Source organism: Amblyomma mixtum, chromosome 8 (assembly GCF_055824585.1).
Source record: "Amblyomma mixtum isolate Tamu chromosome 8, ASM5582458v1, whole genome shotgun sequence".
NCBI lineage: Eukaryota > Metazoa > Arthropoda > Arachnida > Ixodida > Ixodidae > Amblyomma > Amblyomma mixtum.
Window position 1 is genome coordinate 124,603,800 of NC_143019.1, and position 61,565 is coordinate 124,665,364.

The 61,565-nt window shown below is 45.2% G+C and overlaps 2 protein-coding genes across 2 annotated transcripts; both read right to left on the minus strand.

The window, feature by feature from the left end:
- Nucleotides 1-12,815: 12,815 nt before the first annotated feature.
- LOC149334219 (uncharacterized) lies at nt 12,816-16,632 on the minus strand. The gene is made up of 3 exons (XM_089557887.1): nt 16,578-16,632; nt 15,403-15,595; nt 12,816-12,849 (listed from the first exon to the last, which is right to left on the minus strand). Exons 1-3 carry the CDS (start codon nt 16,630-16,632, stop codon nt 12,816-12,818), a joined length of 282 nt encoding a protein of 93 aa, XP_089414013.1.
- A 19,444-nt stretch (nt 16,633-36,076) lies between these two features.
- LOC149334220 (uncharacterized) lies at nt 36,077-54,963 on the minus strand. The gene is made up of 3 exons (XM_089556214.1): nt 54,712-54,963; nt 41,219-41,326; nt 36,077-36,166 (listed from the first exon to the last, which is right to left on the minus strand). Exons 1-3 carry the CDS (start codon nt 54,961-54,963, stop codon nt 36,077-36,079), a joined length of 450 nt encoding a protein of 149 aa, XP_089412340.1.
- Between the last annotated feature and the right edge of the window lie 6,602 nt (nt 54,964-61,565).

The window sequence follows — 61,565 nt, forward strand, 5'->3', positions numbered from 1 at the left end:
GCTTCAGTTCCACCACTAATTTGATGGCGCTAGCACTTGGTTCTGGACCGCATTCAGGCTCCGGCTTCGCGACCTATTTCAATTGACCTTGGCCTGGCTTCCGAGGAGGTCATCTAAGACTTGGGAGTCCGGTAACCAGGCGTTGATGTCCGCGAACAAAGTGTCGTCCTTGGAGGGCTACTCGACTCTCTCGGCCCATGTTGCTCGGGGGGTTGTCTTGTCCATGGCCGGCTGCTCGTTTTCTCCGGTTGCCGTTGCAGCCGCAGCTGCCGGCAGCCCAGCGCCAAGTGCCACGGTGCGGGGTCGTGAAGCCGGCTGCTGCGAAGCGTTATCCGGGCCAGAAGCTGCTCCGGCGGCCCAGCCGATGATTCCGCAGGTAACATCACGGGCGCTTCGGCTGCCTGCGCCTGTGCTGGCTCATCGGCCGACATGACAACAAAGCCGTCGTCTGATGTCATGCACTTTGAGTTAGGGCCCTCTGGGGACTCGGCGACGAGGAGGGAGAGCGTAGGCCCCGCTTCCTCGGTGCCGTCAATGAAGTTCGCGTTACCAGCCGTCTCGCCATGGACCTTAGCTTGGGCTGCAGCCGCGTACGACCGCCGCTGGGTGCAGTCCGCGGTGGCGTGTTTTCCACCGCACCGTTGGCGGCCCGTTGTGCAGCCCTCCGTCGCATGCCCGAAGACAGCGCACCGCTCGCACCTCGGAGTCTTGCACCCCGCCGCCATGTGGCCCGCCTGGCTGCACCGGGCGCAGACCCGCTGCATCCCTCAGTGCCGGGTACCGGGTTCCGCATCTCCAGTCGCACCACCCGTGTGCCAGTAAACTTGCGCGGGTTGTCCCGGAAGTTGACATGTTGACGCTGCGCACCTTGCCGCAGGGGGCCAGAGCCGCGACCAGGATGTCGTCGGACACGTACGGGGGCAGTCGGTAAATGGTCACGAACACGACTGGCGGGCCCACTGGATCGACGGGGACACGTTGGTTTCCCAGGTTGACGGCCCCGGACGTAGATAACTTGCTGGCGTGCGCCAGGGACCACACGCACACCAAATACTTGCTGCCGCCGAGATGCAGCAGGTACAGCACGCCGTCGACACCAGTGACATTCTCGACGGCGTCAATGACGACATCGTGGTGACTAGGAGCGCCCTCAGGCGCTAAGCTGTAGAAGCAATGTTCCTTGGGAGGCGTCGGGGGGTTGGGTGAGGGGGGCTTGGGTGCCCATCGCAGGCTGGTCCTGGGACGCGACGGTGGACGGCGCGGGCCCAGGACGCGCTGGCAGAATGCCACTCGTAGACACACAGTTCTGCTCCGCTAGTCTAACTCATTGATAATGCCCTGCAACTCATCTCCTCAGTGACTTAGCAAGGTAATCTCTTCAGCGAATCGGGCCACCGCGGTGGCTCAGTGGTTATGGCGCTTGGCTGCTGACCCGAAAGACACGGCGGCCGAATTTCGATGGAGGCGAAATTCTAGAGGCCCGTGTACTGTGCGATGTCAGTGCACGTCAAAGAACCACAGGTGGTAGAAATTTCCGGAGCCCTTCACTACGGCGTCCCTCATAGCCTGAATTGCTTTGGGACGTTAAACCCCAATAAACCAAACCAATCTTACTTCATAAGAAGGTGTGATGTGCACAGGTAATCGTCGAGGGATTTTTGAACGCGATGCGCCGACGGTGGTTCGTCGGGCAGCGGAGCGCCGCGCGTGCCGCCCCGCGTCGCGCGTGTGCACGTGCGAATGATGTGTGCGAGGTGGGCACGAGGAGCAGAGGGCTGGCGTGTCAGAAAACCGAGGTGGGAAGGAAGACACCGCAGCTAATGTCTGCTCATTCAAGCGTGGAGGTGGCAGCCGTCGGACGTTGGGTACGTGCTGCCGGAGACTTCACTTGCATCACCGACGCAGGCCTACTGCGTCCCTTTAAAGTTCTGAAGTGGCAGCCGATGGATTGAGGATCCGTGCTGTCGCGGCTTCCTTGGATAGGCTGCATAAGCCTAAGTGTTTCGGGACGCCGTAGACGGTACTTCGCTATGTTTTTTCTGCTGCTACTGCTGCCAAGTTCCTGGGTCGGCTGACGACTTCAGCGGCGTCTTCCTGTGTTCCACCTCACCTCCTGCCTCTCTACCGCCGCTTCCTTCGACACAGCCAGCGACGCATCTCAAGTCATCAACCCGCGTCCTTGCCGCCTGCAAGGCATTGCCGCTTCACCTGGGACGCTATGTATCAGGTGAACTCTTTCTTTCTATCTGTTGTGTTGTACGCGTGTTGAGTGCGTGTTTTTCTTGGTGTTTTCGTTTTTTCTTATTGCCTTTTTCAATTTGAAGTATCAACAAGTCTTCGCTTTGTTTTGTTTGATTCGTTTGTTTTCTTCTTCGAACCTGCGCGCGAAAGCATTCCCCTTCGGCAGTCGGGGAGGCGTCACATAATTCGCGACAATTTGGCGTTCACGCGAGAGGATGAAGCCAAGTTTTTTTTTCTTTCTTTCGTGGGCCCGTAAAAAGCAATGATGGCAACACTAAAGGATTTGATTCAATTAGGCAAAGAGCTCGGGTTGCGAGATGCCGACGAGCTGCATTCGTGGGTTGCCGCTGAGCAGAAACAGACCGCGTTGTACGTGAAGCTGAACGCGAGCACGCCAAGGCTCAAGCAGAGGCTGAACGCGAGCATGCCAAGGCCCGAGCAGAAGCCCAACGCGCTGCACGTGAAGCCGAACTTGAGCATGCAAAGTCGCTAGCAGAGGCAGGAGAGCGCACATTGCTTTTTAGAGCGTTAGCTCTACTACTCGCGGTACTCAAGGTATTGGGCACAAGGTGATTTTCTAAAAATGGCGGCCACCATGGTTAACGTTTACATAAACGAAACTAGCATATTATGTTACAGCACGGCCGCTATAATACGTAACCATGGGTGGTATCTACCAGTTGCCTGGTGGTGCACTACTATGTACCATGGGACGAAACCGGTTGCATAGCTAAACGGTATGCTTAAAAGCAGTACTCAAGTGATGCATACATGTGCGCATATACTACTGCTCCTTGGTTTCTCTATATATAACCCAGTGTGCAAACAGCCGAATTGGACTACTGTGTGGTACCATTTCTACATAGACTGTGAACCATCTAATTGGCATAGAATTTTTGAAGTGTTACCAAACGATTGAGCATGTTGTGGAGCATAGAATTACTAGTCGAATAAAAATTTAGCGTAATACAGGGATTCGTACCGTCGACCATTCGCCTCCGGAACCATAATTTCTCGAATCTTTATTCACACCTAAAGTCCAAACAGTCACAGGTGGGGCTAACTTAACAGCACACAACTGTGTTAGTAGACACTAGGTTACACCTGACAAGCTCGTCATGTAATCGTTAACTCAATAAATAGCACCATAGAATTCATTCGTACTGCTTTGGAGTGTTAAATTCCACATGCATGCTGCTTTCGTCATTTTCGGAGTGTTACCAAACGATTGAGCATCTTGTGAAGCATAGAATTACTGGTCGAGTAAAAATTTAGCGTAATACAGGGATTCGTACTGTCGACCATTGTTCTCCGAAACAATAATTTCTCGAATCTTCTGACGTCCAGTACTACCAAACTACTTGATGGAGGACATTGCAATGTTGTCAAACGATTCTTCTTCTGATGCTCTATACGTCTGCATTACAATGACCTTATTACGTGGAGATCCAGATATAACGAAATTTATAGCGGATACAGCCAAACTAGCCAAACTTCGAGCTAACGCTCGATGATACGCTGCGTCAGCGTCCGGTAATTTTTATGTTCGACTGTGTCAGTGAACCAGGGAGGTTAAATTATGGAGCTTAATATTTAGATTATTAGTTTCTTGTTTACGTCCCAGGAAAGGTTCTAGCAGCCTATTTTTCAATCGTGTAATAATTATGTATGCATATCATGAATGTGAGCCCAGCTTCACTTAATACTTAAGTTGTATCCGGCTTACATATGAAAGGGCTCTCAATGTTTCGCTTCCGGTCCCAGAGCCCCACATCACGGGGTCCCTGGCACCAAGTACCGTATAGCAAGAAGCGTTTAACACATCGAGAGTGAAGTGCCGCATCCTCTTTATCGCGATTATCAGCGTCAGGGACCTCTTGACTGGCAGGATACAGCAGAAGTGCTTACTGCCATAAAATTTGTGTTCCTAGTTAACCCCTCTCTTCGAGGTTATTAGCGACAATCGCTTTTTTGTGCCGAATTCTACCAATAAGGAAATGCCAGCAGAAAAGTGTCAGCGGAGGTAAGAAAAAAGTAATGGAGCTTTATGGCAGGTAAACCGAATAGACATGCCAAAGCATGTGTTCATTCTTCGCCTTTTGTTTCTGGCATCTGAATGTGCGTGCAGCCGTGTTTATCGTTGTTCATGTTCAGAACGTGCGATGCCGTCCTCCCAATCGCTACAGCTGGCGCAATTCTTCTGCGATCTTACGCGAGTTACTCCGAGGTTTCACACAAGATTCTTAGATCGGTTTGACCGTGTTAAGTAGTGCTCTCGCACTGAAATGTCTGAGGCGCATGGGTGCCGAAGAATAAAATCTAGACACATTATAAAGCATTTCAGCGGTGCGAATAGGGCCCTGTGATTGGTGGCATGAGCTTCCGACCAAATACGTTGTAGTCCAGCCTGCTTAATGCTGCAAGCAATGACATGCATATAAAGAAAAACCGCATGATATATTAAACATATTCTGATTTCTTTTCAAACTCATTAATAGTGTTTGTTGTTTCTATATTTTTCAATAATATTCAAAGTAGAAGCAAGTAATCGTGGAGCTCTTTCGCGCTGGAGTCATTATGGAACATCATCTCTGTGGACACGGCTTAGCAGCTGCTGTTATGAAAGATCTCATCCGCATTAGACAGCACGCGCAAAAAGTGAAGCTGTGCTCCGTTACCGACGTCATTTCCGGGGTGCGGCCAAATCCCGAGAGTGCTCACCGTGCTGGCTCATTGAAAGCACCCTGCTGCTGAGCCGGGAGACCCAAGTGTGATCTCGACTGCGGTGGCCTCCTTTCGATAGAGGCGAAGCGCAAGGCGTTCGTTTAACGCGCGATGTCAGTGCATGGGAAGAATGTGAAGTGGTCGAAATAACTCAGAGCCCTCCACTAGGGCGCCCCATAGCCTTAGTCGCTTTGGGACGTTAAACCCGATAAGATAAACCAAACCAGAGCTACCCCAATACATGCATTCAGCCGAGATCGTGGCACTGAGAACACAACCGGCTATTTTTTATTATGTGGAACCAACCCCAAACCGTTCTAGTGAGTGAACTGCGCTCTGCCACAACGCCGCTTCTGCGGTCTCTCGTGCTGTCAGCGCGGAGTTAGCTAGCGGCGCTTGACAGCAAAGCAAGCAATGGGCGCTTCCGCGCTGCAGCAGACGATACGAAGCACCGTCTCCAAGGCCTCCGTGCGCCTGCGCCCTTTAGGTTTAATGTGGGGCCCCGTCATATGTGCTAACGCTCCGTAGAGCGCGTCCACGCTAAGCGTTGTATAGTGGAGGACCCTGCATACGAAGATGAAGTACACAGTGTATCAGATGTGGCTATCAAGCAAGCGGCCTGATAACATGTCAACGCCCCTTCTTCCTTTCCCTTTCCCTCGCTGCAGCCGCAGCTATAAATCTATGGGCAATAAAGGACCGGGCGTCTTTTCTGGCCTAGCTACTGATGTGTCGCGTCTCTGCATGAAGCGATCGATACATGGTGTCAGAAGTGGCCCGGTGTGCCCAGCTGGATTATTCAAGCAGCCGAAGCAATGGACATCGTGAAACCGCCGGGACCACTTCAGTTGACTGGGAATGTCAGAAGAAACTGGCTAATATTCAAGCAGAAGCTGCAACTGTTCCTGACAGCGACGTCGACCGCCACCCCAAAGTCAGCAGCAGTCAAAGCAGCGATCCTTCTAAGCGCTGCCGGCGACGAGGCACTGGACATCTACAACAACTTCAGCTACGCGAAAGATGAGTCCAAAGATGATTACGACACGCTGCTCAAGAAATTTGACAGTTACTTCGACGAAAAAGAAAACGAAGTCTACGAGAGGCATGTATTTCGTATGCGGGTACAAGGTGAGTCCGAGCCATTTGAGCCCTTTGCACGAGACCTCAGAACGCAAGCTAAGCTCTGCAATTTTGGTGGCCTTGAAGAATCCATGGTACGAGACCAGATTGTTTTCGGCACTAATAGTATCCCGCTCAGAGAAAAAATGCTACGAGATAAGAGTCTCACGTTGCAGAAAGCAGAAGAGATGTGTAAGGCAGCAGAGACTGCCGCACAGCAAAATGCTATCTGGTCCAATGGCGACGTCCACGTTGACTACGCCGTAAGAAACCAGCCTGGTAAAGAAAGGCGGATTCGTTGCAAGCAGTGCAACCAGGCGCACGCGCCGCGACAGTGTCCAGCTTACGGGAAGCGCTGCTACACTTGCAACAGAATGAATCATTTCTCGTTGTGCTGCAGAAGTCGTCAAGTCAACCAAGTACAGGAAGAGGTGGAAAGCGATGAAAACTTCCAAGTTTTGGACGTCAGCATATGTGGTGTCAACAGGCAAGCAGGGCTAGATTGGACAATGCAAGGCCAGATTTCCGGATGCGTCATCAGTTTCAAAGTTGACACGGGCTCCCAGGCAGACCTTCTTCCCCTCAGCATCTTTCGACGCATCTGCAGTACAACGCCCCTGCGCAAGAGTACAGCGGTTCTTACTGCCTACAATGGCAGCGTTATCAAGCACGTGGGTGTCGCCACAGCATCACTGCTCCTGAACAAAGCGAAGCACGAGACGAATTTTTTTATCGTGAAAAAAGGCCGACAAGCAATCCTTGGCTTTAACACATGCCTGCAATTTGGCCTCATTCCATCAGTTGTCGATGCCATTAACATGCAGGATGGGCATGAAACACCAGAGCAAACGGCCCCGCACCTTTTCAGTGGAACCGGCTGCGTGAAACGACACTACAAGATGGTCCTGCGGCCCGGTGCGGTTCCAGTGGTACAACCAGCTAGGAGGGTACCCTTCTCCCTAAGGGAACCACTACGTGAAGAGCTCAACCGCATGGAGAAGGCGTCCATCATCAAAAGGGTAGACGAGCCCACCGAATGGGTGAGTCCCTTGGTCATAGTTCGCAAAAAGAATGGAAGCCTCCGGGTGTGCATGGACCCAAGAGAAATTAACAAGCACATCATGCGTGAGCACTACCCTATGCCCGGACGTGAAGACATTGAGTGCGAATTGTAAGGGGCGCGACTGTTTTCCCGCCTTGACGCCAACTCCGGCTTCCACCAAATACCGTTAGATGAGGCCACATCGCGAATATGCACGTTTGCGACTCCGTTCGGCCGCTACAGATTCCTTCGGCTCCCTTTCGGGATTTCGTCTGCTAGTGAGGTCTTCCAGAAGACGCTCGCAGAGATCTTCGACGGCCTGCCAGGGGTTCATGTATATGTTGACGTCGTGCTAATCTGTGGCAACAGCAAACAGCAGCACGAGGAGCGCTTGCGAGCAGCACTGAAAAGGGCAGAGGAAGCTGGTCTTACGTTCAACCGTGAGAAGTGTGCCTTCGGTGTGAAGGAAATAACATTTCTTGGAGACGTCATCAGTGAAAATGGCATACTGCCGAGTTCTGATCTAATTTCAAGCATTCAAGCTATGCCACACCCGAATGACAAAAATGCAGTACGCAGAATGCTTGGAGTCGTTAACTATTTCCGCAAGTACGTGCCTCGACTGAGCGATAAAACGTCCCTGCTTCGCAGCTTGGTGAAGGAGAACGTCGTTTTTGACTGGAGTTGGGCTCATGAGCGTGAGTGGAAAGAGGTCTGCGAAGCGTTAACAACGCCTCCTGTGCTGGCCTTCTTCGACGCGAAGAAAGAAACCAAAATTTCAGCTGACGCATCTGGGCTAGGGTTAGGCGCAGCATTGTAGCAGAAGCATGGCAGTGAGAGGCGCCCAGTCATGTACACTTCGCGAGCGCTCACCGATAGCGAAACACGGTACTCGCAAATCGAGAAAGAAACCCTGGGCATTGTTTTCGCATGCGAAAAGTTTCACCAGCTGGTATATGGCCGCAAGATTGTCATTGAAACGGATCACAGACCTTTGCTGGCAATCGCAAAAAAGGCAATCGGAGATATGCCACCAAGGCTGCAGCGTTTCTTTATTCGTCTTCTTCGTTATGACTACGATCTGCAGTTTGTTCCTGGCAAGGACCTGCTGTTGGCGGACATGCTGTCCCGTGCTCCTGCCGTCCGTGCCGTCCTGGAGTCAACCGAAGACGTCGACGTTCATGCTGTACAGGTCCTCTCAAGCATAGTAAGCACACCAACAAAACTGCGCCTGCAAAGTGAGACTTTAGCGGATCCATACTTGAGCAAAGTCTTGGAGCAGGTGGCACAAGGAACTAAGATTGAAGGAGAGTTAAAGCCATTTGCAACAGAACTATCGGAAATTGATGGAATACTGCTGAAAGGATGCAAAATTGTCGTACCGAAGACAATGAGAGCGGAGATGCTGAAGAAGTTGCACGCGGGACATCTTGGGCTGAATAAAAGTAAAGCCAGAGCTCGGGGCCTGATCTTCTGGCCAGGAATGGGCAGTGCCATTGAAACGCTCATTCGCAAATGCAGCGCATGCCAAAAGTACGCCTACAAGCAAGCTTCTGAGCCTTTTATTTTGTGGCCAACACCCAAGGTGCCATGGCACCGGGTGGGAATCGACCTTTTTCATTTCGCTGGTGACATGTACGTAGTGGTGTTTGATGCGCATTCAAACTTTCCAGACGTTGAGAAACTCGCCGTCACCACTGCGCGCGAAGTCGTTACAAAGGTTGCGTCTATTTTTGCGCGGTACGGAATTCCTGCCCAAGTGTGTACCGACAACGGACCTCAGTTTGCTTCCCAAGAGTTCGCGGAGTTTGCACGGCGCTATGACTTTGTCCATATTACTTCGAGCCCTGAATTTCCGCGGTCGAATGGTTTGGCCGAGAAAGGAGTACAAATAGTGAAGCGCATTATGAAGAAAACTGCAGAGTCTCGTGACGACTTCTGGATGGGTCTGTTATCATATCGTGCGTCCCCATTAGAGGACGGACAATCACCGGGAGAATTGTTGCAGGGTCGTCGGCTGCGCACTATTCTGCCTGAATGCAGCGTCGAACAGGAGCGCCCGGTAGTCAAGCACCGCCAGTCGTCCAAGGGCAAACTACTGCCTCCACTGCAGCAAGGAGACACGGTGCGGGTTCGTGACGACCGCCAATGGTCGCGCAAAGCGATGGTTCTCCAGAAGGTGGCTCCACGATCCCACATCGTGAGAATGGACAACGACCGTCTTCTAAGGCGTAATAGGCAACATCTGCTGCGAACCCAAGAGCACTACAACGTCATCGATGACAGCGACGACGACGCGGACATCCGCTCCGAGGCTAGAACTTCAAGTCCTGGTGCCGCCGATGGCCAGGGTGAGCCACGTAATGGACTTGCCACAAGCACTCGGCTCACAGCATCAGGTGCAGCTGGTGGATCAAGCATGGACTTGCCACGTGATGGACTTGCCACAAGCACGCAGCTCACAGCATCAGGTGCAGCTGCTGGATCAACCATGCCAGCCATTCCACGCAGGACAACCCGGCCACGCATGGAACCGAAACGGCTAACTTATGATCACAAGTTTCGGCAAATTTCTTAGAGCATTGTCAAAACTGATCTTTTCACAGAGGAAAGATGTATCAGATGTGGCTATCAAGCAAGCGGCCTGATAACATGTCAACGCCCCTTCTTCCTTTCCCTTTCCCTCGCTGCAGCCGCAGCTATAAATCTATGCGCAATAAAGGACCGGGCGTCTTTTCTGGCCTAGCTACTGATGTGTCGCGTCTCTGCATGAAGCGATCGATACACACAGGATGACGACCACTGGCACATAGCTGGCTCTGAGCCAACCGTAAATCAGCTCTTGTATCTTCACTTAGTCCACGTTTGTGTTACTGGAGGTTTAAACACGCAGTTCGCCCTATCTTACTCTTTGTATGGGGACACAAGCGCAATTACGGAGGAGCCAGGTCTGTATGATGCATGCAGGTTGTGTCGAAACCGCTGTAGTGGCAGCACGCGTGCAACGCCTACAACTTGCCCAAAACTGGTCCCGCCATAATATTAGGCCGCAGCAAGTACAGCCGATTATTTCCACCAAAGAGATTGAATGAGCAAACCTTTTGATAGCGCGCCATCCCCGTAGAGTGCTAGATGAAGCTGATAAAAATTGCCGTCTAGGTCAACTTTACGCGCTGTTAGCCAGGTGACCCTGGCGCCCACGTGCAAAAGTAGCTTGCAGCAACTGTTCCCAGGCGTGCACTTCACTTCGTCCTGTCAAACATACCGCAGAAATTGCAAATAAAAAGTTCCCTCTAGCGTAGCCTGCCAATTGAAAGTAGCGACCTGTCCAAGTTTTTATGATGACCGAGAGAACGGTCGAAGTAGATGTAGTAGGGCAGTGCTGGACAGCCTCTGGACGCGGGTCAGTTATTAGCTGCCAGTATTTTCGTATATGTGGCATAAGACTCAGTGGTCTTGTGGACCTTTCTGGTAAATTGGCTTTATTCCTATTGCAAGTTTAGTGGCTTTATGCATTTGATTGCATGCGAGAAATATGACACTTGTGGCGCTTTTGAATTTTACCTTGACTGCAGCGTTGTAGGAGTTGACATCATTGTTACACCTGTTACTATGCTCGGATAATGCATTGTGGGAACCGTTTGACGCGCTTTTATTTTTTTTGCATGCTGTTCTGTTGTCAGATATGTAGTACGTGTATTTTAAGCCTGCGAAACAAACCTTGCTTACCATACCCGGAATGTACTATCGGGGACAAAAGTGGCATACTCCACGCGGCGGGAGCCGGTGCAAAGGAAAACTGCGTTGCAACGCCACCTACAGGCGCAATCTCGGACCCAGATAACCAATCTGTGACCTTTATTATCAGCAGGCATGTCGCTTGGCTCGTTTGTTTCAAAAATGCGCTGCTTCCACGGCAAGTTAAGGCCGATTCACACGACGGACCGTTCGTCCGCGGCCCGCGCACTACGTGTGCATGCGTCAGCACTTTGAGGGGCGCGCTGTCGGCCGCCATCCATCCATGCATCTAGCGCGCCTCTCAAAGTGCTGACGTATGCACACGTACTGCGCGGGCCGCGGACGAACGGTCCGTCGTGTGAATCGGCCTTTAGCAACGCGCGCGCGGGCGTTTGATCGCATCATGACGGTGCGAACGCCGGCTCAGGAGCCATATCTCGAACGCGCGTTGTTAAAAAGAAGACACAAAATGAAAAGACGGCCACCAGATTGCTACTGCTGCGGCGCCGCTCGACATTTTGGCGAGCAAAAGCACGAAACATTGTAACGAGTCAAAAAACATGCCTGCTGATAATAAAGGTCACAGATTGGCTGTCTGGGTCCGAGATGCCGCCTGCAGATGGCGTTGAAACGCAGTTTTCCGTTGGTCTGGCTCCGGTCGCGTGTAGTATACCACTTTTGTCCCCGATAGTACACGCCCTGTAGCACGTCATCCATAGTAGCCATCTTGCTGTGTAGCATGGCGGAGAGAGAGTGAAGGGGGCAGGATTGATACTCGGATGTCGTCACCCTCATGAAGATGTTCCACTGCACACCTGCAAACTCTCAGTGCACGGCCTGACGCTCGAATTTTTCGGGCACAGGACACGATTGTGACCAATTTCAGCATGCCTTCAGGTTCCAGCGGGCGGAAAATTTGCTCAACGTTTGGACGTCCACGTGAGGAGCGTGGTTGAGCAAAGGAAACGGCGCGACTAACTGTAGTGTGGGATGGTCATCTCAGCGTCTGCCTGAATTTGGTCTTGCAGCGTCACATAGTTCAACACGATAATGACCTGGCGTACAGATGAGTAACATAATCACATCAATCGACTGACATTTGCCTGCCTAGCCAGCCCCGGCATCGGCTAAAAGCTGCAGTGAATTACATGAATTATATTATGGCGCCACCAGCGGAAGCGCTTTGCATTCGATGGCACGCAGAAGCAGCACAACACGGCTGCATCGAGGAGCGGACGTAGCATTTGCAGGCTGACGGATCCACTGTCCTTTGATAGCGCGAGGACATTGCAACCAAATTCCGCGAGTGCTTTACGGGTGAGCCCTTGAAATCCTACCTGGGTGAAGTTTTTTGGAGCGCATGACAACCCCCGTATGGGCCGGGTTTGAGCTGGGGCAAACACGATGAATAAACTGCTGAGAGGCCACCTCGGCCTCTTCTGGCATCTCAGTCTTATCCTGTCACGCACACCCAATGAAGTTTTTGCTAGGTAGACCCGCCCCAAGTCGAGGACAGTGAGTGAGAAGGGTCAGCAGGTAAAGAAAGAGACTGGCTCTTTAAATCGCTCTACCATCGGGTGCAGAGTAAAATTATGCTGGTACTATGCAGCCTGTAAAGTTTAGCTTGTGTCAGCAGCTTCGCTTCAGAAACAACACGTCTGATTTTGCTACAAGAAATGTTCAAGGTGAACAGTTTTCCAGTTATTTATTTAGCGCAGAAAAACTGAAAAGAAGTTCGATTAGACTTCAAGCCATAACCCATATATTCTTCGCCATAACGCAGAGCGTCTTGACGGTATTAAAGAGTGCATGCGAACGAAAATTCTACAAGGAATCCTCAAGTGAAGCAACCCTTGTTGTTGGGCGCTCCTGTCCTTCGTGTTCCGCCTTTTTCTTGTCCGTTGTGTTTTTTGCGCTGGTTCGTTCAGAAACTCAAGTGAAGGTTGCGTCTTCATACGTTGCCATTGGAATTCATTGGAAATCCACTGCAAAAAATGAAAAGTCGTGGTCAGCCGTGGCACGGACACGATTTCTACTTGGTTATAATGATTCTATTTTCAATCCGTGATGAAGAGAGGGCAAGCAGATGGTTTCTTGACTTGCACAAGTCCTCTTGCCGAAACGTTTGCGAGTATCCTGAGGATTTCCCCTCCATTGTTCATTTTATATTTTTAATATCATATGAAAGGTGTAAATGAAGTCTGACGGCCCACCACTGGTCAAGCCTGGCCTCTATATCAGCGAACGGCAGTGATACATGCGCATTGAAATATACGGCAGGAGAATAGTAAAACAATCCTTGTGAAGAGCCCATAAAACAGCCGAAACCTCATAAGGGAAGAAATAATTCGTCCGCCAAGAATATTGAATGCGGAGAAACATAAAATATAAGATAGGCAGTTTAGCGGGAATGTGCTTTCTAAGTTGTGTGCTTCAACAAAGTTGGGTGGTTATGGTGCTCGGCTGCTGACCTGAAAGACGAGGGTTCGATCCCGGCCACCGCGGTTCAGTTTCGATGGAGGCGAAATTATTGAGGCCCCTGTACTGTGCGACGTGAGTGCACGTTAAAGAACCCCAGGTGGTCGAAATTTCGGAGCCCTTCACTACGGCGTCCCTCATAGCCTGAGTCGCTTTGGAACTTTAAACCCCATTAACCATAAACCAACAAAGTTTTGTACCTTTACAGCATATGAGGTTAAGGCATCTCAATAACTATAATCGAACCGAATGTTCATCGTTTTTAAATTAGTTTAGAATTTTTGATTAAATTGCAGCGAAATCTCAGTTTGACCTAAACAAAGTGGTGGAGAGTCGCATACAGATGATTTTATTCAGGTAAACACAATAAGCAACGAACAAAAGGGGCACATATAAAAGAAGGCATTGAAAACGAGAATACGTAGCACATTGGGAACATGCAACAGCCATATAAATAGAAGCCATGCGAAATTTAAATCAAAATTCCACACAATAATAGCATTGCTTTTACCCCCGCGTGATCTTTGCCTTATTAAGTGACCGTTAGATAATTATATATCTCTCAGTATGAACAGCGCAACTATCACTTGCTCAGTTCGTGTTCATTGTTATCTTTTAAAAGGCGCTGCGCAAGATAGCGCTGCGGTTTTCTGTGATTTCCCTTGGCCGATAATAACAGTTTGGTAAAATCATGCCCAGCGGGTGCAACCACGCATGTACATAGTCATGCACTCTTAAGGGGAACATGCGAGTGCGTGGCCGCGCTAGCGGAAGCTCCACTGCATCCGACACGGTCACGCATCCAAAAAAACGAAGCAGGGTAAGAGGGACCTGCATATCATCGGCTTATTTGCCTCGATGCGCAGCCGCGAGTATCACACCGGCGCTCGGAAAAGATAGGCCATGTGCTCGTGCATTCAATATAAACGTTGATTACCCTGTACAAAGGTAATCTGAGCACAGTGAAATCGACGACCGCTGTTTGCTTGTAGGTGTGGTGTGGTGTGTAGTAGTTTGAATTGCAACCATTTTCAAGTTTGCTAATGCAAGTCAAAGCGCATGTTCCTGGATAATTTGCCGAAAGCAGGGAGCAGTATCTAAGTACCGAGTCCATTTTAGTGTTGCTTTCATGGTAGCTGACGAATTTTCACTGAGGGAGAGGCTGTGACTGTCACATTGAAGTTTGAAGTTTATTTTGACAACGAAACAGTTGTCAAGGATGTTGACTAAAAGGCAACAGCATGCCTGACTAGGCGTCAACCTCCTGCAACGTGTTACACATCATACAGAGCATGACAAGAAGGACAGTCATTGAATACAGAGTACTACGTAGCATACATATTCGCTACATAAAAGACGTACAGTTCACCTTACCGTAAACATATGAATTGCAGACAAAACTTTTAAATAAAAGCACTTGGGACATTACAAGAAGATTCAGAGACAATACATACTTGTGAAGACTCTTTTTGAATGTACCTACAGATTTGGTTTCGTTTATAGTAGATATAATTATTGGATGGCGATTTAAGAGATCTGCAATTTGGTTGGTTAGTTTCTGTGAACCATAGTTCAGGCGCATTATTTTTTTTTGGTTTATTGTGTGGTGTATTATGTGGTTCAGTGCTCCAAAAAGTTTCTTCTTAGTTTTATTTAGGGTTGCGGCTCTTACCCTACAGGGGATGGTTAAAAATCGGTATTTTCCTTTATTTTCTGTAGCTCTAAAAAAGTAGCAGATGTTGAGACCCACTGTTAACACTGCAGCCAACCCATATCAGCAAACACTGATGTGAACAGCAGAGTCTTGTTGTATTTTGGGCTTTACAAATTTCGTGAATTTTCCCAGGTAGGCAGCCAAAATTTGAAACGCAGCAAAAATCTTCGCATCATATATTCTAACCTAATTTATGCGGTCTTATGGATTTCAGAAAAGCCGGAGACAGTTTGCAATGGGGGTCTTAGGATGATATGTGGCCAATCATTGTTTTGCTTGAGGACGTTGACGTCGACACTGTGCGACGACAAAGGAAAATTTTGGCGATAAGGAAGAGGGTCTTTACCTGCATTGGAGCAAGCACGCTGTTTTCGTGGTAAAATAATTGGTTTCTGGTTTCACAGGGGGTCCGCAGAATTCGAACTCGACGCACGTCCTGGACTCCTTGTTGTAATAGTAGGAAAGAGTTTTGTAGTCGTACTTTTTTGTTACTTCGCAACCTGCCGGTCGTTCTTGTGTGCAAAAGCCGGCAGTTTCACCTGTGTTTAGAGAAACAAAGAGCGATATTGATCAAGAACATGAGCATCTGAAGAGAGTAGTTACTGCTTGAATAGTTTTTGCTGAATAATGGCAATGTAATGGAACTAGCTAAGCTGTTAAGACAGTACACTGCGCCAAGATCCGCGAAATGACGCGTTCTCAGAAATATTCACTCTATATAAGAAAAATACTATGTCATGTCTGATGCTCCTTACAGAGCCGAGTATTGGTGTCAAAAAAAGTGGTGGTGCCTTAAAGGGGAGAGTTTCTATACGGCCAAAAAGGCAGGCCTGCTCGCGAAGTAATTATCTGCCTGCCGAGACTTAAGACAAAAGTATGATAGGAAGAACTAGCAGCCGTATGCGTATATCCATGACAAGATTACATGCGTATTTTAATAAGGAAGTCAAGGAACTTTCCGCAAAAATAATGCTCATAATCAAGAGCGGTCAGATTGTTCAGTTGGTAAGCGGTGTGTTTTCCTAGTGAGAAATGTTTCTTTTTAATATTTCATGTAGCAGAAAGATGGTTGCATTATGTAGGAAATCCCGAGACGGAGGAAGGAAATATAGAACTGTTATCACATGTACTCGTCCGTTCGTCTCCTATATGCCTTATTTATAAATAAGATAAATAAGGGTTAATGACATTGTAATGTAATGACCCAATGTTACGAAAAAAACTGGACTAGCAAGACACAAATAATTGCGTAGCTGATCTGAATCAAAAATTGAAAATTGTGGAACATAAACGCATACCAGCATAAACCCACGAAAACATTTGACTGAGACAGATTACATTTTATTTTGTCATCTCAGCATTCCATCCGGTAGCTTTTGGTTACCACGATGCCACCATAATATAAGCTTGTGAGCTCAGCAGCCTGCCGTGCACTTAAGAATTTTACTCTTTATGAAATAGTAGAAAGACTAGCTTCCATAAAAGTCTGAAGATGACAGTGCAAGGAGCTTTCGTACGTACCAGGGTTGCACACTGAAGCGCAGTCGAAGCGGGTGTTGTATACGCCGGTCGCCATGATGCCATTCCAATAAAACCTTTCGCACTTCTTTGTATTGTTGTTGTAGAAATACCTTGGGAGCCTTACGCTAGACTCCGCCACGTATTCCCTGAGTGCAGGCTGACACGTTTTCCGCTCTTTTCTCTCCCCTCTTTTGCTGGGCCCGTTTAGTTCTCCTAAATGAAAAGATCGATAATATGGGGACAAGCATAAATAATGTCTTAGGCAAAATCAGGACTATAGTCTGGTCATCTTGCGGTTTTTCATCGAGCCCGTAATTTCCCCGTCTTTGGATCTCCTGATACATGTGCCTAAAGGAGCCTTTCTTGCAGGGAATTCTCTGTATTACTTTAGACAGACTGCATAAACCTTCATTTTTTTTTATCCGAGAATATATCTACCCGGGACTCGCGAAATACTCGTATAACATACTATGGGAATCAGGCAAATCAAGCCAACGATGAAATGTTAATTAGAAAGCTTAGAGTTTTTGGCTAACCGGCAATTTTAATGAAACTTTCTTCATGCATACCCTTTTTTAACTCTGATCAGTGCCACCATGTCAGAGAGACAAAAGACGTTTTGTTCTTTCCCTGAATAATTTTCATGACGATTCTGTGACTACAGCTCAGATCTCTGCGAGCAACCTTAAATTTGCTACGTTACATATATTGCGCGCCCTTTGACAGTAGCTGCGCGCTTTGGGAACATTTCTTAACAGACTTAATTCTTTGGTTTCTCTTGTTTGGGCATCCAGCGCCCGCACGACATATTAGGTACACATTTTTGAAACTGTCACAGGCACAGGAAGTTCTACAAACTTCACAGCCTTTGCCTATAAGTATTTATGGGTGCAGCGGTTTCCTCTTCTGCAGATCATTTCTCTTTCTATCCTTCCCAAAAAGTTCTTAAAATTGTCTAACACTGAGCTACAAATCCAATGTTCGGGTTGATTTCCGTAAAAATAACAGTAAAATTTCTAAGGGAAGCCAATGAACGGGTAAACCTTGTCTTGCTAGCGGCCCATCTCCAATTCAAGGCCACCATCGAAAATTATGGCCCAATAACAATGCCGTATTTCATGCCCAATTCGTAGTCCCTTGCGCGGCTTGGGAAGCGTAAATAAATAAAAATTTAGAAGTAAATCAATCACTAAATACGTTTTAAGTTTGAGAAATTCTGTTTTGATGGCGGCCCTTTGGCTGAAGTTGGTAGGAAAATTTCCTTCCTTAAGTACATTAAAGCTCTCTCAGCTCTCTGTAGAAGCAGAATGGTCGAAAAGTCAATCAGAAGTTTTCCATTCGGAGTCCGCAATGTCTATAAACAGAAGGCGAAAGGCATATTTGTTTATTGTGTTCTGAATTCGTGGTTTGTGGACTGTTTTTTTTAATGTGATGTTGGTTGCCTCAGGGCATAAAACGGAATGTAATGATAGATGAGCATGCCTAAATAACTGAGTAAAGGTTGTGTACCTACTGCATATTGGCGGCGACAACGTACTTTCACCCTGAAGGCGCAAGGTTTAAGAAAATTTAGTTTTTGTCTCGTCAAGAAGTATGAGCAGTCATTTGAAGCCTGTCACCGTAAAAGCCAATTAAATTTTTGAATCATATTCTGTAGCAAATGTAGGATATTGTACACACGAATTCCGTGCTAGCCTCTCTTTGTGTAGCCTCGGTGCAGGCACCGTCTGCGGCTAAAACTACGAGAGTTAGTTGAAGTTTCACTGCGAGCGTTTCCGAAACATTTTCGGGCAGCATGGGCTCAGATCTAGGATAATCTGAGGCATAACCATCTTGTTACCGTTTTTACTTCACCTACATCCTGCCGACGCCAGGATGCGCGCACTGTATACGATGAATGCAGGATGATGATGATAAAGAGTTTATTTTAAAAAGGTGGGCAGTGGAAGTGTGGCGTAAGAAGAGGGAGGAAAGAAGGAACGTGGCGAGCCCGAAAGTCTTAAAGGAGTCGAAGCATGTCAGAAGTACGTGCGAAGCAGAAAAGCGCCATGAAGTCCCTTTGGCTCACTTGTGACCGGATATAATCATCAAGGCCGGTTACTGTAGCTTCGCGGTAGACTTCGCGGTACTCCTTGAAAACATGGTGGTTCCAGAGGAGGTCGAGTAGAAAGGGACGACCATCGCTTCTGCAGTCCGGGCAGGCCGAACTAAGAAGCAATGATTCGGGCTCTTTTTACTCGGATTAAGCGGGCGGCAGCAGCAGTGTTTTGCGCTGGGGAACATATAGGCCCACCAAAGTGCGGATTTTTGCAGCGGAGCTTGCAGTTCATCAGAAGAAATGACAGGGGTTGAATTCTGTGCGCACCAGACTGGGAAATCGATCAGTAATTTTGTATTGTGTTTCGTGCGACTTTTCGGGGTGCTACGTAGGCTGGAGGAGGGCGAGGAATTGTGGTCACAGACGCCGCGGCGGGGGAAGCAAGAACTGCGCTTGGTGCATCGCAGCCTGTCTCGTTGCCAGGTATGACGCTCTGCCCGGGTACCCAGTTCAAGGTTCAAGGTTCGTTTATTGCATGTTTATGGTAAAAGAATAAAAAAACACTGGAATACAATACAGAAGGAGGTCCCAAAGTCAGAGACTGTGGACGGGACCTCCTGAGAGGGAAGCGGCCGGGCGGATTTTTGCACCGGAGCTTGCAGTTCATCGGAAGAAATGACAGGGGTTGAATTCTGTGCGCACCAGTGTACCTTCGTAATGGATCTAGAGGCCATATGTAGGCATCCTCAGGTCTGTTTGAATAGGCAAGATATTAAAAGCAGGAAAGGGCACCCCCTCAGTGCTCTGACGACGCCTTGACTGCTGGTGAAAACATCTGGCTTAAATGGGATAGCGCGATAAGCGAGGCGGTGGAAATGGCGAGGATTTTGGTTTTTTTTTTTATTTATCAAATACTGCCGGCTGCCCTGCGGCGGCCAAGGCAGGAGGGGATACAAACAAAAGGTAATAAAAAATACACTCTTGGCGTTCACATGAAGTTACAAAATGAACACTTCATAATCAGAAGAACAACATCAAAAGAAGTTAAGCAGTACATGGCAGATATGTTGTGCGGAGAGCAGATATGAGCAGCAAGAATTGTGATGACGCACGAAGAAAACACATGCACAAAAAAGGCGTACGGCGTACGGCGGCTTGTTTGCTAAGGGCGCTCTGAAAAGCCATGTGAGCAGTGTACATGAACTGGTCCAATCACTGCATTGTGTTCTTGTCAACACCTGAGACGAATAATACCCTTCTACGCGCAGCACAAAACCCGGAGTGAAGCACAAAAATTGGCGATCCTCTTCCGGCGACTTCATGCTATTAGTCATTTTTCAAGACGTCGAGAGCTACTATGGCCGCAGCCGCGGCGGAAGATAGACAAGCGGTCCGACGGTGCGGCCGCATTGTGTTCCCGTGTTCAGGGGGCTGTCCTGTCCGCCCATTCTTCTGGCGTTCCTATTGAGGAGTACACGCGCAGAGCATTTTGGACCCCACAAAGCGTGCAAAGGCCTTTTAACTGCCCTTTCCTGAGGAAATGGAAGATTAAATGTTGTTTACTGTCCAAGTTCTTCGATTTCTCAGCAGACAGACGCGTCGTCCGCTGCAGTAAAGAACTCGCGGCGCTCGACGCCTTGCAGCGGGCTCTGGCGGCGCATACAGATTGTTTTGCTTCGTCTCGCAAAATAATGAACCGTTTCATTTCATCGCGCCGCCGATAACCATCCCTAATCAGGTGACTGGCAGGTCAGCTCACAGGTGCGCGGTGCTAAGTACGACCGCCTCGCGCGTTCCTTCGACTGCGACTGCAGGGACGTGCTTTCATTCGCTGTCTTGAATTGTTTGTTGATTTGTCTACTGCTAGAAATGCCTAATTATATCAGTATGGCACTGGACGTTGTTTGTTATTGGCTTCAACAGCGGCTGCGCGATGACCCAGGATAAGGTATCACTCTTCAGCGCTTCCAAAGCCGCCTGGAAGCGTGGTGAAAGGACATTCTCCGTACCGACCATGCTATCGTGAAAAACATTCTAGGCCAGCTGAAGTAGTTTTTCGAAAACACGATGGAAAGCTGTACGCGTACAACCACACCATCGATGACATGCTTGCATAGAATTTCATGCGTTCAGCACAAAGTGGATCTAATAGCGCATCATGTGAATTACTGCGATATATGAGGATGCGAGAATTCAGCAAAGAAAAAACGTCCCTCAGCAGAAAATCGCGCAACTTGAGAAAACTCGTGAAGCTGGTAGCTGAGGCGTCAAATATGAAAGACGACATTTGTTCAATAAGCCGACCGTGGCATGAGAGCTCATCTGCGTCTAGGCGGCTCCAAATTTCTAGCAGCGTGTTGCAACGCGAAACCGAACAGTTGCGGAACAGTAAACCGACGGCTATGATTTCGTGTGCGCGCTGATACCTGCTTTCGACTAAAGGTTGCCACAGTCTGCCACAGCTTGCATCGGCCTAAGAAACGAAACGTATGCGGTGCTGGTTGTGTTTCTCTCTTTCGCTTGTGACTTTGCTCTTCTTGATGTTTTGTTTTTTAGCTTTCCCGCAGACGTATTCCGGTTTCCTTAGTGGAAAATTTTACTTGTGTACCAACCAACTTTGAATAGTTGAACCCACTCAGTTTTGGTCCCAGTACATCTCTCATACCCTCTACGACGGAACTGCGGAACATAACGTACACTTTGCGCCTTGTTTTGAATTTCAGATGCCCTGCTGTAGTCAAGACTACAGGGTTCCTAACCATCGGTTAAACGTGGTGAGAGTAGCCGCATTAAAAATAAAAGAATGATAGGCTGCCTACGAAAACCACCCATGTCTGAATAATGTAAAGACTGTAAAACTTCCATTCCATCCAGGTCAATTCTAAAATGTTTTAAACAAATCAGCTGGCGGCCCCAGCTCACATCGGTAAAGTGGGGAATGTCTCAGACCTGCTATGTTGTGTGTTAAAAGTGGTGCTTCAGAAATAAAGAGGGATGACTGCCGTTGTCATCGTTGGCGCATGTTTCGCTCGGAGGTACAGGTGACACCTCACATCTGTTTGAAAGCAATCCAAATGTACAATTTTGCCGTTCTTCTCAGTGTCAGCTGCTCTGCTGAAACGATCATGCTCCGTCTGCGCTCAGGCATCGCATTCATGCGATGCGTGGCCTTTTCTGCAGAGAAGGTCGAAGTGAGTGCGCCGCGTGGTTTCGTTTTGATAGCATTTAGCAGATGCTTTTCCACTCCTGCCAACAGGCAACACATCAGCAAAATCTAAGTGAAAAAGGGCGCACTTTACACTGATGACTTCAATCGGAAACCATGTGTTATTCTGCTGCCTTGACTTGCATTAGTGCATATGTGTAGAGGAGGTATTATGGCGCTTCTAGTTGTTCTGTTGTCTAATTTCACTATTCTGATTCTTGTCATAAGCGTATGATGTAATATACGGCTACGTTTCTGCCTGTTTAAAAACATTTTTCACCAATACTCTCATCGGGATAAACGAAGCCCGCACCGGTTCCGAAAAGTCTCAGAACACTCGTAACAAAGACTGTGCTTCCTGAACCCATTTTTGAGTGAGCCGGCATCAGCGTTTAGTCAGCGGTCAATTCGAGACTGTTATGTCTTCGAAGAACGCACTGAAAAAGCGGAAAAAGTACACTGTCTGACGAAATGTTAGCTATTTGAAGTATTTCGCAGTATGCTTCTTAATTCGGCGAACTACTCCTAGCTCACTTGTGGTATAAAGTACAACGCGCCAGTTAAGAAATTAGATAGTGAGAGTCTTATTTTACAGTAAAGGAAGTGCAAATATACCTGGCGGTAACGGAGAGAAAACGTCATTTTTGATGTACTGCAGGCTCGTAATCATTCACTTAGTGCTTAGTTAAAATTCTAGAGTACGCATTCACTCTACAAACTTTCCATCAGTCAAAAACTGACGGAACTCTCGGGACCCAAATAATTCATACTGCATTTACTTGCAGGACTAAAACTTCGGAACAATATTTGAAAAACAGGCTGGCTATGCAGCTGATGTAGATAAAGAGTTTTATAACGTATCGACTTACTTTGGTGTGCAGAGGCCATACATAGAACCAGAACAAGGCAAGCGCAAACTTTCATTGCGAGCATGTCGTGTACGCGCTATAAACAGTACGACTGTCAATTTTATTGGTGCATAGGTGCTAATGGTGTGTGCTTTTATACATCTGCTTGTTGGCGTTAATCGCTCTTTTCGAAACAAGGACAGGTCTTGACCTCATAGCTGGTCTTCAGAAACGTCATTCGAGAACGTTGCTCTTGTGGTCATTGCAAACTTATTTCTGCGTTCAAATGGCATATTTCGCAGCAAGGCTACATCTAAGACTCTGTCCAGAACATAATTTATGTTGTTCTTTGTCTGAATTTGGATCAGGCAAAGTTTCTGTATAATCGAGTACCCAAACAAAAATACTGTAAAAAGCCATCGAGTCACTGTCTTGAAGTCGATGGCTGCACAAATACTTGCCTTCCTGACAATATACTACTCCAAAAAAACTGGACGTCTACTAAAGGTCAAGATAAGGTTAGAAACAAAGGTCGCTTATAAGGTTTTAAAAAATCGCTCTTTTTGATTGTTTCGATTTTCTTTCTTTTATAGAAGTTTGTGCTTTTCGTTGAAGAAATACAAACGTAAAGGCTCCATGTCCGCATTGCCACATAAAACTAGTTACCATATTGTAGAAATGAATTCAGATTTCATAATATCCATTTCGATATTTTCACTCAACGTACTAAGAGAGTTCAGACGCATTTTGGTACGACAAGCGGTGTGCTATTGCATGTTTTGCAAAAGTGTAGCGTGCATTCATGAGCGTCAGAGAATGAGTGAGCTAATTTGTTTCTCAAAGTTAAATTGATTAGACACAACTGCTCTGAACCTTAGAACATGCCACCCACCTTGCGGTAAGCATGTCTAAACTGATCTTTCTCAATATGCAGAGCGTGCGGTGGTTGCCAGTTACCACAACGAGCATCAAGCATGGCCTAAAAACAATATCAACGGCGCAATAGGGCAACGGCACATCACGGGTGATACCTGCATCAAGCACCGGACATGGGCCAAGTTTGTTCCTGCCTAGTCATTTTGACACGCCAGAGGTTCAGCCCTCATTGCTGGGATGATGCATTTCGAGTGGAACGTTACCGGTGGAGCGACTACATAAGGAGCAGCGCGTAAACCGAAGCTTGAGACGCATGACACCTATATTGCGGTCAGCATCTCTTAACGGATCTTGCTCATTTAGCAAATGGTGCCGTGGTTGCTAATGACCACAACGAGCATTGAGCTTTGCCTGGAACCAATCATTACTACGCGATATCGCAAACGGCACATGACCACTGCATCAAGCACCATACGCGGGCCAAGTTTGACCCTGCCTTGTCATCTAGGCACGGCAGAGGCTGATTACCAGTTGGTTGTATAGTATAGTTCGAATGGACGTTAGCAAATAGAGGTTTCTGAGGGCATAGCACCTACCTTGCGGACAGCGTGTTTCAGCGGTACTTGCTCATTTTGCAGATGGTGTCATGGTCGTTAATGACAACGATGAGCATCGAGCATGCACTGAAACTCATCTTGACGGCTCATTATAGCAGCGGCACATCACAGATGACAAGTACATCAAGCGTCAAATACGGGCCAAGTTTGCTCCTGGCTAGTCATCTTGAGACGACAGCGGCTGATCCCACATTGGTTGGATGGTATAGTTCTAGTGGGACATCACCGACTTAGACTTTGTAAGGAGGTCAGCGTAAACATGGACTACAGAGAGCACTACACCTACTTTGCCCACAACATGTATCAGCTGGTCTGGCTCATTTTGCAGGTTTGTTTTCGTCAGAATACTACACCGTACCGAAGTGATCACAGGTGCGTACTTATTCTGCTTTGTAGTCGCTGATGTTATGGAATGTTTATTGATTGCTAGTCTGTGCTACTATTGTTGCTTGCATCTGGTGAAGTTCAGGAGAACCTAGGGCCTTTGACGATTGATTCACTGCAAAGAGTTGTAACTAACCAAGCGCAGCAGTTCGTAATCTACTTCACATAAAAAAGAAACTAGTGATATGAATGCGAAGAGTGATACAGTAAAAGAACGTGCGAACAATGAGCTTGAAAACAACAGAACTTAAAAACAAAGCTGCAGCTCCATGGTTCAATACCGCAATAAAAAAACTTATAAATAAAACTAAACGGCTCTACAGGACTACAAGTTTGAAAAATAACCCAGGTATGTGGAAGACATGCAATAAACATAATTAGGAAGCCGCGAAGTGTGTACGGAAGCGAAAGCAAAATTTTTCTCACGCAAAATTACCAAACATGCTTAGGACAAATCCCAACAGTTTTGGAAAAGAATAACTCCATCGCAAAACGCTGCGGTGACTAGCACCGACAGTTATGATAGACCACTCAATGACATTTATTGCGCAGAAGCCTTCAACCACTTCTTTTGCTCAATCTTCTCACAGGAACACAGCCTCAGCTCCCCGAAGTCCTTTGCCGCTGATCACTGAAGCGATGGCACGAATATGAATTACATCTTACACCTACGAGTATCATTAATATAATCAATAATTTGAAGCTGTCATCAGCTGCCGGTACCGATAACATAAATTCTAAGGTATTAAAAATAGAAAGGTGATAATTAGCAAGTTTCTGCAATTAATGTTTATGCGGACTCTTCATTCGGGCTGTGCACCTAGTGAATGAAGAATTGGGAAGGTTGTCCCAATCTTTAAATCAGGCAGCAGGTCATCTATTTACAATTACAGGCCCATATCATTAACCAGCGCATCACCTAAAGTAATGGAAAATATTATTTAACATTATCAAGCACCTTGAGCACCACAATTTTACACACCCAGCGCAACACAGATTCCGTAAAGCGGAACACAATTCTGCGAAACACAATTAGCAACTTTTCTTCATCACCTCTACGTTAACCTATAGATAACAACTCAGTAACAGATGATATCTTTCTTGACTTCGAAAAATATTTTGACAGAGTTCCTCAAGACCAACTAACCCCTTTTTCCTTGCATGGACTGAAAAATTCCTTAATGAGAGAAATGATTTTGTGGTAATTAATAACGCAGCGTCTAACCATGCCCTTGTTCTTTCCGGCGTCCCACAGGGAACGGTGCTTCGTCCTCTTCTTTCTCATCCTCACTGATGATCTTCCTGAGTGCATGAACAATAACATATGGCTTTTTTGCAGACGACTGTATAATTTACACAGCAGTTCGCGGTTGGTAGCGCGGTGCTGGAAGTAGTAAGAGAATATGTCTACTTAGGGCAGGTAGTGACCGCAGATCCGTATCATGAGAGGGAAATAACTGGAAGAATAATAATGGGGTGGAGCGCATATGGCAGGTTCTCTCAGATCATGAATGGCAGTTTACCAACATCCCTCAAGAGAAAAGTATACAACAGCTGTATCTTACCGGTACTCACCTATGGGGCAGAAAGGTGGAGGCTAACAAAGAGGGTTCAGCTGAAGTTAAGAAGAACACAGCGAGCTATGGAACGGAAAATGATAGGTGTAACGTTAAGAGATCGGAAGCTGGCGGAGTGGGTGACAAAATAAACGCGGGTTAATGACATCCTAGTCAAAATCAAGAGGAAGGAATGGGCTTGGAAAGGGCATGTAATCCGAAGACAAGATAACCGCTAGTCGTTAAATGTAACGGAGTGGATTCCAAGAGACGGCAAACGTAGCAGGGGACGGCAGAAAGTTCGGTGGGCGGATGAGATTAAGAAGTTTGCGGGGATACAGTGGCCGCAGCTGGCAAAAGACAGGGTTAATTGGAGAGACATGGGAGAGGCCTTTGCCCTGCAGTGAGTGTAGTCAGGCTGATGATGATGATGTATAATTTATGCTACAATGACTAATCATGAAGGTAGTATTAGCTTACAACGTGACTTACTAGCAGTGGGAAATTGCTGTGAAAATGGCAAATGTCTTTAAATATTGCTAAATGTAATATCGGTACACGTGCATGTGCAACTAAACTCAATATACCTGCTTTCTTTGCGGTTCTCGTTTACATGGTACTAAAACATACAAACATCTTGGATTACACCTGTCTGACAATCTTATGTGGTCAATGCTGATCAGCAACATCACTGCACCATCCAGCTGATCCCTTGGCTATCTTGCCCCAACACGTGTAAAAATTAATAGCCTACACCACATTATTAGGCCCAAATTTAGAATATGCCGCCGCCATTTGGAACCCACATCAGGAATACCTTTCTGAAAGCATACAAACTATCCAAATCACGCCATTAGATTTGTTTATTCGGATTATTCATCCTACACTAATGTGACCGATCTGAAGAACCGATCTAGCTTGCTATTATTAAAGCACCATCGAAAACTTGCCAGTTTAGCCCACTTTAATTATTTCTACTACTCATTGCCGCTAAGCATCTATGCCACTAAACACTCCCCCTTTTCAGCTCTTCAAAAAGCAGTCCACATTTGTCATACCCGAGCACCAAAACAAAAACATTTGTGCAGTCTTTCTTCATCCGAACAGCAAAAGACTGGAACGGCCTTCCCAATGGCGCTTTAGTAATAGAAGATACGCTTGCATTCAAAGATAAGCTCGAATATTTAGAGACATCTTAAGTCTTCGTGTACCTTTCCACCCTGACGTTGATGTAAGGAACTTTGTTTCTCTTTGTGATTTCTACTGTCCTCTAATTCGTTATGGAATTCCTACCCACCGTTCAGCGCTTCTTCCTGTTTTTTATTCTTGTTTTGTGTTTATTTTGTATTTGAAAGCATTTGAGCATTTTGCATCTTGATTTTCTTAGTTGTTAGCCTGTTTCATTTGTATTTTGAACCTTAATGTTGGCGTTGTACACAATATGTTATATTTTATATTTTTATCCAGAACATCCCTAATGTAATGCCCCTTTTTAGGAATTGTCGAAATACAAAAATAATTATATAAATAGTAAATAGATTCAGTTCAAGTGCTTCAAGAAGCGAACGCTGGAGCTTAACATTTAAGCCGCTGTCAAGCAGCACTCCGAGAAACTGGTGGATTGATTGAACACAGGTAAAAGTAAAAATCTTCTGGTTTTGGATCTTAAACAAAAGTCGACTGAGTCAGAACTGGAGTTAAAAGCAGCTGTAGTGGAAGGCGAATTTACGTAGGAATTTCGGGCGCACGCTTAGTTGTTAGTGTGCTGACGATGACCCTCAAGCTGCGCGCTGATTGGTCACCAGTATGCACAGAGAGAGAAAGAGATAAAACGTTTATTCATTGCTCGCAACGTCTTGAGAGTCTTGTTGGCTGGAATCTAGTCACTGCGGCAGCTTGGGCCCATTCGACCAGTGAAAGATGATGTCCGGGTTCCCAGCTCGAAATCCCTACCTCCCACTTCTCCGACGTCGCACTATGTATGTCTACGACTGCACGATTATGTTGGCATCCGCATGTGATGTGGTACAGCGGGGGAGCAGCAGCAGCAGCGGCGGCACTAGCATAAGCAGCAAAGCGGGAGCACTCAACAAGATATGATATGCCTACTGATTCCGTTGCTGTTTGCAGCCATCAGCTCCTTGTCCGCGCCAACACCTCGTCACGAGCTGTCTCAGAAGGGGAAGCTGTCCTTGCAATGAAGCCGTTGGTGTCGGCCTCCTATGCTCCTCAGGGGCGTAATACCAGACATCAATAATCATGGCTTCAACAGTGACAGCTTAACCAAAGCTGACAATCCACAACATCTTTCGCACGTGCGCCATTTTCCAATAGAACGCCCATGGTGTACGGTAGAAACTCTCTGATTTCCGGCAGCTCGTGCCAACGTACCACTTTCATTTCATACTCATCCCTGAATTGCGCATCGAGGCAAATTTTATACTGCTTGGATACCATATTCACTGATCACCACGACCACATGACTTCAACAGATTACTAAAAGGCTCTCGCAAGGTTGACCAAATGTTTTAGGGGAATCCGCCAAGGTGGAGTAGATTTGTAATAAGGGAGTAATTACTCGTTGATGTCCATCTAAGCGCAGCCATACAGCTACAAAGGAAAGCTATACAGCTTTCTGAGAAACTTCGCAGTTAAAGAAAAATTCGTCCAGGTACGGGGTTCGAACCCGGGCCACCGCTTCACCGGAGCAGTCGCTCTGCCAATTGCTCTAACCGGTACGGCAAGCTTATGGTAGGGCGAGAGCGAATTGATCAATACCTCGAAGTGGGAAGGGTTGCCCAAATGTTTTAGGGGAATCCCCAAGGTGGAGTGGGGCTTTCCTTGTAGCCGTAGGGGGATAGCTTTCCTTTGTAGCCGTATGGCTGCGCTTGGGTGGACTTCCGCAAGGATATACCGGCCTCCTTGGTTGATGTCCCGCCTCACAGCGACAACGAATACGTGCGCGCTGTAAACGTAATTGGGAGACAAGAGAACACTCTCATTGGAGTATATTTTGAGCCAGGCAAACCATTCGGCGCACCGTTGCTTGAAAACTTGATAGCAAGGACACCTCCCGGCATATTATTTGTCGAGACTTCAATGCTCACAATGAAATTTGGGGCAGCTCACATACAAGTGCCCGAGGTGGCAAGCTTTCAGAACCTCTCTCAACACATTCAACTGAGCCGCTCATTGACCACAGCGTACCCTATCTCCTGTGCCTGACGACAGCCACAGCATGGACGCGACCTTCGTAACAAGTTCAGCTGCCCACAACTTTGCCTGGGGCACCAATTTCGAAACACGTGGAAATGACTATTACTCAGGCCTCATATCAGCTGTCCGCACGCAGATCACGCCAAAGAAATTTGTTGTAAAATCTACATTCTGGGATGCATAAAAGGACGTTACAAGCAGAGGAATTAGTTACGCAAACCGGAATGATTAATTAATATCGACAATGGCTCAGTGCCTGAGAGCGTGTACACGAATTATAGCTAAAAATGATAGGCAACCTTCAAATCATGAGGAATTTGAAAGGCTGTGCGCTATTCGCAGGCGAACTGAAAGGAAAGCTATGCTTACAAAAAACACTGAAGACCTCCGCGCCTGCCGAAAGGCATAACGTCACTCTCGGCGTTTTTTGGATTAACTCAGGCAGCAAAGATGGTGTGATATTTTTTCTAGGCTGGATGTACGCCAACCAGTAGAACAAATTTGGCGAATTGTTAGAGGTATGCGTACGCCACCCCATCAGCTTCACCTATTCGCTGCACTCATTCTGCATGAACAGAAATCCCTAAATGAAGTCACAGAAGAATACTGCTGGCTACTGTCAGTGGGGTCAGGGCCTTCGATATTCTCCGCATATAGTCAATAATGTATTCTACAGGCGGCAGTGCCAGCGTTGGACCTCCATTTCACAACTGAAGAGCTATCCGCAGCTATTGCGGAACCAAACAGACGCACGTCTCATGGTCATGATGAAGTGACCTATGTTTCCATCGCAAAACTACCCCACAGAATAGAAGCTGGCGAAAATTCTGCCTGTTTTGAAAGAATGAGAGCTGCCAAGAAGCTACGCATCGTTCCGGCACATCGTCTTACCGTGCTGCGTAGGTGAGCTTTTGGAGCGAATGGTCTGCAAACGCATCACTTGGTACCTCGAAAGCGGAAATGAGTATCTCCAAGAAATTAACGGGTTCCGTCAAAATAGGTAGGCGACTGATAATTCCATCACCCTCGTATCATCACTTCAAGAGAACCTTTAGGCTGGGTAAATCCCGGTAGCCGTGTTTCTTGACATCAAGGCCGCTGTTGACTCTGTTTTCGCCATGCAATACTCGCAGCCTTGGCGATTCTTGGTATCGGAGGAGGGTTGTATAAATGGGTGGGACACTAAAACAGACAAATTTTTAAGAGCACTCCAATTTGTCCAACACTCATGCAGTGGAGAGGGTCGTACATAAGTGAGCGGTTCTCAGCCCTTTCCTGTTCAACATTCCTTATAGACATAAGAAAACTTCCCCAATGCGCACCCATAACGATTTATGCAGGTGACATTTGCATTTGGAACATCTATTACCCATTACCCAGCAACGTCTTCAGCTACTGCACATCTCTTCGTCTTTTCGTCACATCTTGGTGTCTTTCCAGAAAAGAGTGTTGCCATGGCTTTTACAAGAAAATGATGACTGAATATCCGCTCCCCTTAAGTGGACGGTCACTACCGTATGTACGATCACAGCGATTCCTTGGTGTTCTGATAGAGAGCAATCTGTCGTGTTCAACTCAAATAAAAAAAACACTGCGAGAGGATCAGCGCTGCATCGCAAGTTTTCACGTTTATGGCGGGAACATGGTGGGCAGCAACTGCCGATCAAAGGTTCTCCTTAAAAAAGCCTACGTTGAAGGAACCTTGCGGTACTGTTCGCTGCTGCTTCAAAGATTATCTCTAAAAAACAAGAAGATTCTCTACGTCGAGCAGAACAAACTGCCTGCGGATATGCCTTGGCCTCCCGAAGGGTTCCTCTGCATCAGGAACAGTAGGAGAAGCAGGCTGTCTCCCGCAAAATGTGATAGCTGCCCAGAAAACTATACGTACACATCTCCGCCATGTTCTCCAAGGGAAGAAGCACTTCCTACACCGCATCCACAGCACCCACTACAACTCTAGCTTTGGCCAAGCTTTCCAGCTCCTACCACTTCCCATTATTAATCAGCCACAGAAACTACTGCCTCTGGCCTTTCCCTCCTGGACACTCTTGCCTCTAAAGGTGAAGCAGTTTACTGTAGGTGTGAATGCAAAGAGCTGCAAGCCACAGGCAGCGCTTCTGCAAGCTACGCTAGCATACGTAACTGAGGACAATACGCAGCCTACCCACATCTTCACCGAAAGTTCAACTAGTAAAGAAGCCTCTTCCTTTGGCCTTGATGTTCCCCCAGCAAGCCATGTGTTTTCTTACCGGCTGTAGCGGAAGAGATCTTCTACGATAGCTGAGGTTTGCGGCATTAAAGAAGCTGTTTCCTATATCGTGGGAACATCGTGGGCATTAAGGAAGCTGTTTCCTAACACCCGGACGATGGGTTATCTTTACCGACTCCAAAGCTTCTCTGCACACCCTGTCCAACTTGGTGAAGAACACAAATCATCAGCTCATTTCCCTCGACACCGGGTATCTACATCATATCACTATTGCCACAGGTTACGGCATAACATTTCAAGGAACCCGAGCACACTGTGGCATTCTGGCCACTGAAAAATCCGATGAAGCTGCCCGTAAAGGCCATTAACATCGGAGATATATTCGGATTTTTTTCACGAAGTTTGATGCGTCCCAAATGGCTACAAGATTTGCTTTCGAAAACATGTATCGGCTCTGGAGCTTGCCGACTCATCACGACCAATTCTATTCTTACACAGGGAACCCTATTCTTACGACAATTTCTATTCTTAGCCTGCCCCCACCAGAGATCAAAACTCTCATCCAGGATTCCTCGCCATCTAGAAACACTTCATCAACGGCTTCGCCTGAGCATTGCATTTGCAAACGGCTTACGATACCATTTCTCTCAAATGAACAGCCCGCTTTGTGACAACTGCGGCTCGGTCGAAACCGTGGAACATGTCACGCTTGAGTGCCCTGCATATGCTGACGAGCTTGTGTACTACGAGCATTGCATGGAGAAGCTTTAGGTCCCTTAGCCTGCCCTAGGCAACAGAGAGATGGAGTGACCTTTTTAGTTGAATATTGAAAGGACATTGTGCATGAAGAGAAGCTGTAATTTCACCTTGTATGTTAGCCTCAAACATTCTTCACGCAGTGAACTTTCATAGTTCAAATGTCGGTCAATGCACTTCATCACTTCATATGTGACATCATCATTCGCTGATAAACCTTAGTACTCACTTAATGGCCGCATTTTATTTTCCGCTTTTTGCTTTATTTTAACTTTTCCGCGCCGCTCTTCTGCTGCCGTTAGCTCTCAGATTCCATTCCCTGCGCAGAGTAGTGTGCAGGTGATGTTCAGACGCTGGCTAAATTCTCTGCTGGTTCATTAAAGGGCTTCTCTATATCTCCCTCTATGCTGCGTCATTATGAAGTCGCGAAATGAGGAACGCGCCCGAAAACCTGTCTTTTTAATGTGAACATTGTGAATTAGGTTTGTGTGCACCAGTAATTTTCACACGCATACTACGCGCTTTTAAGACGCCCTAAACAGCGGACCCTCAAGACTTGTTTCTCCTGGCCTATATTATGCTTGTCACCATCTCTGTGTTGAAGTAAAGCTAATCAATACTTCTTCCGACTACTATGTGTACAATCACTTTTCATTTACTAAGCCAAGGGCTCAGTTACAACAGAGCATCATGGCAGCACCGTGCCGACTGTTTTTAAGACGCGGTCAGCTTCAAAGGAAGAAGAGTGCATTTGGCTTCTATATACCGCGTACAGCATGCCACCGTTTTGTACATCCGGCAATGCACATTTAGTACTGCGCGAAAAGATTTTTTAGAAGCTTTTTCTCTTCTTTTTTAAAGACCTTTATGCAAACTTTCACTAAAGCTGCTTTTGCTAAATGTTTCCAACCAACACAATTCAACAAACGCACAATCCACGCCATACCTAAGGAGCTACCATGGACATCGAGCTCCGTAGTGTTTAATGGATAGACCGAATATAGAAAGCACATCATTTTTTGTGCACATTCCGAACCGCAGCGTTTGTATGCTAAGCGTAGAGAGCAGCTACCATGCGCCGTTCAGTACTAGTTATATTTCAGCAGTATTTAGGCGGCGATGAATCCCAGATTACATTGTGGAAACAAAAAAGTTGAGCTCTGGCATTGCGCTCGTCATTTTAGCAGCCTTTAATATTTCACTCTAATTTCAAATACTCTACCTGAACATTTAATGTCAGTCACTTCGCTGCGTTATGCGACTGTATTGGCTTCGTTTCGAGCTGTAGCACCTGAACAGTGGATTACTCCAGTAAAACATTGGGTCGTGGGCTGTAAACCACTAATCTGGCTGGAGTGCTTAGAAAGCTGAGCGTTTTTAAACAAATGAAGTCATCCTTTCATTCAGACGGGAATGTTTCGCTGATAGTTTAACCATACACCGAGTGCTTCAGCGAACACTTTGAAAAATTTCCAAGCATAGGTTTTCCCGCTTAAAAATGTAGCTTTTGCGGCATAGTATTACTGTTGTTGGTCGACACCAGAGAACAGGTGAATCGTCTTAAGTAGTAAGCTGGTTAACTAATTTTAATAGCCAACTTTTTAACTAATAGAGGCAAGCGCCCAGTTGCAAGCAGAGATGTGAAGACTGTCGCTAGTAATAGCCATATCAATCTTTAGAATTTCGAAAACGGGATTACCGTTGGCGTTGTAGCCCGAAAAAAATGTCCTTTTTTCGACTAGTTACGTGCACAGGAGGGGTTGTTTTGCCTGCATGCTTTCCAAAGCGCATGTATTTTCGCATGATGCAGCGAAATTTTGTACAGCCACAGCGGCGGGAGCAATCTGGTTTTCGAAATTATAGAGACTGATATGGCTACTACAAACGACCGGCTACAAATATCTAATTGCAACTAGTTGCCTATCTGTGACAGTTAAGAAGTTACTTCTGAAAAATTGGTTAACCAGTTTACTAAAGACAATTCACTGGCTTTCCAGTGTCCGCCAGCAGCGGTAATACTATGCCGCAGAAGCCAAATGTTTTCCCCCAAAAAGCCTATTTTCGAAAATCTTCCCTGAAACTCCTGGTATTATACCGGGTCAGTTTCAAACGTTATATCAATTTCAGCGCCTTGTACCAGGCAATTGTTCTGTGGAATATCAACTGGTCTCGATTATTTGGTTCCAACGTAAGGACTAGAAGACTAAACGCTAGTGCTGTAGGCACTTCACTTCAATCAGGCCAGTAGCGTCGGCAATATCGGTTGTTTCAGCATGAACGCTCACAGCGGTGCCTGAAAGGGTACATAGACAGCGCTGAGGATGTTGGAAACTAATCTGGCAGGTGTAACATTAAAAGTAGCAGAACGCCAAAGAGAATTCCTCACAGGCACCGTACCCAACGCATTTTCCTCAAGAGGTTATAAAAAAAAGCAGGTAACAGAAGATTTCTTATTGTTCCTTTTTTTTCGGGTCCTCGAGTTTGGTGGCACGTTTCTATGGTAATTTTGATTTTTTTATTTCGAACATAAGGCAGATGGCAAGGTCAAAATAAAGCAAGTGCAAAAAAATATATTGTGCAGCGCTTATTTATTCCTTCAACGAATACATCAGTTCTTATTTAGGTTGTTTAGAATATTGTCAACTGTTCTTTCTCATGAGTACTCTCAGCATTTAGGCATCATCACCGACCTCCCTCTCTCCTGCTATATGCTTAAAACTTGGCATTTCGTACTCGGGACAAAAAGAAAAGCATAGCTGAAACGCAGTGACCCGGTTGTGAAGTTGTCTGAATGGTACGAAAAATTGAAACTAATGTCTCGCAAACAACACGTCATAACATATCTTTAGGCGACACCTGGTCACAATCAATGACTTTTTACAACAGCAGTAAATATGGCAGCACCAGTGCCTTTCGCTTAATGAAAGGTCGTAGCAGCCTGAAAGCAAGTCTGTGTACACATATAGGCGAGAAATTCAAAATGACAATTTTTAACCTTACGACAGGGACGTGCAAACGCTGTCGCTGTTTCCTACTGACGACATTTTTTGGGGAAGCATACTGCCGCTTTAGAAAGGCCAAAAGAGATGAAATATCACAGAGATGCCAGGACGAATGAAACGAATAAATGAAAGTTTGCCCGGCCAGTCCGAGGGCCACTTGAAAAACCTAGTTAAAGCTTGCGTTCCCAAGTGCCCGGCAGAAAAAGAGACTAATCTTTAAATTCATTAAACAGCGATAAAGTCAATTTAGGCTAAATGTTCACCCTTTGTCAAAATTTCAGAGTCTAGGGCGGTTTGCTTCTTGGCTATGGTGTCTGATTAATTATTTATCCGCAGTATAATAAATTGTGCAAGTTGAATGGAACTTTTAGTGGCCCCTGCTGTCAAGGTTAGAACTTCTACTGACGCTACAGGGAAACCCTCATAGGATCTAAACATTACACAAAGGCTGTACACTATCATTGGAGCCTTGCGTGATGTCTAAACAGACAAATGTCTCATTGCTACAAACATAGCTTACTGCACACAATCACTTCATCCCTTATTCTTGGTAAGGAATATAAACGCTCAGCACTATGAGTGGTCGCCTGACAATATATGATTTTGAGTATGCTTCCTAATTATTTCATCTTTTCCTTCCGTAAACCCTCGTAATCAATATCTAGCCCGGATTAGAGGTGCCCCGGATGTAAAATAAAAGTATTTTCTTGCGTTTCTGGGAATTGCAATACAGAAAGTATGAGCGCGCTTTTAAGCTCATCAACGCCAGAATCCTTTGCCTGCGGGCTCTGTTCAAACGTAGTCGATGCATTGCACCCAGTCAACGGTGAGATCGTGCTTGTGCTCGTGTTGTCGCATGGCCGCCGTGCACTGGCCTGTAGTCTAGGAAAGAAACAGAAAGAAGAAACACTAAAATTCTGAAAAAGAAAAGTTGGGTGGGCACATTACAGAAAATGATCAGAAATTAAAATTTTATTTTCAGGGCATTCAAAATGGCACCCTCATGCTTGCTTAGCAATGTTGGACAAGAACTTTGTAACGCCGTGTCCAAAGCTCATTCTCGTCTTCGAAATCACGTTTCAGCAGGCTTGCAGAAAAATAGTAACGGCTCTATGACAGCAAAACATACTAGCCTACACTTCGATGAAAAACATCGCCATTCCTTGTTACTTTGACTTCTGCTTTATAACGGTTTGTTGCAATCAATGATCATGATTAAAGTCTAAAGTGCGCCCTGACCGTCTGTCCTGTAGCTGTATTCTGTTAAGATGAATTTGTTCCTCACACTCAGCACTTTTATGGTATGACGTGGCTGCGCCTTTCAAGTGCCCGTGGGCAGCGACCGGATGATTGGCTCATCGGTGACCGGACCTCACCATTGGCTCCGTATCACAGCCAATGGTGAGCCAATGCGCATGGCAAGTGGCGAAGGCGATCGTCGCTCTGGAGACCCGCCATCTTGTGATTTCTATGACTGGCTGCTTGCTGCTTTCGTTTGGTACTGCCTTCACTCTGACATCAGTTCAAATGAAATGAAAAATGTATAATTGGTCCTAGAGACTACGACCCCTGCAAGGATGCCCAATGTCGTCTGTACCTCAAAAGGCCACGGATAGTATTAGCCCTATAGAAGACCTGAAAACAACTTGATTTTAAGTTCTCAACACTCAACTCTTTGCTTTAATTCTGCATGACCTTAATTAATATCTCCGCATTATATCACGCGAACCATAATAATCGCTTGCCATTAATTAAAAGCAAAAACATCCTTCTTGGGCTCCTGGAAACCTTGGATTTACTGTTAAAGAATTTCACGCAAGAGGTTTAAGCCCGGCTTGTTCCGTTTCGCTGAAGCTGACACGCTGAACATTATGGCCCTGTATTCTGAACGTTCACTCAATCTTCCACCTCATTTGCTTGGCCCTTTCCCGAAGTCAACGTCTGAAAATAAGTGGATCATCATAGCGCCCGACCACCTGACCCGCTAAGCCGAGGCAAAAGCCCTACCTAACAAAACAGCTTCAGAAGTCGCCAAATTTTTCATGGAGTGCAATCTTTTGTGACACGCGCCCCGATGTGCTCATCCCGGACAGAGGAACAGCATTCACGGCGGAACTGACGCAAGCAATCCTGCGTTACAACCAAACCAGCCACCGGAGCACAACTGCATAGCTGCAACGGACTCACGAAGCGCCTGAACCAAACTATCGCCGATATGCTCGCCATGTATGTCGATGCCGAGCCAACACCTGGGACGCTATACTGCCTTACAGCGTCTTCGCCTACAACACCGCAGTGCAGGAGATCATCCAGATGAGGCCTTTTAGGCTTGTCCGTGGAAGGGAGGCCACGACCACGACTGGCCAAGCTGCCCATTGTTACTGAAGGAGATAACGTCGACATCGGCGCCTACCTTCAACGCGCAGAAGCTCGAAGACTTGCCTGATTACGGGTCAAAATCCAGCAGCGGACTGACGTCAGACGCTACAACCTAAGAAGATGCAACGCGGAATACAAGCCAGGAGACCGAATCTGGGTTTGGGCGACCCTTCGCCGCCGCAGCTCCGTTTGGTAGACGGCTCCATTTGGTACAATTCTTCGGAGCAAGCGTGTTCCGTTCAAAATATTTGCGCCCAAAGTTTCGACCGATTTCATACAACTACGTGAAATCAGATGCGAAGCTCCTCCCTATGTGACGCTGCTGTTGCCTTGAGCATTTTTTACATTTAGAGAGCGAAAAATGACAAGGAAATGCTTATCGGCTTTACCACTGACGCACGCCGTAGGAAGACGGAACGCTGCGTCACGCCTGGAGGTGTTTCATGCCGGTTGTCCTGCAGTGCATGCACAATTACTCGGGTCATATTAGAAATTTGGACGCGAATTTCTCGGAAGCATGCGTACTAAGAGAATTCTACCAAACAGACCTCTGTAGAAATACAACTTCAGCCCTGTATACGCAATGACATATGACCTCGAACATACCGGAATCTTAGAAAAACGCTAACGCAATATGAGCCAATAAGGAAGCGGACGTCGAGAATTTAAAAATTAAATTTATCAGGTTACTGTCCGTTGCCTAGAAACAAATGGCTAATAAAATCAAGGCATTGTTGGGCTTCAGTCATCTAAATGTCCAGCCTTGCTTTCGTAAAGGCTACTCGACGCTAGAGCATATTGACAACATCAATCAAGCCGCCGTGGTTGCTCAGTGGTTATGGTGCTCGGCTGCTGACCCGAAAGACGCGGGTCGCGACGGTCGAATTTCGATATAGGCGAAATTATAGAGGCCCATGTACTGTGCGATGTCGATGCACGCTAAAAAAGAACCCCAGGTAGTCGGAACTTCCGGAGCCCTTCACTCTGGCGTCCCTAATAGCCTGAGTCGCTTTGGGAAGTTAAGCCCCCAAAACTAAAACCAAACAACGAAACAATATCAATGAAGTAATAGAAAAATGCCCAGATTATAACCAACCCGTACATATATAGCCCCCATAGATCACGAGAAGGCGTTTTCGTTGGTCAAAATCTCAGCAGTCATGTACATAAGGGTGCAGAACAGAAAATAAGGTGTGGGTCTGGGCTAGTTGTTAATCCTTTCTTGAAGCAAAGCCCGGAGAAAACGACGAGGGCGAAGGCGAGAAAAGAGAGACTAGAGCTAACTTCCAACTTATTTTTCTTGTATAGATTAGTCGAAATACATAGGAACAGTAAAGCAATGAAAACAGAAAAAAGAACAGAAAAGCAAAGAAAAATGTCCTGCAACTCAAAGGCAAAGGAAAGTTATCCCGCGGTTAGGGAACAAATACCTAATTTCTTGTTGCGAGTGGAGCGCTTACACACCATTTGGCGGTCCTATCAACCTCCAGCGCCTCTAGTATCTTCGTGTGATCTGCGTACGGTGGCTATAAATAACTATACATCTCAAAATCAAGAGCGCAGTGGCCACCGTCCTTGATATCACTTCGCAGCAGGAAATCTGAAGAGTATGACGCATTTTTTGCACATTGTTGGCATGTTCTCAGTCAGTAATTTAAAGATCATCGGCTCTGGCTAACGTAGAAGCCGCAGCAGACAATGGTATCGTGTAGACGATACGCTCCATACAATCAACACACCAGTTGGCATGCCGGGTCTGAAAACCTTCATTTGGATTTGAAGATAGCGCTTGTCTTCGTCGTTTCTCGTCGTCGTCGTTTACTGCGCACTTTCAGTGAAGAAAACGTTGAATCCCCTTGAGCAAAATCACTGGAAGCTATATACAGAGCCTTTCATATCACTTCAGCCTACTGGAAGCTATCTACACGGCCTTTCATATCACTTTAGCCGGGTTTAAAAATATGTTGTGGCACTCTAAAACGGCGCGACCAAATGCACGTGGTTTCGATTACATGGAACAAGTCGCACAATTTTTAAACCGCTTAATTGCATAATTAGCGAAGAATAATTAACCAACTTCTAAGGCGACAAAGTTGAGCAAAAATTCTAATTGGAAAGGTACAGGACGGTCGGCGAAACATCCAATTGAACAGTTTTTAACTTTCCATCTATTATGTATTAGCTTTCTTCCGCTTATTTCAGATGCCCGCGAAATCCAAAAAAATCCCACGTGACATGCCCACTTGGACGGCGCTATTGCAGTGCTCGCAACGTTCCGCGTACAAATGAATAAAGCATTTACCAGGGCATGCTGCCGCTCAAAAAACGACAGGAGAGCGAAGCAGGGATTAGCTGATTTAGCCCACTGATGTGCTTCCCTCCCGGGGGTTCATGATAGCCATACGCAGACGCAGATCTTATCGATGGCGCTTGCTAAGTCACTCAGCGATGAATTTCAAAGCACGATCGATGACTTTGACAGAGAAACCAGAATACTGGGTTGAAAAATTATTACGGAGAAAAGTGAATTAATGTCTTACAATCAGTGAAGCCAACACTGTTCATAATGAGTAGATATACGCTAGAACTGGTAATGCAATGCTATATAGGGCAGCTAGTGACCGCAGATTCAGAATCCGATAGCGAAAGAATTTGAAGAATAAGAATGGGATGGAGCGCATTGTGGCACATACTCTCAGATCATGAATAGCGGTTTAGCAGTATCCCTTAGGGAAAAAGCATAGAACAGCTGCGCTTATCGGCGCTGGTATATGAGGCACAAGCATGGAGGCTAACGAGAAGAGTTCAGCTTTAATAAGGACCATGCAATGAGCTAGGAAAATTAAAATGAATGGTAAAACACTGAGGTAGGAGGATAGCAGAGTGGGGCAGGGAAAAAGGGGTGTCAGTCACATCCTACTGGAAGACAAGAAGAAGGCTGGGCTTTTCCAGATCATGTAATGCGGAGGGAAGATAACCGATGGTCGTTAAGGGTAGCAGACTGGGTTCCAGAAGAAGACAAACGGAGCGGGTGGTGGGCCGAAAGTTAGATGTTTGGATGCTATTAAGAAGTTTGCGCAAATGAGGTGGCCGCGGCTAGCACTGGAGAGGGTTAGTTGAAGAGATATGAGAGATGCCTTTTCCCTTCAGTGGGCTTAGTCAGACAGATGATGATGATGACTGCGTCTTAGTAGTTTCGCATATAAACATGCCCGATTCATTGATTATTTAAATAAGTTAAGTATACGTTTTTAGGTAATTAGTTGCCCGATGGTGACAATGTCTTTATCACAGAGTTGTTCTGGCCGCATAGCATATGTGGCGAGTAGAACTTCAGGCACCTCTCAGTGCTTATTAGAAAAAAAATCTTTAAACATAATATTTATCACCCTGTATAATACATAAAAGAATCTGAACTTGAACATTGATGACAATGAGGGGCATAGTATGCTGTTCGTGCCATTACTACTGTATGTGAATTAGGGGTGCTTGTTGTCCTGGTTTTTTCAAAATTGCGTCAACTTAACTTCCTGCTTTGATAACCGCTTCGCTTACCTCGTTATGTAGAGGTTGACACTTGTTTTCTTCAAACACTTCCTGATTTGTGCAGTTAGTGCGAGCGAATGTGAATGTAACCTTGTACTTCACGTCTCCATTGAATACCTGGAAAGCAAACGCCAGTCATCGACATAAAATCCACATTTGTAGAAATATGCATCTTTCACCAGACTGACTTTGCAATTTCATTTCCTATTAGCCTCGCTGTAGAGAGCTGGAAAATTGGCAGACAGGTGCCAGGGTATGGATATTACAGCCGTATTGTAGCTATTTTGCTAAGGGTCCATAGTTATTTTCTGCTCTGCTTCCGGGCCAAGGGAACCAAAAGGACGTTGAGGCATGAATTTGACCCTGTTGGTTATCCACGAAAACAGCTAGCGCAAGGGACACGACGACAGCGCTAGTGGTGTGTCCTTCTCTTTCTGCCGGCCCGTTTCTCGCGCTAGGTGTTTTCATGGACAGCCCAAAAGGAGATTACACGAATGTTACCAAGAACTCAAGATCGCACACTCACAACACCAGAGGCGACAAGGCCCTCAGTAGCGGCGAAAAACATATCGATTTCATTAGAACGACATAGAAGAGAAAAAACAATACGCACGGCTAGGTAATGTCGACTATTGGGTGCCAACTGGCCACCCGACACAGATAAAGAAAAGGCAGGATGTGAGAAGAAATATCATAGATACCAGAATTATAGGGACGTGAGAGGTAGCGCACGAAGTTTTCACAGCTCAATGTAGACGCTTATGGCCACAAGACTGGTACTGATGGCGAACTCACAGCTCGAGCAGGCATCTTTTAACTCCTATTTTTCCCCCAAAGCACGATATCTGGAAATACATCGGTGCTACAAAAAAAAAGAAACTAGAATATCCTTACGAATTTACACCTGCTACTTAATATAATAATGCAGTAACAGCACACGCAATACAGTAAAGACATATAAAGTGAACGAAGATTAATCACGGCGGGGAACTAAAGACTCGAGTGCCCGAAGTAATACCAATTTGTTATTGAACCCGGTTACATTCCTGCATCGCGTTATGGAAAAAAAGGGCACCTCCACCACGTCACGCCTGGGCTGTTGTACGCTGTGGCTATGCTTAGAGCTTAGTATAACAAGCACTTCCGCACAAAGGCGTGAGAGAAAGGGTGCTTTTAATGTTTGGAAATGCACCATCCTGATGGACCTCTATTTGAAAGTTTTATGTTATAGAGTCAAGTGTATCCACAACCTAACAACAGGCTGCAGCATTAGACTAGTAGATGGATATTAATTATGGCAGGAAACAGCAACGCGAAGCAAACACATCGCTCTCTGTGTGTCGCATTTTTCTCGTCCGTGTTTCCCGTGCTGTTTTCCCCCGTACTCACTATCCGAAACCACTTATGCTTATATAAAAAAAAAACAATATTAATTCAGCAAGGCCGCCGCGGTGGCTCAGTGGCTATGGTGCTCGGCTGCTGACCCAAAAGACGCGGGTTCGATCCCGGCCGTGGCGGCTGGAATTTCTTTGGAGGAGAAATTCTAGAGGCCCGTGTACTGTGCAATGTCAGTGCACGTTAAAGAACCCCAGGTGGTCGAAATTTCCGGAGCCCTCCACTACGGCGTCTCTCATAGCCTTAGTCGCTTTGGGACGTTAAACCCCATAAATCAATCAATCAATCAATCAATCAATTCAGCAAGTGGAATTATCGCACGTACTATGCTCCAAAAAATTTATTTTTCGGCTTGAGTTGACCACGGGGCACGGGCACACTTATTCCCCTCGACTGCGTGCACCGGCGTGGAGATATCCAGCCAGCCGACGAGCAAAGCCTCTGAGATATTCGCGGTCCTCGAGAGCTGTGCTTGTTCTATGCCGCGCTGTCGAGTGCGGGAGGCATGGTGATCCGATGCTGCCGGTAGCTCTATCGGCCCCCTCGTACTGAGAACGCCATGGTTCCAACTATTGAAAAGTAAGTTTGACGTGCGGCAACTGAGCGCACGAGACAGCACAAGAACATGACTGGATGTTATATACGAAAGAAATATGCATAAGGCACGTGGAGAGACTGATGGATGTGCGTGGGATATCAGTACATCGATATGATTTCTGAGAATTCAAGACAAAAACATCGGAGATAGATTCTTCGGGTGTGAATGTGATAGCATTAGTTTTATATTACATGCCAAAAGCCGTGAGTACTTTCTGAGAACTAGGAGACACAGAAACAAGCGACACGCGGAACTTCGAACTGAGTTGTAAGTGCAGTTGCAGCCTACAGTTTTTTTCTAAGGAGCGCTCGTCCATGCTACTAGTGCGAGTCGTCAAGTTTGCTGCAATAATCACGCCATTTCAAAAATTGACCAGCTTGCAAAGCAAAATCTTTGGTTGAGGCTTGATGATTCCATACACCGTGCTATCATCACAATACTTTTCCATTATATTTCTGGAAGAACTCGATTGATCTTTAATCGCTGTTCTTGTTTCCATAATATTGGCCGTAAACTTTTATAATACTTGCCTCTGCTCTGCATTCAAAGCTTTTGTAGCAACATGTTATTCATTGTATTCAGGTGAACAAGTACTTTGTTGTAGCCTTCAGTCATTTTACATTGGAGTTAGGTAGTCTTTTGCAACATTTTGTTTTACGATCATACCCAACATTTATGGACAAAAGCTTTTTTCAGAGGCCAACAGTTCATGAAACAATTTATTAGCGTAAGATTTCAGTATGAGAATCAATATATTCGCCGACCACCCGATGACAGTGTTCACTTTTTTTTGTTTTTAGCGTTTCAGCTATCGTCAAAAGCGTTTCCCAATGATTATCTATGGCAGTCTTGAAACCTGAATACGATTAATGGAAACACATTAAAAGAAAGATTTTGTCACACATAAGAAGAATGGACCGTTACCTACAATATTTTCATAAGTCATCATCATCATCATCAGCCTGTCTACACCCACTGCAGGGCAAAGGCCTCTCCCATGTGTCTCCAATTAACCCTGTCCTTTGTCAGTTGCCGCCACTGTATCCCCGTAAACTTCTTAATCTCATCCGCCCACCTAACTTTCTGCCGTCTTCTGCTACGTTTCCTTTCTCTTGGAATCCACTCCGTTACCCTTAAGCACCAGCGGTTATCTTGCCTTCCCATTACATGCCATGCCCAAGCCCATTTCTTCCTCTTGATTCAAACTAGGATGTCATTAACCCGCGTTTGTTCCCTCACCCACTCCGCCCTCTTCCGATCTCTTAACGTTACACCTATCATTTTCCTTTCCATAGCTCGCTGCGTTGTTCTTAACTTAAGCTGAACCCTCTTTGTTAGCCTCCACATTTCTGCCCCATAGGTGAGTACCGGTAGGATACAGCTGTTGTATACTCGTCTCTTCAGGGATATTGGTAAGCTACCATTCATGATCTGAGAGAACCTGCCATATGCGCTCCACGCCTTTCTTATTCTTCTAGTTATTTCCCTCTCATGATCCGGATTTTCATAAGTGTATCTTACGATTTTTGAAAATTCAAAATTTTTGTCTGGGGACGTGTGATGTTGGACAAGTGATTATATTCTTTCCCAGAATAAACGCACAGATTTTTTCCGAATCTAGCAAATGGGATTGCCTGCTCAAACACTGACAGCTGGATAACAAGTTTGAGCTACGAATTGTTAGCAGAGAGTTAGAATGAAAGATAAAGCAATTGCTATAAAACACAGAGCCTGGTTCATTGGTCACGGATGTTTAGGTCAGAGTTTCGTAACAAAATGTTTTTCTCAACAGACGCATACGTGCTTCAACGTCAAATATTCGACCCGGTGAAGGAAGCCAACTTTCGAAACCTGAACCGTAAAAACAATTTCGTATTCGCACACTTCGAAAGCAGAGGTTTTATAGAAGGAGTGATTGTACACGCGTCCAGGCACTCGTCGAGCGCACTCGAACGGCGTTCACTGGTCGTGACATTCGTCACTGTTTGCCGGGTTCCATATAGCTTTCCAAGACCTGAGAAGTAACCCCCGACTCATGAGAATGCTCATGAAAGATTTTTGCAGTTAGTTCCAATCCATTCTTATATGGCGCAAGTGTGGTCCCCAATGTGCCTTTTGAACGCTCTAGGCAAATATGAAGACGTCTGTACGCTGTACATTTCCCCGAAACCTGATTGAGGGTGTATTGTGGAGGATTGTTAATGCCATTTTTCGAAATCCAGCGTTTTCTCTTCAATTTCTGAACCGTAGCATGGCTCTGAGTGTACTAGCGCTTACATTAGTGAGTACCTTCTTAGCAACGCAGTAAGCGAATCGGTCTTTAAGTATACACGTTTAAACATCCACATTCTTCATCACTTCGGTAAGCTCGACATGTCGGAGACGTTGCGTAAATAGTCTAGAAGGTTTTCTTGCAAAACTCGTGCTCCTCCCAGCACGTGTGCCGTTATTTTTGCCGCCTGCCTTTCTTGCAAGGGTTTTATGACTTCATTTTTGCTGAATCCGCATAAAAATTGCCAGGGTTACAAAAGGAACTTACGTGCGAGTAATGCGAGAAGCATTCAACTCGATTCGCCGTTGTATTCCACATAGATTCGAATTCTATTCTAATTCTATATTTTTCTTTGGTTGTTGGTGCAGTTGTGCGTACTTGTACTAATTACTGCTGGCTAAATTTAATATTTTGTCGCCTTTATTGTCGTCATACCGTTGCTGGCAGTCGCCAGTTTCGATGCTCTGCCAATTTGTGGGTGACAACCCGTTTTCGTGTGGGTGAGACATCCAGTGCTTTCTCATTATTATGCATTGCTTTACACTGCAGTGGCTCTGTAATTGGCGCTTAGTTTATATAAAGTATATTATAGATAAATGGAGAATTTATTTGTTAGTTTTACAGCCTTGTCCATTGTATTAGTGGCAGTGCCCCACTTGTCTTTCCTTGCTTGAATCAGACTTTTGCATATGCCAGTTATTTTTCTCCTGCTTCGACGCCACGTTCATAACTGTTTTAGCTCGCTCAATACATTCTCTTTACTTCGTTACCCTTTCTTGGCTTATGATTGTTGGTTACCATAAGATTTTCAATAGTCTTACCTAATAAATAGTGCCCGTGACTTTCATGTTTTGGCCTTTTTAAATAACATCTTACTTTGCCTGGCGGAGTTCGCCAATATCGTCTCCTTCATCGTACTGGCAAGGTTGTCTTATAACTAGTGCAAGGGGTTTTAAGTCAATGCCTTGAAATATGAACCGCCAAATTATAGAACAGCTAAAGCTAGAATAACTTATGGGAGGCCAAACATAGGGCACGAACTTTCAAGACTGTTCAGGATGGTATCGTTGGTTTGGTTTGTACAGTTTAACGTCCCAAAGCGACTCATCCTATTAGAGACGCCGTAGGGAAGGGCTTCGGATATTTCTACCACCTGGAGTTCTTTAACGTGCACTGAAGTCGCACAGTACAGTATGCTCAGGACGAGTAGTGAGTAAAGTAAGGGATAAATGTGCACTTTCAAAAAACTGAAAAAACTATTACGCTCTGTCTGTGGTAGTAATATGTAAAATTCATTATTTACTACACTCATATCAATACCGCTAAATTAATTCTGGAGCTATTATTTATGAAAGTTTGTCACATTTTTCCTCATTGTTGGTTTTTCTTGGTTGCAGAGACTTTCATTACCTGGCCTTTAGCAATAACGACTTTACTATGCGTGGTAGAATCCTACAGTATCCTCTTTGTAATCGTATTGGTAAACTTGTGATATATCTGCTGCACCAGAAATTTCTCCTTCTCACCTGAGCGGAATATCTGTTCTCGAGCAAGATTCTGTTTTCCTTGTTATTACTAAGTCATCCACGTCCTTCTGGGAAACATTTTCTGGGCTCTCCGCAGGTCTAGGCGAATTCTGCACTTCCCAGTCCTAGAGCCACTGCACCTCAACATGCCTAGATCATCTACGTCCTGCACTATACCAGGATGTACGCATTATGAACCCTATTTCGTTTTTGTCTTCTTGTCCATATTATTCTGCATCCAATTCCCGTCTTTTGTGCGCGGAAGAGGGAATTCGTGAATCGTAGCTCGCTCCATTATGCTAATTCTAACAATAGTTCTCCTCTGCTATTTCGGGCACATATTTTTTAGCTTGTTTTGATCTACTCACCATAGTACTTGATGTCTACCACAGCACTGATGGCACAGTTCATCTCGATGAACGACAGCTAAACATTGAATGATTACTAGCTCTTCGACATGCAGCGTTAGCAATGTCGCCCAAAAAGGTACCGATACCACGTGTAGCGTATGAGGTGGTATTCCAATATGAACCCGAGTTTTCTAATTTCAGTAAGTCAGAGGCACACTCGGTCGAATGCATTAACGCGCAAAACCATTCTGGTCTCCTCGCCTCTGGTCTTTGTGGTCTCTGGAGGGAAAATGAAGCAGTTACGAAATATTTGCTCCGATGATTAGGTAGGCTTCGTTGTATTGAAGAATACTTTCTCCACTAAGCGAAAATTTTGAAATTTGGCTGCCGCTTGAAACACGCGTGGCAAGCATCATCATCATCAGCATTCGCACTACGCCCACTGCAGGGCAAAGGCCTCTTCCATGTCTCTCCAATTAACCCTGTCCTTTGCTAGTAGCGGCCACCCTCTCCCCGCAAGCTTTTTAATGTCATCCGCCCACCTTACTTTCTGCCGTCCCCTGCTACGTTTGCTTTCTCTTGGAATCCACTCCGTTACCCTTAAGGACCAGCAGTTATCTTGCTTTCGCATTGCATGCCCTGCCCAAGCCTATATCTTCCTCTTTATTTCGACTAGGATGTCATTAACCCGCGTTTGGCCGCTCACTCCGCCCGTTTCCTGTCTCTTAAAGTTACACCTATCATTTTTGCTTCCATAATACGCTGCGTTCTCCTTAACTTAAGCTGAACCCTCTTTGTTAGCCTACAAGTTTCTGCCGCATATGTGAGTGCCGGTAAGATACAGCTATTGTATACTTTCCTCTTGAGGGATATTGGTAAACTGCCATTCATGTTCTCAGAGAACCTGCCATATGGGTTCTACCCCATTCTTATTCTTCTAGTTATTTCCCTCTCATGATCAGGATCAGCGGTCACTACCTGCCCTAAGTAGACATATTCTCTTTCTAGTTCCAGCACCTCGCTACCAAAGGCGAACTGCTGTTTCCTTGCTAGGCTGTTGAACATTACTTTGGTTTTATGCTTGTTAATTTTTAGCCCCATCATTCTGCTCTGCCTGTCTAACTAATTGATCATGCTTTGCAGTTCATGTCCCGACTGATTTAACAAGGCAATGTCATCAGCGTATTGCAAATTACTTAGGTATTCTCTCTTAACTGTTATCCGCAGCTGTTCCCATGTCAGGCCCCTTAATACCTCCTGTAAACAGGCGGTGAATAGCATTGACGAGATCGTGTCTCGCTGCCTGACTCTTTTCCTTATTGGAATTATATTGCTGACTTTATGAAGGACTATGGTAGCTGTGCAATCCTTATAAATATCTTCCAATATTTTGCCATAACACTCTCCTACACCCAGATTCCGCAATGCCTGCATGACAGCCGAAATTTCCACTCAGTCAAAGGCTTTGTCGTAATCTATGAAGGCTATATATCGGGGTTGATTATTTATTATGTTCTCCGCCTTTTCTCTATCACCTTATTGATAGCGTGAATATGGTCTATTGTCGAATATCCTTCACGAAAGCCTGCCTGATCATTTGATTGATTGAAGTCTAGTGTTTTGTTGACTCTATTAGCGATTACGTTATTAAATTCTTCTTCAAGTTCAAAAAATTCAAATTCAAATAATTCTTCAAGTCCTTGACGTCTCCTTTCTTATGAACTAAGATAATGTTAGCACTCTTCCAAGCTCCTGGTACGCTCAAAGTCACAAGGCATTGCGTATGCAGGGTGGCAAGTTTTTCTAGCGCAATCTCTCTTGAGTCCTTCAACAAATCTGCTGTTATCTGATCCTCACCAGCTGCTTTCCCTCTTTGCATTGCTCCTAAGACTTTGTTTACTTCCTCCTTAATTACTGGCGGGATGTCCCATTGCTGGGCTCGACTGCCTCTCTCAGTAACGTTCTGATTACATTCGCTACTGTATAGATTTGTGCAAAATTCTTCGGCTGCTTCAACCATCTTATCCACATTGCTAAAGACATTGCCCTCTTTCTCTCTTAACGCATACATCTGGTTTTTACCTGTACCTAGTTTTCTCTTTGCTGTTTTTATGCTACCTCCGTTCCTTAGAGCATGCTCTATTTTTTTCATGTTAAACTTTCTTATGTCGGCTACCTTGCGCTTAATTATTTATTAACTTCGATAGCTCTGCTAGTTCTATTCTGTCTGTGTAGTTAGACGTCCTCATGCTTTGGCGTTTCTTAATCAGATCTTTAGTCTCCTGAGATAGCTTGATGGTATCCTGTAGAACCACCCTACCACCTTCTTCTGCGTCGGACTCTTTAACAATAGCTGTGCGATTATCGTTCATTGTTTGAACATTACGGTCACCCACTTCAGTTATTGCGGAAAATCTGTTCTGCAGCGAAATCCGGAATTCCTCTACTTCCCTCTTAATGCTAACTCGTTAATAGAGTTGAGCTGTACTAATTTCCTCCGTTCCCTTTTCAAATCTAAGCTAATACGAGAGCTTAACATTCTGTGGTCGCTACAACAGACCTTTCCGAGGACCTCCACACCCTATACGATGCCAGGGTGAGCACACAGTATTAAGTCTATTTCATTTTAGTCTCACCATAGAAGCTCTTCCACGTCCACTTCCTGTTTTCTCCTTTGCGGAAGAAGGTATTCATAATACGTAAATTATTTCTATCTGTGAACTCTACTAATTACTTTCCCCTGCTATTCATAGACCCTATGCCATGTCACCTGCCGCCTGGTCTCCAACTTGCTTCTTGCCTACCTTCGCATTGAAGTCGCCCATCAATACATTGTACTGTGATGTTACGTTGGTAATTGCCGATTCCACTGAGAAGCATTCAATAACCTGGTCATCATGGCTTGATGTAGGCGCGTAGGCCTGAACCACCTTCAGCTTGTACCTCTCATTAAGCCTAATTACGATAGCTGCCACCCTCTCATTAATACTTTAAAACTCCTCGATGTTGCCATCTATACCCTGATTTATGAGTAATCCCACACCTAGTTCTGGTCTGTCTACTAATCCTCGACAGCATAGTAGGTGCCCGCCCTTTATTACTGTATACATCTCATCTGTTCTGCTAAGCTCACTAAGCCCTATGACACCCCATTTTATATCTGCTGCAGCACTGCTAAGCTAGCCTCACTGAATAAGGTTCTAACGTTACACGTTCCTAGGTTCAGTTTCTAATGGCTGCCTGTCCGTAGCCAGTGATTCTTAGCACACTCCGATGGGTCAGAGGCCTGACCGCCGCCTTGGTCAATTGCTCCGCAGCCAGTGGGGACTGAGGGCCGAGGGTTTATTTATTTATTTATTTCGTGTACCCACAGGGCCAGAGGCATTATAGAGGGGAGTGGTTACAAAAATTTAAGAAAAAAAAAATGTACAGTGCAGCAAACTAATTAGTAATACAAAAATGATTGCTCCTAGTTATACATTATTAGCTGTTGGGTTCTTGGTGTGCTGGTTAATAGTATATAATACACAAAATACAGCGCAGCTATACAGTGAAAAACAAACAAACAAAACGCTCGTACAAAAAACAACAAGAATATAGAATTAAAAAAAAAGATGATGCTCTTACTTATACAAAGTTTTCTAATGCTGTTTTGAAGCGTTGGTTGTCAGTAATGGTAGCGGTAAATGCAGGAAGGTGATTCCAATCAGCAGTTGTGCGCGGAAGAAATGACTGAAACATGGCATTGGTTTTGCAAAATGGAATTCCGACTTTGTTATTGTGATCTAGCCTTGATGAAATGTATTGGGGAGGGGAGATCAGTTCGTGGCAAAGTGAAGGATGATAAAATATCTTGTGAAAAAGTGAGAGTCTAAGGGCTTTACGGCGAGATGCTAAAGATGGCAGGCTGAGATTTAATTTCATTGCAAAGATGCTGGCAGTTCGGTTATAATTACATACAATAAAACGAGCAGAATTATTCTGGACCATTTCTAATGAGTGAATTAGGTTTTGTTGAAAGGGATCCCACACTGCTGCAGCATACGCTAGCTTTGAGCGGACCAGTGTCTTATATAGAAGTAGTTTTAGGGAAGAAGGTGCCTTAGAGAAATTACGTTTTAGATATCCCAGCATGCGATTAGCATTATTAATTACGTAAGAAGTGTGAATGGACCAAATGAGGTTGCTAGTAATATGGATACCAAGATATTTGTAAGAAGAAACAGGATCTAGAGGGACATTATTAAGGTGATAGGAAGGTAGCTGGCCGGATGTTCTTGATACACGCAGAAATTTACATTTTTTGATGTTTAATTCCATTGAGCATGATTGGCACCAAATACAGATAGCGTTAAGGTCTGATTGAAGAGAAGATATGTCATCGTCGCAAATTATTTACCTCTAGATGACGCAATCATCTGCGAATAAATGAATGTTAGAGGAAACACAAAAGGGTAGATCATTAATGTAAATTAAAAAAAGTAGAGGACCAAGTACCGACCCTTGAGATACGCCGGACTGTACTTTACTTGGCTGCGAGGTTGAGTCATTAGCAGAAACAGATTGCGAACGGTTAAAAAGAAAGCATTCGATCCAAGCAAGCAGTTTGGGATCAATGGTAAGTTGATGTAACTTAAACATTAGAAGGTTATGGCATACTTTATCAAATGCTTTCGAGAAATCTAAAAATATACAGTCGGCAAGTGAACAGCGGTCAAGGATGACGTTTAGCTGATGCGTGAATGATACTAGTTGTGTTTCACATGAATAAGTCTTGCGGAAGCCATGTTGCGATGGTGAGAAAAATGAATTAGATTCGAGAAAGCTAGCTAGATTTGAGGGAGGGACATGTTCTAGAATTTTACATGGGATGCAAGTGAACGAGATAGGCCGGTAGTTAAAAGGAAAATGCTTGTCATCTGATTTATGGAGTGGGATCACCTTCCCTACCTTCCATTCAGGCGGCAAAGAACTTTTTTCGAGCGACTGCTGGAATATCTTTGTTAGAAAAATGGAAGAATAACAGCTCGTGTTTTTCAAAAATTTCGCGTTGATTAAATCGGGCCCAGGAGCGGAAGATGGTTTTAGAGATAGATGGTTTTAGAGATTAGAGATTGGGTTGTTCATTGAAGGTTGTGGCCAAGTGCTGCACCAGGGTGGCCAAATCCTGTTCTGGTGAGGAAGTGCGTTGTCGGTTCTGGTCAGCAAGATCAGGCCGCACTCCTGGCCTGGTTATGCAATTCCATCGGCACGTGGAGTTTTTTTTTTTTAACCCAGTGGAGAATTACGTGGCACCGGGATAAGAACCCTGGTGCTCTTGCACGCGAGGAGGATGCTCTGCCTCTGCACCATCGCTACCCTTGGTTGTTCAGGGCGTTCAGGACTTGTCTAGCTGCTTCTGCAGCTTCCTCCTCAAACCTGACCGCATAAAGCCCTTTTACTTCACTTACTTACTTTGCTTACTCACCTTGATTACTTTACTACATTACTTCCTCACTTACTTTATTTACTTTACTTAGTTACTTAATTACACCGATCATTTTTCTTTCAGTAGCTCGCTCCGTTCTCCCAAACTTAAGCTGAACCCTTGCTTTCAGTCTCCACGTTTCTGCCCCATAGGTGAGTACCGGTATGGTCCTATTACCGGTACTCACTTATCTCTATTTCTGACTCTCTTAACCAAGGAAAAGTTTATGTTCCAGTGTACAGTGCATTCTGTTATGTCTTTTCAAAACTTCTTTCTTTCTATTCCTATGTTATTCGTAAACAGCTATTAAGGAAATGAGTACAACTACCTCTCTTCGCATATTGTCGCACTGCACTATGTTATGAACTTTGTTGTATTTTGCAATTTGCCCTTCCTGCGATAATCCAGACTTGGATGCGCTGTATTTCTATTCAAATAAATACAAAATAGCAATGGACACTTAAGCGAACTTAAATCCAGAGCGTGTTCACTGAAGCGAAGAAAATCATTGTTGTTGTTTTATTGAACCTTATGATAAACAGGCAATTAATATGAAGCTAATAATCGCCTGGGATGTGCAGAAGAAACACTCGCCTAGTTGTTCTACACCAGAAGTTAGATGGAATTAAAAAAAAAGTGCAATGCTTTGCTTGCGAACAGCAGCTTACAAATTTCACGCGAAGCGTAAGCATGCATTACATGTAAAGAGCCTCGAATCGCAGCAGCAAAGAATATTTCAAGCTCGCTGATCAAAAAGCTTTTTGGTCACATGGCAGAGTTTTCTGGGATGCGCAAGTACTCAAAGTTCAGTACTTGCCCAATGCTTATCAATTGGATGGTATTTATGCTGTAGTCTCGTAAACAAAAAATCCGGCTTGTCCTTAACAAAATTGTGTGATTGGTCAATGGTCAGTGTTCTGATGAATCATCAGATTCACGCCACCCCAACTGACAAATCATATTTCGAAATTTCCCGATTGGTTGTGAGAGGTCATGTGAACCTGTGACTTCAACAGATCCGTGAAAGGTGGCAGCCTGCCTAGAGGGCAATGAGCAAACTCCAGCCACATCAGCCATAGCAGCTTTTAAAATCTCAAAAACGCGATTACCCTTGGCGCTGTGGCTGGAGAAAGTTTGGCTTTTTCGACTAGTTACATGCACTGGAGGTGTTGCTTTTCATGCATACTTTGAGAAGCGCATGTATTTTCGCAAGCTGCAGCCAAACTTTGTCGAGCTACAGCGGCGAGGACAACTGCATTTTCGAAATTCTAGCAACTGATACGGTGCTTACTAACGACCGGCTACAAATCACTAATTACAACTAGGCGCCTACCTCTACTAGTTAAATAGTTAATTATTAAAAATTAGTTAACCTACTTACTACCCAAGACGATTCGCTGGTTTTCTGGCGTCCGCCAACAGTAGCAACACTATTGCAGAAAAGCCATATTTTTACCCCAAAAAGCCTGTTTCTGAAAATTTTGGAAGCGTTCGCTGAAAGACCCAGTATATCAGCATACGGTAACAAGCTTTCAACGTGCGCCGCCTTATCATGGTTGGTCATGACTGCGTGCGCACAAGTCAGGATGACACCACAGTTTGTCATTGTGAAGTTGTAATACAAAATAAATGTTCTGTCTGTGTCTGTGTGCGTGGGTGCGTGCTTGCATGCGCGTGGGTTTCTTTCGTTTATTTATTGCTCTTTGTTGCTATGTAAATGTACGCAAACACTGTGCGGACCTATAGCCACTGGCAGTAATGGGTCAAATAAAAAAAGGTATACAAGCATGCAGGCAACAATATACCAAAATAAAGACAAATTTATGGTTATGGTAATGTAAAATGCTATGTTAATGGGAAAGATGTTTTCCTCTATTGATTAAAATTTCCTTACCCTCTTCTCGACTAGCAAGACTCTCAGCACCGACAGTCGCAAGCCGCTAGGTGATTCGTAGCGGGCTGCAGCATAGCGGGCCATATCCGTGTAAGGTGTTCTACCCGAAACGTCCACATCTTCCCAGTCCGCCTCCGCAATTCTTCCAGGATGTCTCCAGACCGACGTCTCACCTTTGACGCCTCCAGGTGAGAAAAGCACGGTGCAAGAGATCGTAGCAAGCATCCTCGCACCTGATACGTAACCCAGCATTGTGGGGATCCACGAATGGTGTTCGCCTAGAACCTAGGAAACACAGGTGCTGGAAACAAAGTTTAAGTCATGCAGATAGCATAAAGCTGCTGTAGATCCTGCCATTAATAGAATATTTGTAAGTGTGGAAGTCGAAATTCGTAAGGACTTTGTATACGGAGAAGTCATTAACTTCGTATTTCCAATTTGCATTGTCGACCCGCCGCGATAGCTGAGCGGTTATGATGCTCGGCTGGTGACCCGGAAGATGTGGATTCAGTTCCGGCCGCGGTGGTCGTATTTAGATAGAGGTTCAGTGCTAGAGGCCCATGTGCTGTGAGTTGTAAGAGGATGTTGAACAACCGCAGGTGATATAAATTCTCTGCAGTCATCCACTGCGGCATTCCTCAAAGCATGCGTTTTTTAGGGAGTTAAACCCCATAAAACAAAATTAAAGCATCAGCGCTGTCCCTTTGTTGCTCATGATTTCCACTTCATTGATATAATATGACGTCAAGTATATGCGATGAAATTTATATGAATAGAATAAAAAGAATATGGAAATATGGCAAGGATTTGGAAAGTATCAAAACGGAGTTCAGTATGTTTCCCATAATTATCGCGCAATTGACTTGATTTCATAACGGCCTCTCAAACGCAATGTTTCAGCGAGGTGCATCCCGGCTGTCAAAACTTTTCAGTTTTCAAAATATAGATGTAGGGCTTAAAATACGATTAATCGCAATCCTTAACATAAGGTATCAGCAATCTGCAGCAACTAACTTCTGTTTGAACTCAACATTCTACTCTACAGCATCTGCTGGCGGTTCAGGTATATTCTGCATATTTCGCGAATTAGGTTGGCGCTGAGTGAGAGGGAGTGAAAGGATTGGTTTGATGGCTTCCGGTGTCTTCTGAGTGTAGAGTAGTGACACTCAAGCATCGGCCTTCGGTTAGCCCTCCTTGCACGCACTGGGCTACGGTTTTCGAGCTTTATTTTACGCTAACAAATATTAATGAGGTGTTGCCAGCTTTGAATTATAATAACGCCTTCACTATCCCAGAATTTGTATGATGCCAAAGGATACGGGACCGCAAGTACGGTACATTTGAATAATGATGATGAAGATTGTCTCAGTGAGCGATGTACAGCATTTGTTGGCTTCAGTGATTAATCGTTGTCGTCAGACTGAGTAGTGCCGGACAAAGAATGCAATATCTGAAGCACTATCAGGCTGAAAAAACAGATGCACAGTAATGCCTCCTGATTTGTATGACTAGAAATCAAACTCACTCCTGGTACAATCTTCCCAATACTTGCTATTAAGTTTTGCTCTTAATTTACTTCGCTGTATTAAATGGTCACGTGTTACCTCAGAAAATACTGCACTTATATTATCAGCGTGAGACATTCTCTATAATGAGTCGTCTGGCAAATACAGCCTGGAATACGGCACGAAACAAACAAAGGACCCGGCAGCTCTTGCACCTCGAAAGTTCAGCTGGTAATGAGCGCAGCGAAATGTTTCTAGGGCGCGTGAGCCGGAAACAAAGACTCTAGCTCTATTATTAGCCGCTGGATGAGGAACGAACTTTCAGAAGGTGTAAGTCAAGTTTTACGTTCTTTAATCTCTGGCAGCGAAGTGATATGGTCGCCGATAAGTATGGCGCCTATGGCCCTAAGCCGCCTTCCGGGTGCCAAGAGACCTTTGTCCCCGATAGCACATTATTAACACTAGACGCAAGATATGGGAGAAACGGCGGTCACTTACATCAAGCTTCACTGTGGCACCTAGCATAGAAGGTAGCATGGCGAATTAAAACATATTTGATTTCAAATTCTCAACAATTAGAGGTAACCATGTCTAGGAAAGCGGTGATAGAAAACAGACAAGTTACGACGTTGGGAAGTGAAGCCAAGGTATGCGAGACCCACCTGTTTCATAAGAACGGGAATAAATGTCCGGATACCGAGAACGCAGCGCCTGGCATTCGAGCTCTAGCAGCTGCGTGAGAGCATTACACCTTGTAGCGGGCGCTTAGCGAGATGCTTTCATTTCGAAGCGCGTGATTTCTAGCTGCAAACTTGAAAAGATGAGCGCACACTTCGTGTAAGCAGTTTGTTAGCGGGACTCGGAATGCAAAACCTATGCTTTCAGAGTGGAGGATTGAATGCATGCCATTTTGTTGAAGTGTTGTTTGTTTAGTTCCTGCATGACGCCGACGTTTTATAGTTTCCACGAAAGTATGTAACCTATACGGGAATATGAACGATCTCAGCAGAGATTTCGTGCAAAAAAGCAAAAAGAGTACCCCGTATATGAACTATTTACTGGTTTCGCTTATTTCTCCTTCACTCTGATTAAATTCACTGGCAGTTTTTGTATTTCAAAAAATATCATTTAGAGAAGGACTGATTATAGGCTGTAGCTATAGAAAGGTCATATGATGCATTATCCCTTGGGTCCAAAATTAGCAGCATGAATAAACACTTGTTAACCTGGCTCAGATATCCTTGCATCAGCGGGGCGAAGTATGCACTCTAAGCGCGTCGCCGCCGGCATCAGTCTAAACCTGCAAAGCGAAGACTACCGTGAACAACCTTTCACACGCAGGGTTTCGCTGATCAGCCTACCCTCACAATGTTTCATGCTTTAGCTCATTACGCCGGCGTCCATGCAGCAGTAGTGCCATGGAAATTGTTATATTTTCGTTCATGGCTGTAAAACACGTCCAGTTAAGGTTAAAAGATACTTCTTTTTGTACTTATATTTTTTACACAGTAAAACAGAGAAGTCAAAGACCGAAAGCATGACTTTTTTATTTAGGGGAGCTCAGTAAATTTATCTGCAACAGGAACATCATGCTTCCATAATTCCCGAAATTTTTGCGCCGGCGGAAAAATGAAAAGGCAATAGAAAAAACTAAATGCCACCGCGGAGTTCGCATCAAAATCAATGATAATTTTCGCTCGGAATTCTCACAGAATGATATGCAGAAGCAAATGGTGACATGTGGCATTAACCTCGGAGCCTTCCTTTGCATCTATCCAAGGGTAGAGAAGTTTTAATGGAGCAAAATATTCTTCCCCCAAGAGACTATTGTCCTCCAGGTCGGCAACAGAACGAATACTAATGACACGTGCAAAACGAGATTAGCGCGCAGCTTCCACAGTCAGGTTTCTTCCGTGATAATAATGGTGCCTTTACGGAGATATGACTCGTGCTGTGCATCTAATTTTGTTGGGCAATCCTAGAGGTGTTTTGACACGGAGTCGCATCGAAGCTTGCATCGGAAGGAAAGTATAATGTAGACTTTTCAAATGGAATGCAAAATGTGTTGGAAATGTGTGTTGGAATGTGATGGCTGTTTAATACATTCTTGACCGGATATTTTTGTGTGTGGTCATTAATTTCATGAATTTAAGTGCTCCTACAGAAGTTTTGATGTCATTTTTGTTACGTTCAGTTTGCATGTGTTATAAAATGGGTAAAACTGTCTACTTTCTTGAACTTTCTTTCCAACCGTGTTTACGAAGGAGAAATTCCTTTGTTCGGCCTATGCTATGCAATAAAACGATGTCAGTTTGGTGTAGACTGTGTGCTGCACACGGGTAAAAATTTTTCAACCCCGCACAACAGAACGATGACGGTGGCATCCGTCACATAAGCGAAGAAATAATGAGGCGGATGAAAAGCGTATATGCCGATACTCTTTTGTCCATGCCACACCAATCACCTAAACGAACAGATTCCAGCTTGCTTGCGTCTTTTAACAGCGCAAACTTTCTAGCATGCATTTGAACGCAGTTCTTCTCGATAACTTTCATGACCGCCTATTAACATACTACGAAAGGGAGCAAAATTCACGAAATAAAACCGCTTTTGTTCTGACACAGCTGTTGCAGGTTGATGCAACACGAGCACAATACACCACACCACTTCGGCACTAATATCTCCCCAGCCTTGTTTTTAAGCTGAAACGCTCTTTTCTTCGTCGGCCGCCAAAGTTTCCACGCACTTCTTGGAACGTCGACAAAAAATCCATTTTACCAATCCTTTAAACAGGCATGGAAGCAATGGCAGCTGAGTGCGTGCCCACGACTGCAAGTTCTATCTCGGGCCACCGAGTTGCTCTTAAAAATACATGCATTAAGGTTACATGCCTCTATTAAGTGATAATGTCTCGCCATAAACCTTACCCCGAGGTACTTTATTCTAAAACCGCCGCAAACATGGCGTTTGGTCCCACAATGTCGAGTAGATCTGGTCCACGTCATACTTTCACATAATGTATTACTGCGCTCTCTCAAGGCAACTGATATCCAACCTTTACACTAGCTTTTTATGGGTAATTACTCATTGCCATCCACCCAAGCGCAGTATTACCGTAACAAATGAAAGCTGCTCACAGGAAAACTGCAAAGGACAGCTGAACTCAATTGGTAGCTGCTACGGTGAAGCTGCGGTCCCGGGTTCTGACCCTGAACGAGGATGCATTTTCTTTTTACTACAGTTTCTATGGCGGCTGTTTAGCTTTCCTTTATACCCGTATGGCTGCGCTTGAGTGGACGCCAATGAGTAATTACTCCCTAATAACAAAATCTACTCCACCTTAAGGGATTCCAGAAAACACTTCACCGATAGCTTTTAGTAGTAGTATGTGGTTTAATAAAACATGATAAATGGAAGGAAAAGATTTTTGCTAACCCCGGCATCTGCTATCGCTGCGGGAAGCACCTGAGCTGGGGCAGCGGAAATAAAGGATAGCAGACAGTGTGTAGAAGTGAAATGAAAGTAGTGAGGGGACAGTTGGAAACAAAGCTTGCATCTCACTTTTTTGAGGGCTGGTTCGGACTTGCAGCGAAACAACTTTTACAAACTTTACTACCGCCCGTAATCCAGCATCTCAGTTAAAAGGTGGCAGAAGAGTGATCGGAACTCCGGTACAGTGCACCTCCTCTCGTAGTAGAAAAATAAATTTTACTACCCCGACTGCACTCCCTGAGACACGCAACAAATTGGTCGAATTTATGGTTCGGCTAGTCGGCCGTGGACGAGTTCGTTTCCCTTGAAGTAAGACATTTTCTTTTAAGATGCACTGTCACTTATGCCCCTTTTTCATTCAGTTAAGTTCATAGCATCCGATGCGCAGCATGTGAGAGCACCCAACAGTGCCTGCTTGGCGGGGCCACAAATCCGGCCCTGTAGCGGCCGGATTTGTGATCCGGATTTGTGATAAATCCGGCCCCTGTGAGGCCCTCTCACTTTCTTTGTTTTAACAACAAATCTGTGAAATCATCAGAAGCAATATTCATAAAGAGATTTGATTATAAAAATATGTGCGATAGTGTAATGGCAACACACTCGACGTAGCTTGTAGAAAAGCCCATCAAAGAAGGCCAAAGGGACACTACTGCTCTTCCTTTCGTGGCGTGTGTGGTAGAGTGTTCTGTTAGTTTAAAGCAGGAAGCGACACCAAGTAATGCTTGTGTATTCTTTCTTTGGGATGAAGGTCTAATTGTCATTGGCCGTAGGTCGCCACCTGGAATCCGCTTAAGACCGGTGAATAATTTAGAATACGATTTTCGCTCTAATGTTGATCCGGCTTCTAAGCTACACTGTTGCTGTGAGACCACAAACAAGTGAAGAAAACGCTAAGATGTCGTGACGCATTGAAATCGCTACGCAATAGCTTCTGGTTGTTTGTTGTTATTTCGCCTCTCGGGACGGGCTGGTATAAGACGATAACGGTGCACAATTTTTTTAAGAAATACTGTAAGAAGTTTCTTGTGAACAGCGGTACTAAATTCCCATTACGGTAACTATTCCGAAAAGTGTAAACTTAGTTCTATCTCACATTCCTCTTGTCATATCTTACCAACTGTAATATGATCTATTGTCTTCGCTTGGCGACGACTGTCACGGTTGCGTCTACTGGGTGCTAATGTGTAAAGCATGTATTGGTTTAATGCTGTATTCAGTATACTCCCGATGTACCACTCATTAGTGCTTTTTTTTATCGCCACTCAGTTGTATAGAAAATGAAATTGTCTCTAATGCCGTGTGATTCTGACAGAAAATAGCCACCTTTTGTTTTCCCATTGACTGATCCTAGGACGACTGCTTGACCGAACTTTGTAATGCTAGTTTTGTTTTATGTACATTATGCAAGGGGGCCGGGGCCCTTGTCAAGCGCTCCGTCGCCTTCAGCCTCGGCCCCCTCTTGGACTGTGTCTGAGGAAACAATAAAGAAAGAAAGAAAGAAAGTAAGAAAGGAAGAGAGGAAGAAAGAAAGAACGAAAGGAAAAAAGAAAGGAAGAAAGAAAGAAAGGAAGAGAGAAAGAAAGAAAGAAAGAAAGAAAGAAAGGAAGGAAGGAAGGAAGGAAGGAAGGAAGGAAGAAAGAAAGAAAGAGAGAAAGAAAGAAAGAAAGAAAGAAAGAAAGAAAGGAATAAAGAAAGGAAGAAAGATATTGAGTGAATATAATGTAGAACCAAAGATTGCTTTCCAAATTTCGCCGGCCTATATGACGTCAACATTCTCTGACACACCATTTCGCAGGGTAAAACCAAAAGCCAAACATTTGGTGTCCTAATATTTCAGATGAGGCCTTTATCGGAATG

Bases quoted from the DNA above. Each gene is read 5' to 3' on its own strand.
- LOC149334220 (XM_089556214.1), bottom strand. From the start codon at position 54,963: ATGCTGGGTTACGTATCAGGTGCGAGGATGCTTGCTACGATCTCTTGC. The intron at 41,327-54,711 runs GTAAGGAAATTT...TTTGCTTTCCAG, and splicing joins TCTTGCTAGTCGAGAAGAGG to GTATTCAATGGAGACGTGAA. The intron at 36,167-41,218 runs GTAAGCGAAGCG...TTTCTTTCCTAG, and splicing joins GTCAACCTCTACATAACGAG to ACTACAGGCCAGTGCACGGC.
- LOC149334219 (XM_089557887.1), bottom strand. From the start codon at position 16,632: ATGGCGACCGGCGTATACAACACCCGCTTCGACTGCGCTTCAGTGTGC. The intron at 15,596-16,577 runs GTACGTACGAAA...CTCTAAACACAG, and splicing joins CGCTTCAGTGTGCAACCCTG to GTGAAACTGCCGGCTTTTGC. The intron at 12,850-15,402 runs GTAAAGACCCTC...CATTTTTTGCAG, and splicing joins GCGTGCTTGCTCCAATGCAG to TGGATTTCCAATGAATTCCA.